This window comes from Natator depressus, chromosome 20, assembly GCF_965152275.1.
Source record: "Natator depressus isolate rNatDep1 chromosome 20, rNatDep2.hap1, whole genome shotgun sequence".
NCBI lineage: Eukaryota > Metazoa > Chordata > Testudines > Cheloniidae > Natator > Natator depressus.
Genome location: NC_134253.1, coordinates 23,555,680 through 23,624,687, shown reverse-complemented (window position 1 = coordinate 23,624,687; position 69,008 = coordinate 23,555,680). Strand labels below are relative to the sequence as shown.

General features: G+C 57.9%; 2 protein-coding genes across 2 annotated transcripts; one reads left to right on the top strand and one right to left on the bottom strand.

The window, feature by feature from the left end:
* Window positions 1–2,832: 2,832 nt before the first annotated feature.
* LOC141974834 (phospholipid phosphatase 3-like) lies at window positions 2,833–19,998 on the bottom strand. Its single transcript, XM_074934845.1, has 7 exons — window positions 19,761–19,998; window positions 18,333–18,722; window positions 10,490–10,647; window positions 9,572–9,852; window positions 7,790–7,847; window positions 5,985–6,161; window positions 2,833–3,899 (listed from the first exon to the last, which is right to left on the bottom strand). The coding sequence occupies exons 2-7, from the start codon at window positions 18,526–18,528 to the stop codon at window positions 3,798–3,800; spliced, it is 972 nt and encodes a 323-aa protein (XP_074790946.1). The 5' UTR covers window positions 18,529–18,722; window positions 19,761–19,998; the 3' UTR covers window positions 2,833–3,797.
* Window positions 19,999–30,748: 10,750 nt separating this feature from the next.
* LOC141974940 (E3 ubiquitin-protein ligase Rnf220-like) lies at window positions 30,749–55,743 on the top strand. Its single transcript, XM_074935004.1, has 13 exons — window positions 30,749–30,829; window positions 34,276–34,838; window positions 44,598–44,718; window positions 44,988–45,030; window positions 45,576–45,665; window positions 46,071–46,113; window positions 46,759–46,805; window positions 47,112–47,238; window positions 51,773–51,922; window positions 52,863–52,935; window positions 53,633–53,750; window positions 54,299–54,373; window positions 55,428–55,743. Exons 2-13 carry the CDS (start codon window positions 34,292–34,294, stop codon window positions 55,497–55,499), a joined length of 1,506 nt encoding a protein of 501 aa, XP_074791105.1. The 5' UTR covers window positions 30,749–30,829; window positions 34,276–34,291; the 3' UTR covers window positions 55,500–55,743.
* The last annotated feature ends 13,265 nt before the right edge of the window (window positions 55,744–69,008 follow it).

Below are 69,008 nucleotides of genomic sequence, written 5' to 3'. Positions count from 1 at the left end.
CTTCCGAGGGCCTGGGGTGCCCCGGCCAGGATTGAGTGCCAGGGGCTGTGCCCTGCCCAGGGTATTGATCCAACAAACCAGCCCTGCTTTGTACCTGTTCCCTCACTCCTCAAATTTTAGCTTGAAAACGGCCACAAACACATGGGAGCGCGTGGCCGGGGTGGGCAGGCACTTCCCCAACCTCTACACAACAGGAGCTTCCCCCCTTCACGTCTCTCCCATCTGATGAGCCCCAAGGTAACAGCTGGACCTCGTTAAGGACAGCTGGAACTGCAGACTTTCTCCCCCCCCCCGTCCCACAATCCTCTCTGTTCCCCAGCTGTTGGCTGGTGCAAAGCTGCCCCCCCCTTCACTGCATCTTCCAGAGTTGGGTCAGTGCTGGGTCAGACTCCGTGGCCGCTGTTTATCTTGGGCTGAGCGGGAGGTAGTAGAAGGACCCTTTCCACCCTGGATATATCCCCAAGGGGGAACTCACGTCAATTGCATCGGTTTGGGGTCCAGAGCGCTGGTCCCTTTTACCTCCACCCCACTCCAGGAACCCATCCAGACTTGGCTTCACCCCTGTCGCTAGCCTGGGGGGAGGCTCCCATTTTCCCTTAGCAAAGGCCACGGCTCTAATACAGAAAAGATCTCCTGGCTGTCGTTACTGGAGTGTTTCTGTTGTTACAGTGGGAGCCCTTGCGGGGAGAGGGGGACATCACTGCACATTGTCTTCCAAGTTCTTATCGTGCGAGCAAGTGTTCTGCCCTTGAAGACATGCTGTGTGGTGGTGTTCGTTGAAATGATGCATGATGCGTGTTATGGGGCGGGGGTAGTGGCAAGCAGTGGAGGAGTTTGCTCCAAAGCCAAATTCTTCATAAATCGGTCAGGTCAGGTCCGGTGCTTCTTACGCTGCCAGTGGCTTCTTGATTGAAGCTGCTGGCAACATGGTGGAAGAAGTGGGATTAGAACCTATGTCTCCATAGCAGCTCTTAGCAACCATCTCCGCTCCTAACTGTGATACCCTCAACCACCTCCCCTCCTGCTCATGAACCTGCTGGATCCCTGGGGAAGCCACAGCCGTGGTTTGCATGGTACAATGAGGTTAAGAGAGACCGGGGTGTGTGCGTCCCAGTGTGCTGCTACCCACATCCTGTCACCTCAGCCAGCTGGGCAACCAGACTGGCTCCCTCTTCCCCATGCTTTCACAGGCATCCAGGGACTGCCAGAAACGCTAGGAGCCACAGTGTGGGACCACAGAATGGGCCATGTGGTCTAGTAGTTGGAGCAGGGGAGGCCGGGAGTCAGGACGCCTGGGTTCTATCGCCAGCTCTGGGGTAAGGAGTGGGGATTAGTGCTTAGAGCAAGAGACAGTCAAGACTCTTTGTTCAGTATCCTGCTGTGTGACTTTGGTCAGGTCACGGCCTCTCCCTGTACCTCAGTTTCCCCCCGCTGTAAAAACGACTCATTATCCCTTATCTCCCAGGGCTGGTATTGCGGCTTTGCTTGGTTACCATCTGCCTTGGGGCTCAGAAGGAGCAGATACGGCTCCGGCTATTGTTCCCCTGAGCCTAGCGCTGGGAGTCACACGGCCCCTGTCTCCCACTGGGGTATAAAGGAGTCATTCATGGCAGCTTTGAAAGGAACTAACAGCCTCCCCCCCAGAGGCTGTTGTGAAATAGTCGGAGGCAGGAGACAGACAGGGGCTCTGGTTCAAGAGCCTGGATTCCCCCTGAGGATTTGTTGATTGGGCCTGCTGATACCAACCCTGAATTCCTAAAAAGGCCCAAACACTTGATGAACTATGCAGGGATTGCTTGGGCCAGCTCCGAGATGCAGCCAGCTCTGGGGCGAGGCCTGGCAGCTGGTTAACAGCCACAAAGCACCACTGTCCGGTGTTCCTGACAGAGCCACCATTCTTGCTCCCTGCTGCACAGCACCCCCTAGGGCATGGGGGCTGGCACTAAGATCCCCCCATCCCCCTGAGCAGGGGCACGGTTGGCCTTTTTGGGTCTCCCATCCAAGAACAAACCATGCCTGGGTCTCCTTAGCTCACAGGCCCTCGTCACACAGGCCTCCCTGGTGCCACATCCAGAGCCAGAGAGTGGCAGGAGCTGCCTGCGGGCATGCCCTGGGCCTGATCCTCCCCTCTCCTGCACCCAGCGGGCGAGCTCAGCTCATCCAGGCCAGGCCAGGCCATGCCCTCCTGCTGGCCCCCAACCCCATCAGCCCAGCTGCCTCCCCTGCACGGCTGGGGCAGGGCCAGCTCCCCCATCGCAGCCCCGCTCCCAGGGTCAAGGACTTGCGTGGAATGTCTCCCAGCTGCAGGCCGACCACAGCGTCCAGAGCCACTCTGCCAGGACGGGGCCAGGCGGCGCGAGGGAGCCCCGTCCCTAGCGGGAGAACGAGGCAGTGTCTTTCCCTGGGGTTGGGACCGTCATCCAGAGGGCATGACTGAAACCCAGCCCCTCAGCCCCACGCCTCTGCTGTACAACACCTCTGCCAGTGCCCCTCAGTCCCGACCCACAGCCCCCTGCTACCCCAGCCCTGGGATCCCCCCAGCTCCGCCTGTGTCCCTCAATCCCGCCCTGCTGCAGCTCCTGCGTGAGCTAGGAATTAGCCCCTCTGCCACCACCATTCAGCTCTGGGCTCACAGCCCCTCCGTCCCCGAACAATCCCCACCCCGACAGCCCCCTCCATTCAAACCCACCCCTGATTGCCCGCCTGAGTCCTGGAGGGCAGCCACCAAGGCAGGGCTCGCAGAGAGGAGGAAAGCCCCTTGCCTGAAGCCCCGGGACTGACCCATGCTCCCCACACCAGGGCCAGCCCCAACCCAGTCGATTGTCTGTACCATTTATTACAAAAATACCTTTCACGTTATCAGGGCCAGCTGGGCATGGGGGGGCGAGAGGCACAGTCCAGCCCCCGGGGGGAGCCCGGAAGCATCTGAGAACGGGAGCCACTTGTGGCATGGATGAGCCCCCTTTGAGCGGTCCCTGTGGACCCCACTCCCATGGCCCAGCAGCCTGTGGTTCATCCTTCATGTTCGACCACCTGCCGCTCTCCCCGCCCGCCTCATCCCCCTGTCCACCAATCACAGCCCTCCTCCCCGGTAGCGGAGAGGGGAGGGGCCCTTTCATTGGAGGGGCAGGTAGCAGAGTCTGGGAAGGTGGCCAAAGCGTAACATGCAAATCGTCGTCATAATCCTTCAGTGATCTGGGAAATCCCAATGTTGGTGGGGGTGGTGAGGGGAGAGGTGGGACTTCCTGTAATGCCCATGTCAAAGGAAGGCGGGCCTTCCTGCAGCGTTCCTGCGACGTCCGTGCCAAAGGCAGGCGGGACTTCCTGCCATGCCCTTGCCACAGGAAAGTGGGACTTCCTGTGATGTCCATACTAGAGGCGGGCGGGATTTCCTGCCATGCCCTTGCCAGAAGGAGGTGGGACTTCCTGCGATGCGTCTGCGATATCCTTGTTAGAAAAAGGTGAGACTTCCTGCCATGCCTTGGCCAAAGGAAGGCAGGATTTCCTGCGGCGGACAGAGGAGAACCCCACCCAACAGGAAGCCTTTCGGGAGGTGGTGACGGCCTGACCCAGGGCAGGCATTCAAGAGGAAATTAAAGTGCTTGGAAAACAGACGGCGGCGACCAGAGCAACAGAGGAAAGCCCAGTCCTGCCGGAGAGGAAGCACGTAGGACCACGTGCTCTGTGGAGGAGCAGAAAGAGGGGCTGGCTCTCCCCCCGCCGTGCGGAGGCCAGCTGGGTGCTGGGTGCTGGTCCTAGCAGGGTGATCCCTCCAGCCCCCCATTCCGGCACGACGCCTAGCAGTTGGTGTGGCCGCTGGAGTCCGGGCTATCGGGGCAAAGCTGGGGCAGGCGGGAGGCTGGGGGCTTGTGGTGGAACATGCCTGAGATGTGGAAGGCCTGGGAGGAGGAAGAGAGAGAGAAAATCAGGGTGTGAGGAGGCAGAGACCGAAAAGGAGGGGAGTGAGGCAGGGGAGAGCTAATTGCACTGACATGACCCTCCTCCCCACCCTGCTCTCGGGGTGGGGGTTTATTCCACAGCTGGGGGGAAACCGAGGCAGGCTCTAGTTTAGCCACAGGCCCAGGTTATAGAGTGAATCAGTCTGTAAGGCAAGAATAGGACCCCCCCTGCTCTAACCCACCCTCTCCCACTCCCAGAGCTGGGGATAGAACCCAGGAGTCCTGACCTAAGTTCCCTCTAAGCTGCACGGCCGTGCAGCAACCTATTAAGGGCCGCGCAGGTGCTCAGGGCTGCGTCGGGGAGAGGCGCCTCTCCCCCAGCCCTGGACCTGCTGTGGCCGGGAGAGGTGCCTCTCCCCTGGCCCCGGGCTGCTGTGGGGAAAGGGGGCTGGGGGGAGTCCTCTCTCCCTGCTGCGGCCCCGGGGCAAGCTGAACCCCAAACCCCTCATCCCTGGCCCCTCCCCAGAGCCCGCACCCCCAGCCAGAACTCTCACCCCCCCCACCTGCACCCCAACCCTCTGCCCCAGCCCTGAGCGCCCTCCCCCACTCCGAACCCCTCGTCCCCACCCCCATCACACATCACCTCTATATTGGTGCACGTAAAATTCATTCCACACACGGATGGGAAAAATTAGAGGGAACATTGGTCCTGACTCCCAGCCCCACTGCTCTGACCCACCAGATCCCCCTCCCAGAGCTGGGGATAGAACCCAGGAGTCCTGACTCCCAGCACCCCCTGCTCTAACCCACCCCCTCCCACTTCTAGAGCTGGGGATAGAACCCAGGAGTCCTGACTCCCCGCCCCTTGGATTCCATAATCCATGCTCCCGGGCAGGCCGCTTCGCCCCCTCTGTGCCTCAGTTTCCACATGAGTACAAGGGAGTTCACACCTCCTGCTGGGGCTGTGCTGCGCTAAGGACCCCCCGGGTTGCGAGCTGGGCCGCTGGGCCCCCATGGAAGGGGAGGGGAGGTTGGCTGGGAGCCCTGAGATGAGGGAAGATTTCCTCCCTGTTGCCTGTTTTAATGCTGAAGCAGGAGGTGTTTCCTGTGCCGTTTCCTGGCAGCCCACGGCTCCGGCCCTGGGAGCGACAGTGTTTCGGCCCCTCAGCTCCTGGCCAGCTTCGCAGCCCCCTCCCCCCAAGGCCGGGGGTGGGGAGAACACGGGGGAGAATCCCGGTGCTGGCTGCAGCGCCTGCCACCCAAGGAGGTCAGAGCGTTCTCCACACGTTCCCTCCACCGCTGCGGCCCCTTAGAGAGGGGAAGGGACTGGCCCAAGGTCACACGAGTCAGCCGCAGAGCCAGGAATGGAGCCCCAGGAGTCCTGGGTTCTGGCCCCCACACTGATCTAACTGCTAGACACCGCTCCCTTCCCAGAGCTGGGGAGAGAACCCAGGAGTCCTGGCTCCCAGCCCCCCCGCTCTAACCACTAGACCCCACTCCCCTCCCAGAGCTGGGGAGAGAACCCAGGGCTCCCCGTCCCCCACCTCAACTCTAACCATTAGACTCCCCTCCTCTCCCCTCCCATCCCAGAGCTGGGAATAGAACCCAGGAGTCCTAGCTCCCAGCCCCCACACTCTAACCACCAGACTCCCCTCCCCTCCCCTCCCCTCCAAGAGCTGGGAATAGAACCCAGGAGTCCTGGCTCCCAGCCCACCCTGGTCTAAATCCTAGACTCCACTCCTCCACTCCACTCCCTCTCCCAGAGCTAAGAATAGAACCCAGGAGTCCTGGCTCCCAGAACCCCACTCCCCTCACCTACTTTAACCCACTTGACCCCGGAGCTGGGGAAAGAACCCAGGAGTCCTGGCTCCCAGCCGGGCTCATGGACGGAGCATGGGGTGGGCTGGGACGTGGACCCCCGACGCTCTAAGAAACCAGACAAACTCATCGCTCTTCTGGGAGCCGGGCCAGAGTCGAGCTGGTGACCTAGAGGGGTCCAAGCACTGATCTGTCCTGGACAGACAGACAGACAGTCGGCTGGTGGGGGGCGGGGGGAGGGACGGATGGACAGCGGTTCACACTTACCACCCAGTAGGCGATGAGCGCCCCCTGCAGGAAGCCCACGGCCACGTCCGAGGGGTGGTGCCAGTAGTCAGAGATGCGGGTGAGCCCGGTGTACAGGGCCAGCAATAGCAGGACGAACTGCACCAGGGGGCGCAGCAGGCGGGCGCCCCGCCAGGTTAACCGTGCCTGCAGGTAGAACTGGCGGGGGGGGCAGGGAGTAGGGGGGAGAAAAGGGGGGTGAGCATTGGGGGAGGGCGCTGCTCCTGGCCCCCACTCTGCCCCCTTCCCCCCCAAACGCTGCTGCTCCCACCCCAAAACCCGACCAGCTTCCCCCTCGTGCTCTGATTCCTAGCCCCTACGCCCCATGCCCCGCCCCTCACGCCCCACCCGCAAACCCTGCTGCCCCCCAAATGCTGCTTCCCCACCCCCCACTGTGCTCCCACACCCCATCCCCCGGCACAGCAAGAGGAATAAAGGGCATCTGAGCTGGGGGGCTACTCGCAGTCCTAGTCGCTGGCGTCACCGCTGCCCCAGCCCGAGACACGTTCCCAACCCCCCCCATTCAGGCCCATCAGCCAGGGACGCATAAAGGGCCTGTTTGTGCCACTCCCCAAGGGAACAAGGGGCCCTTCTCCACCGCCAGCCACATGGACCCAGGCATCCAGGGCGGGGGGGCCATTCGGGTGCGGTGGCGGAAGCGGGGAACTGACCCACTTTGATGAGGGGGGAGATTGGTCGGGTGCGGGGAGTGGAGGAAATGAGGGCAGTGAGTGGGACAGGTGCTGAGAGCAGGGTCAGGACTCCTGGGTTCTATCCCCAGCTCTGGGGCGTGGGGTCTCGTGGTTAGAGCAGGGGGCTGGGCATCAGGACTTTCCCCTCTGCGTGACTCAGTTTCCCCATCTGCAGAGGGGCCAGTACTGGCCTGGGCTGGGCGGGAGGAGCAGTGAGTTAACGCCTCTCCAGTTCTCAGAGGATGAGCCGCGGCCCATTGGCCCGCACTACCCTCCAGCCTAGGTCAGTCTGGGCCAGCCAAGAGACAGGAGCCGGGGCAGCCAGACATTGGGAGCACCTCACACAATTGGCAGCTCTGGCGCCAGATGAGTCTCTGTAGGTATGTGGGGCACAGAATCACCCTTCTGCCACCAGCCACTGGAGGGAGCTCTCTGCTCACCCCACTCCACTCTCAGAGCCAGGTCCCTCTGGTCTAACCACTAGACCCCACTCTCCTCCCACAGCTGGGGATAGAACCCAGGAGTCCTGACTCCCAGCCCCTCCTTGCTCTAACCCACAAGGAGCCATGCCCCTCCAAGTGCCAGGAATAGAACCCAGGCGTCCTGGCCCCCCAGTGGGCTCTGCATGTAACCATCCAGCTCCCACACCAACAACTGCCACCCTAGCAGGAAGTGCCTGGCATGGAGGGACCCTCTGCTGGGCTATTCTGGGCACTTGGCTCCACTCCTTGCTGAGGTCTCAATCGCAGATGGCTCGGGGTGGGACCCTGGACAGGGGTCGCTGGCTAAGAGGGGCTGCCAGGCCCAGCCGCTCCTTTAGGGTGATCCCACCATGCACCCAGTCACCTCCCCCAGCCTGGAACTGCGGGGAGATCCCACCATGCTCCCCAGTCACTTCCCCCAGCCTGGCTCTGCGGGGAGATCCCACCATGCTCCCCAGTGACTTCCCCCCAGGGCTTCTCGGGCCAGGGAACCCCCCCGGGCATTCAGGCGTGGCCCAAGAGGGATGGGCCGGGGTTGCCAGGGAAGGTTCTAGGATGATCAGATTGGGCCCGTGCAGCGTTAAGGTCTGTGGGGCCGGGCGGGGGCGCTTACCACCAGGTATGTCATGCTGTACATGGCGAAGGAGGCGTGGCCGGAGTAGAAGGACTTCCTGGAAGGGGGCAAATAAAGGCCAAGGTTATAGCTGGTGGCACCGCCCATCGCCAGGGGTGTAGGGTGCAGAGGGATCCCAGCAGCAACCCCTCCGCCTGTCACCTCCACAGCTGCCTTAGATCCTGTCCAGGGCCAGGCGGGCAAGGCTGGGGGGCTCCAAAGCTGCTGCCCGGGGCGTGGGATTGTCCAGCACGGTGGGGGCAGTCTCCATGGGGAGCCACCCCCATGGCCCCAGACACTGGGACAGGGCAGCCTCCATGGGACCATTCCGGGTATTACAGACACACACAATATCTGGGTGCCAGTTGTCCCAGCGTTGCAATCTGCATCGGTGTGAGCCATGGGCCATGTTCTGCCCCCCTGGGGGCGCAGTACCAAGCTCCCTCCAAGACTAAACTCAGCGGGGGACAATTACTGCAGACTCTGGGAGCGACTGCACAGACTGGGTCGGACCAGGGTCCAGAGGCCCAGGAGCTGGTGGTATAAAGGGCCAGGATGAAGTAGCTGGGAACCCTTCACTCTGACCTTTAACCAAGTGGTCGCACCCTGCCAAAGAGTCTGAAGAACGTGGGCACCTCCTGGACCCCCTGGCGGAAGTTGGCGGCGTGCTGAAGTGGGAATTTTTGGTAATATTTGTTCTGAAGCCTGTGTGTGCCTCGGTTTCCCTGATACACTGCATGGCTGCCCAGCGGGGGAGGGGATGAAGTTTGCTTTCATGTCACTTTCCTGTCTGGGTGGACTGAATAGTCCTTAAGGAACTGGCTGAAATCCCCCCAGATCAACAAGGGATCGACCAAGAGACGATGCCAGCCCGGTGCCTCACGGATGTGCAGCAGGGGGAGAGCGGAGACCCTAGCTTGGAAACCAAGGTCTGGAAGGGGTGCGGTGGGGGATAAGTTGGCTTGGAAACCCCGACGAGTCTTTCACCTGGGAACTGAGGAAATCAGAGACACGCACAGGGCATGCAAATAGGGGTCACTAGCGCTCTGGTCTGACCAGAGTCTCCTTCGAGTCTCCATCTGTCTACGCCAATTGTGCTGCGTCCCGGCTGATGAATCAACCCGCGGCTGGAGCGTCACCGGGACTCCTGGGTCCCTGAGGGGCGGACAAGCCTCCCCTGGGGTCTGTCCCAGCTGGGCTCGCTGAGCAGAGCTCAGGGCGTGAAGCAGGAGGGCTGGAGCCCCAGAGGTTTCGGTCTCAAGAGGTGGCTGGTTTACGCCGAGTTTCCCCTGCAACGCTTCTGGCCCAAGAACTGGCCTGCGCTGTGCGAAAGGACAGGGCCTAAGAGGGCCTCCCCTGAGCAGACACCGGTTCAAACCTGGCCTGGCTCAGGTAACCCTGATCCCCCCGACACGCTCCACGGTGACCCCGCCCCGATACAGGGCCAGGGCAGCCAGCAGGGGGGCAAGACACTGGCAAGGAGCAGTCTAATATCAGAACTCCCCCTGGCCCCCCATCACTTCACCCTGGTCTCAGCGGGAAGAGCCGAGATGGCTCTGTGGGGGAATCCATAGGGGATTTTTTTCAGGCCAGGCTGCTGGACGCAGACAGACCCTGCGGTTCTCCTGAGCCTGTACAGCCGGGTGTCACCACTAGGGCCCCCCCAAACCTGGGCCTGCACTCCACAGCTGGCTCCACTAGAGGGGGACCCTTCCTTTACCTCAAGCCCCCAGAGCCAGCCCCCCACCCTGCCTTAAAGGGACAGTGCCCCCGGGAGCTCACCTGGCTTCCTTCTCCTCCGACGGCCCCGCAGTGCAGGTGTACTCCTCCACGTAGCCCCGGGAGCAGTTAAGGACGAGGAGGTCGGGCCGGCAGACGGCCAGGAAGTGGGGGCGGAGGCGGCCGACGGTGATCTTGGCCATGTTGGTGAGGGACTGGCCCACGGTGCAGCCGAAGAGGAAGGCGCCGATCTCCTTGTAGAGGACGGCCACGTAGGGATTGGGGACGAAGGAGCGGGAGCCCAGGCGCAGGGAGTGGATGCGGTAGCTCTCGCCCAGGGAGATCTGCACGGCAAGACGGGGAGGCACCGCGGGACGGCAGCTTGAGATGGGCAGCCGTCCGAGCCAGCTCCCCCCTCCACGTGTTGGGACACGGACCAGCCCCCAGGGCCGTGGGAAGCTCAGGAGCGACTATGGGGAGCAGGGGGGACTCCCTGTGCACTTTGCATTCCCTGCTTCCCCTGTCCCAGCCCCTTGGTTTACCCCATAATCTCATCCCACCCAACCCCTGTTTTTAAAGCCAGCCCTTGCCCCCCAATAATTTGCCTCACCCATCCTATTCTGCCCCATGCCCTGCAGCAGGGAGTCCCGCAAGGCAAGCAGCCTGCTGGATGTGGCGTTCAGGGGTAACGGATCACGCCCAGTCTGGGATCCTGTCTCCTGGGCCAATGGCTGATGCTTTGGAGGAAGGTTGGAAACAGGTGCTCTGCGCCGAGGGGCATGGCTAGCATTTCGTAAGGGGCACATGGGGGTGAGCTACCCAGAGCCCACCCCTCTGCCACCTCCAGCCCCTGACACCCTGCAGGGAATGTGGCAGGGGGGCGCTCTCCCCTGGCAGTCGGTGCCGGCCCCCGTGGGGCACTAGGGGGCGCTGTGCTGCAGGGGGCCCAGCAGGGGGCGCTCTCCTCTCACAGCGACTCACCGAGAGGGAGGTGATGAGGATCCCCACCGAGATCAGCACCGTGTCGCTGACGGTCTCCGCCCGCTTGAGCGGGTAGCGGATGCTGCTGTCGTCGCAGTAGAAGCCGCGGCGCATGGGGGGGACCAGGCCAACCTCGCAGACCAAGAACGGGACGGAGGCTGCAGCGGGAAGAGAGAGCGGGGCGCTGAGCAGGGGCTAACCCAGCCCTGGGGGCCCCTCTGTGGCCCCCCCAATCCCATGAGCCCTTCCCCCTCAGGGACTGGCTCAGGACATCCCAATCTGACTGTCCCCCTCAGGGACTGCCCTGCCTTCTCCCTCCACAATGTCCCTGCCTCTCCCACCCCCGGGCACCAGCTCATGACACCCTGCCCCCATCCTAATGCCCCCTCCCAGGGACCACCCCCCCACGGCCTCCACCCCCCCCAACTGAGATTCAAAACCCACTGCCCTTCCCCTGGACATCATATCATACCACCCAACCCCCATCCCACGGCCTCCACCCCTCAAGGACCAGCCCAGGGCCCCCCCCCACACACACAATATCCTGCTCCCCCTCAGGTCCAGTCCATGACTCACCCCCTCCATCTTGATGTCCCCACCCCCCATGACTGGCCTGTGACAGCCCCCCCACTCCTGATACCCCACCTCCAGGAACCAGCCTCACTGTTTCGGTGGGGCTCCCCCCTCCCCTACCTGGCTTCCACCCTGCAACTCCTCTCTGCTCTTCACCCCCCATCCCCTCCCTGCCACCACCACCCCAAGGCAGGGCACATGGGTCAGACCCCAACAGGTGGCAGCCCCCCCAACTCTGATCTGGGAGCAGAGCGCGGAGACCTCCCCTCCAATCCCAGCAGGAGCAACGCCGGCAGCCCTTGGATGCCAGGACGGGGCGCAATCTGCTTTGCATTAGGGCTCCTGGCAGGAGCCGGGGCGGGGGGGCGGTGCGGGGGGAGAAGATCAGGCCTTAAACTTCCAGCCAGGACGGGTGAGTTCCTGATTCCAAGAAGCCACGTCTCTGCCTGGCTCTTAAAGGGGCAGTAAAGCCAAATTCCCCCTCCCTCGTTAGAAGAGAAAAATGCCCACGTGGCCCCACCTTGCCCCCTCTCCACCATGAACCCTGCACCTGTGAGAGACCCCTGCAGCGCTGGGGGCTGGAAGCACCAGGCTGGGCAATGGTGAACAGATCCTGGTGAGGTGGGAGCAGAGACCCTGGTGCTCCCGCGCACGGATCCTGTCGCACGTGGGGGCTACAAGTGTGAAACCAGGCAATGGGTGTGGATCCCAGCATGCTGGGCGATTTAAGTGTGAATCCTGCCGGGTGGGCCCAGCTGCACACCAGGGTGGGAGCAGGAAGCCTGGCACTCGGGTGCTTGGACACCAACATGATCAGAGGCTGGGAGTGGATACCACAGTGCTAGTACCCTCACGAGTGTGGATCCCGGTGAGCTGGGCTTGCAAATCCTGGCACTAGCACCCTGGCACGAGGATCCTGGTGAGCAGGGCATGCATGTCCTGGCACTAGTGTCCTGGCATGCAGATCCTGGTGCACTCAGAGGTTGGGAGCATGAACCTGGGCACTAGCAGGCTGGCACGGGAGTGTGAAGAGACGGAAGAAGATCCCAGTGAGGTCGACGTAGGGAGGGTTTGAGGTAGGGAGCGGTAGGAAGTGCAAATGGTTCCCCCTTCTGCTTCAGTTCGGTGGGATTCAAGCCCTGGTGGGACCCAGGTGTCCTAGTAGGCCATGCCTGGGCTGTCACTTTAAGAGACAACGAGGCTGCATAACCTTCCCCAGGGGGCTCTGGGCTCCTTTTTGGGGCTGAGAACGCTGTTTCCACGTTCGGTTCCCAGGTTCCCTCCCTTCCCGTCTCGCTTGGCAACCGAGTTTTCTCAGGATCGCTCTTTCTGACGGGCTAGGCCGCCCGCCAAGATCCAGGGTGACGCCTGTAGAGCACCTTGGGACCCAGGAGGGGGCGCCGCCACCAGGACAGGACGATGGGTGAGTGGCTAGGGCTGGGTGTGCTCTCCTGGGGGGCCAGCAGGGGGCACTCCCACCCTCGAGGCAGGCAGGGAGAAAGCGAGGACTCCAGAGCTGGGAATGTCCAGCAGGGGGCACTGCCAGCTTGGGGCAGGAGCCCCCCAGGGCTGGGCATGCCAGAGGGACATGTCACCCCGGTGCCTGCAGGAGAAGAACAAGCCACGCCGGAAGCAGCTCTGCAGCCCTGGGGCAGGAAGGAGCCACCCTAGGCTCTGATTTCAAAGATCTGAGACTCTTGGGGATGGTTGGCCTGGGCCAAGGCTGGACCCCACCCAGCTCCTCCCACACTGTGCGGATACCAAGGCCGCAGGGACTGGCTTGAGCCGGCTCCAGGTTTCCATCCTGACTTGGCTGCCCTGCGCCTTGCCTGGCCACGGACTGCGCCCGCTGTGTATTTATACCGAGAGCCCAGGGCTGGAGTGACAGCCGTGCGTTCAGAGCCAGAGCCCCAACCCCCTGGGGCCAGATCCCCAGCTGGTGTAAATCAGCACCCTCCATTGGAGCCAGGGGACCAGATCCCCAGCCGGTGTAAATCAGCACCCTCCATTGGAGCCATGGGGCCTGATTCCCAGCCGGTGTAAATCAGCACCACTCCATTGGAGCCATGGGGCCTGATCCCCAGCCAGTGTAAATCAGCGCCCACCATTGGAGCCAAGGGGTTTGGACAGAAGAAAAGTCCAACCACCCTGAAATCCAGCGGGGATCGTGCGGTGGCAAGAGACCAGCGCTTGGAGTTCAGGGGCATGTGCCCTTCACGCCATCAGCCCCCTTGGGGGAGGGCCAGGGCCTCCAGCTCGAGGCAGGGCGCAATCCCACAGGCATTGTGCACCCCAGACCATGCGCTGGGCGTGTCCCGGTGCCAGCCCCAGCAGCGGGGGGGGGGGGCAAACGTGTGTGCACAGGGGTTCAGCTAGCCATGCGTGGGGGAGCTTCTTGTTGCCAGGACACCACCGTGCGAGCGGGGCGGGCAGGCGTGCAATCACATCCACCGAGTGGCGGCTTGTGCGAAGACGTCAATTTCCTCGTGTGCCACTGGCCGAAGGCAGCTTCTTAGCCAGCGCGCGTGTTACTTGGGCCATGAGTCTGTGCCCACAGAGGGCATGATTCTGCTCAGCCCCTTGCCCTGGTCTACATCAGCTCTGTTAATGCCAGCCCAGTGCCCCCAGCAGCCAGCCTGCCCTTGACCCAGCCCAGCCCAGCCGTGGGGCCCCCGTCATCTCACACACGCCAAACCTCCCAGCTATTCGGAGAGGGCTGGGCTATTAATAGTCACTCTCTTGTCCATGTTCGGGCGTCCCCCACTCGCCCTGGCTGGCTGCCCGGGTCTAGGGGCTCCCTGCCGTTCAGGCCCAGGCTGGGAGGGTGAGAACAGGGCCTGGGAGGGGGCTCCCTACTGTGCCGCGGGGCAGGGAGGGAGGGAGGGATTCTTGGGGCTAGTGCCTCAGTGGGTCGATCCTGCGTGGGTGGGGGGAGGGGGCCCTTGGCACTAGTGCTCTGATGAACAGATCCCATGGCCTGCCGGGCATGAGCGTGCAAGGCCTGCCACTAGCACCTTTTGCACTCGGGACGGGCGTGGCAGCCCCGATGCCCCTGCAGCACACGCTCCCCCCAGCCCCCAGGGTGGTGTATAGGGCCAGAAAGTCTCCCCCACTCCCAGCTCGGTTCAACAGGCACGGGCACCAAGGGGCGGAAGCAGGTGGAACCGGTGGCGGGAGAGGCCAGGGGGCACAGAGAGGCCAGGGGGCACGGAGAGGCCTAGGGAGAGGAGCAGGCAACAGCTGCAGGGCGCGGCCAGCCCTGAATGGCAGCCAAGAGCTCACGGCCGGGGAGGGAGGGCAGCAGGGACGGGATGGAACCAGGGCAGAAGGAGGAAGAGAAAAGCGGGCAAGAGGAGAAAGCGTGAAGCAGAGAGAGGAGGGGCACCCCCCCCCACATGCCACTACACCTGCCCCCCCCCGCATGCCACTACACCTGCCCACCCCCCCCTGCAGACCCCTGGTGGGCAGCGAGCTGGTGCCATGGGCCCTGGAAGCTGCCCAAGCCAGGGCCCCAATCCTGGGGTGGGCTGTGCCAGCGGAAGAGGGGGAGCACTGGGGTCCCGCAGCAGATGGGGGGCATCCCCGGGAGTTGGGATGATGGCATGGGCGCTCCCCGGCGTAGATGGATGGTTGGGATGTGGGCAGAGCCCCGGTGGGGGTGGCGGGGGGGGTCATGATCTGGCACAACCCGTGACCCCTTCTTAATCCCCCCCTTGCCCCAGTGCTTTATTCCAGAGCCTTCTGGAGATCAGCTTTGTCCATCCTTCACCCAACCTGACCCCCCCCTTCCCCACAGCCCAACCCCCACGACCTGCCCCACCAGTGAGTCCTCCCCTCCTTCCCATTTAACACCCCCCCATGACCCAATCCCCCCAAACAGCCTCCCTTTGCAATCCAATCCCTCCCCCTAGGATCCAGCCCCACCCACCTTGTCCCAACCCCCCACGATCCACCCTGCCAGGCTGCCCCCCCCACGATCTGACCCCTTCTCCAACTCCGACCCTCATGATCTACTCCGCCAGCCTCCCTCTCCCCCAGGATCTGACCCAGGCCACCCTGCCACAGTCCCATGATCCAACCCACCCTGCCTCCTCCCCCCTCCCCAACATGATCCAACCCCTTAGACCTGAAGGCCACCCCCAGCAACTGAGCTCCCTCAGTCCAGCAGCTCCTCCATGCTGCAGAGTGCTCCCCAAGCCAAACTGACTCGGATCCCCCCTCCATGGCACCCCCAGCTCTGCTAACGTACCAGGATAGTCCCCTGGCTCACCCCACTAACTCTGCCCCTCTGAGCCCAATGGCTAGCCATCAGTGTGGTCAGGTCAGGGGGCTCATAGAGAGGAAGGATGGCCCAGTGGTTAGTGTGCTAGCCTGGGAGCTGGGAGACCTGCGCTCAGTTCCCAGCTCTGCCACAGAGCTTGGGCAAGTCACTTGCCTCTCTGTGCCTTAGTTTCCCCAGGGGGTCCTACCCCACAGAGAGGGGCTGTGAGGCAACGTACATTAAAGATGGTGAGGGGTTGGATACCAGGGCACGAGACTTCCGTGCGAGAACGAGAGCTATCTGGCTTTGCCCTGCTCCCGTTTGACTGAAGTGGAACTGAAGTAGGGTCTGTAAATCGGTTTGGAAATAGACTTACACCAGCACAGCCTCTCCCGTCCAGCGGGGGCCCCCTGAAATGGGTTCCGTTTGCAATCGGTGTCAACTAAACTGATGTCAGATCTTGTCCACCCCCCCTGCCCCCCCCAATTAGCTTAAATCAGCTCCCGAGCCAATAAGTAGGGCTCTTCCAAATTCACGGGCCATCTTGGTCCATTTCAGGGTCATAGGATTTTCAAAACAGCAAACGTCCTGAGTTCAGATGTTTCGATCTGAAATGTCACCGTGCTGTAACCGAGGGGGTCCTGGCCCAAATGGAGGTCCTGGGGGTGGGGTGGGGGGTGGCAAGGCTATTCTAGGGTGACACGGGATTGCCACCCTCACTTCTGCCCGCTGCTGGCAGAGGTGCTGCCTTCAGAGGTGGGCTCCCAGCCAGCAGCCGTGCAGCTTCCTGGAGGTGGGTTTGACCCAGTCCTGGGAGCGGTCCATGCAGGGGAAAGGGAAATCCCATCCCTTCCTGGCCTGGCTGGGACTAGAAGCTAGAGCCCAATGGGTGCCCCAGCCCTTCCCCTCCTCTGGGCCCAGCACTCGGGGGCTAAAAGGGTCTTGGGCTGGCTGCATGTGGGGGGGGAAGAGTTGTGACCATGGCGCCCTGGGAGGATAGCACTGCCCCTTCCCATACCATCCCAGCCATCCCCTTTCACCCATTCCCTCTGACAAACAGAAGATAGGGACACCATCCCTGCCTATCCTGGCTAATAGCCATTGATGGACCTATCCTCCATGAACTTATCTAGTTCTTTTGTGAACCCTGTTCTAGCCTTGGCCTTCACAACGTCCTCTGGCAAGGAGTTCCACCGGTTGACTGTGCGTTGTTCTGTGCATCAGGTCTGCTCAACCGGTTGTGTGCTCAGAAATCAAAGCATTCTGATTTCTCGGTTTGAAACGACTCGTTTCCTTCCAAAATGTCCTCTAGTTTTACTTAACCCCCCCCCCACGATGTTTCAAAACGGTTGCAGTCAAGTCAAAACATTTTGATTTTGTCAAACAAATATTTCGTTCGACCCAAAACGATTATTTTGCTTTGTTGTTTCAGTGAAAGAAACCAACCATAAAATCCATTATCTGCCCAGTTTTACTTATCTGGCCCCCAGTACCCAAAATAGATCAGTCCTGTAGATTATCCCAGGATATTTCTGCCTATATATAGGCAGAGACATCAGAACCCAGACTGGCGATGGACTGGTGGATCTATTTATCTCACTACCCTGTCTCTGAGAGCAGGCAGTGCCAGAGAATAAAATCCTGTTGTCAGCAGTTAAGGGAGAATACATATTAACCTCCAAGATTCAAAGGTTAATGTATACACCAACAGGCCCTTTTTAGTCCTTTCAAACCTCTTGGTTATTACTGTTTTAGCCCTCTCACTCCAGATAGTCTCATTTGCCCTTCCCCTTTAAAAAACAACCACCACCCTGCTGAAATCAAGGACATCTTGTAGCAAGGAGTTCCACAGGCCAAGGACACAAACTGCGTGTGGAAAGTATTTCCTTTGCTCTGTTTTGAGTGAGCCACCTTTTGACTTCATTCAATTTCCCCTTATATTGTGAGACACAGAGAACTGATCTACCTTTAAGGCCCGGCTTGACAAAGCCCCGGCTGGGATGATTTAGTCAGGGATTGGTCCTGCTTTGAGCAGGGGGTTGGACCCTCCTGAGGTCCCTTCCAACCCCGCTATTCTCTGATTCTCTGCCTCATTCACCTGTAACACTCCCACAATGTTAATCTCTCTCTTCCCCCGTAAGAGGCTTTTTCTCAGGCCTCAAGCCATGCTCCAGCCATCTAATGCTAGATCCTTCTGCTGATGGCTCTGAACTGAGCCCAGCCCCCCTGGTGGGTCTGGCCCACTGATGCCATTAGAATATTTTCCATCTTATTCTCCTTCCTAGCCTAACACGTTTTCCTTGCTTTTCGCTTAGTGACACCAGCAGTTTAGTGAGTACCAGGCTCTGAAAGCCCTGATCCCTCTGGGGTCCAGACGCAGCCCTGATGGGGAGAGGCGCTAGATCAAAGTGAGATCCCTGCTGCTACCGTGCCATTAAATATCCCTCCAAAGGAGAAGGTTTGGGGCCTAACTGATGCCCCGGACACACCATACAAGGCCTGGAGCTTTGAATCGTCAGGTTTGCGCAGATCCAGGTTGCCCGGAGTCACTGGTTTCATTCCCAGCAAACCCAACTGATCCTCATGCTCCAGCTGGCTAACCTGGCTTCCATGCCATTTATAGCATGGGGACGATTGGACTTTAAACTGCGCTGGATCCGAGCCCCCCCCCGCAAAATAAGAACCAGCACTTCTGTCTACAGGGAGACATAGTCTTTGCCTCCATGGGGCAGCTAGTAATTCTGCTTCCTGCCCCAGACCAGCTGGCATCACTCCCCGCCATTGACGCCCTCCAGCTCAAGTCCCGGCCCAAGTTTCCTCCCCAGAGGTGGCTGCATTTCAGTGCCCTGGCACAGTATGGGAGCCGCAGCATTACATTAGAGGGGGCAGGAGCCCCAGGGAAAGGGGAGGCAGGGGTGCCAGCTCCCCTGTGGGAAGGAGAACCAGGAGCCAGGGGTCCCGGGGAAGGTGGATCCGCACCGCATGGGGCTCTGCCCGCACCACACTCACCCACGAGCAGACAGACGATATCCAGGACAACCAAGGTCTTTCTCTGTCCCAGCCCCGGGGCGGCATAATCCTCAAGCTGGGAGCTGGGCCCCCGGACTGTCACCCGGACGTCTCCTTGGCCTCCCCGCCATGCCTGGGGCTCCACCGAGAGCCTTGGGGGCAGATCGGGGAGGAGTTCACACTTGCCCTTTTGCATGGCCTTGGGGCGGGGGAGGAAAGGTGCAATCCAGATTCCTAGAGCAGGACCAGGGGAATGTGGATTTCCAGCCCCAGGAGCGGCAGGGGATTGGGAGGGAATCCGGATTCCAAGCCCAGCCTGGCACAAGGACAGAGCAGTAGAGGGCTGGTGTCTTTCCTTCTCCTCCTCTCTCTGTATAGGGATCAGGGAGCCTGGAAAGCAGCAAAACAAACAAACCTTTCTAAGCTACAGGTCAACCAAGGCTGTGGCTGCATTGGGGGGCAGCACGGGAGGAGAGGGGGCTCAGTAGCGGGGAGGGGGGGATGCCAAGGATCTATGCTCCAGGGATGACGGCATCGGAAGGGCTGTGGGCAGAGATCCCAGCTCCAGGACAGGCACGCACAGGGCCAGCTGTAAGAGACCATGGGCAGAGATGGCAGCTGCCCACGATGTGTGTGTGTGTGTGTGTGGCGGGGGGGAGGGGGGGCAGAGATGAGTACAGAGATCCCAGCTCCCCCTGGCTGGACCCCCCTTCCCAGGCCTCTTGCGCCCCTGAACCTCCCCTTTGGGGGGGCAGGGGTCCCAGCTCTCCCCATGGGTGAGGGGATTCAGGGGGCCTGCAAAGGGGGATCTAGGCAGGGGGTCCCAGCTCCCCCCAGGGGAGGAGGGGTTCAGTGGGGTGGAGGACCAGGAAGGGGGGGGTATAGCGGGGCCCAGGAAGGGGGGTCCAGGAGGTACTGTACATACCAGAGATGGATGGAGATGGGGCAAAGAGATCAGAGCTCAGGGCACCTTCCTCTGGGGGACCCCCCAGGCAGGTGAGATCCAGGGGAGGGGGATCTAATCATGGGGTCCCAGCTCCCTGTGGGGGAAGGGGGGTCCAAGGGGGCACCTAGGAAGGGGCATATAGGAAGCAGAGATCCTCAGAAGAAGGGGTCCAGCCAGGTGTCCCAGCTCCCCTCAGTGGAGAAGAGATTCGGGGGGCAGGGGTCCCGAGAAGGAGAGTCTGGGGGTCCCGGGAAGGGGGCCTAGCTTCCACCAGGGAAAGGGAGGTTCAGGGGTCCCGGGAAGCGGAGGCTCGGGGGCAAGAGGCCCGGAAAATGGGGCCCGGGAACCGGGGCCAGCTAGGGGTCACAGCTCCCCCCAGGGAAGGAGAGGTTCGGGGGGCAGGGGGCCGGAGATTGGGGAGTCCCGGGACAGGGGGGCCAGCCAGGGGTCCCAGCTCCCCCCGGGGCAGCCCTTCCAGGTACCTGTTGGCCGCTGCCGCGCTCGCCGGCCCTGGGCTCCCCCGTTGCGCTCCCGGCTCGCTGGGGCCGGTCTTCTGTCCCCGGGGGAGCTGGGCAGGGGGGTCTCCCTGCAGCCGGGCTGGGGGGCTCGTTCCCCGGGCTCCTGCTCAGCCCAGCGCCGGACTGAGAGGCGCCGACGGCTGCTCCCTCCACCTCCAGCTGCTGGGACTGGGGCTCCTCCCTCCCCGTCCTGCCCCACGCGGGCTCTGGGCTTCCCAGGGGCTGGAGCACGGATCGGTGGTGGGGAGAGATGGGCGGGATTGGCTGGCGGAGCTCAGCGTCTCTCCAGCCTGGGACCCTCCTGTACATTCCCACGGGGCCAGCAAGGGGTCGCGACCCCCCCCCACCTGTTCGACCCCCCCCCCCCACTCCGGGAGCCCCAGCCCCAAGGCCGGGGGGGAGGACTGAGCAGGGGTGGCGAGAGGGGGTCTCCAAAGCCCAGCTGGCCCGGTGAGCGGGGTTCAGGCCTCCGCTTTGCAGGAACCTGGGTTCTATTCCCTGCTGTGACCTTGGGCCGGTCACTTTAACGTGGCGTGCCTCAGTTTCCCCATCTCCAATGGGGATGAACAGCCTCGCCCTCCCTCGCGGGATGGGCATGTGTGAGGATAAACAGAGAGGCTGTGAGGTGCTCAGGGGGTCCAGATAAAGACCTTAGATTGAGTTAAGACATCTGTGTTAGAGCCCTGGCCAGGCTGGAACCTCTGGCTTGCGCCATGCGGCAGGTCTGTCCAGATCACCGCCATGGTCCCCTATGGCTGGCTTCCCCGCTGTGAATCTAGAGAGCAGGAAGAGCTGGGAGAGGGATTTCCAGGCGGGGCATGGTGGGGTCCCCCATAGGAACCACTGCACTAGTCGTTTACCTTTCTATCTATGCATCCCCATTCACATTCCTCTACCTAGCTATCTATCCCCAGGCACTCCCGCTCTCTGACTATCCCCATACGCACCCGACTATCCCCCCCCCCTGGCCCTGCAAACCCTCACCCCAGTCCCTATTGAGTTATAGGGGCCTTTCCCCCTGCATTAAACTGCATACCTGCATAATAGCCCGCTCCCATGCATAAAGTTATTCACAGGCCTGTGTTGGCACTTTCCAGGCCTGTCTCTCCAAGTGAGGATGCCCACAGCCATGCAACGCTCCGGCTGGGCCATTGCTAGGTTTAGCAGGCCTTCAGCGCTCCATTCTGCACCCCCTGAAGGCAACGGTAACACCCACACTGAGTTCAGTGGGGCAGGACATGGTGGCTAAGCTCCCGGATCTTTCCCCAGCCCCAGGACCTGTGCAAACCAAACCCTCCCCAGCAGCAGGGACAGTTACCTTTTGCACAGATGGCTTTAAATGGCATCTGATTTTGCACCCTTGGGGGACACAGTGCCACCTTGTGGCAATAGTGGAAAAAAAGCCAAGTTGGGGCAGGGATATTTCTGGGCACGATTTTGTCCCCTTGGGTTTGGGAAGAAAAGAGGGGGCTGTTTTGCACTGGGAAAAACCAGGAAGGCCGGTGGAAACAGCAACTCTGAAAATGTGTGTGGGGGGGAGGGGCTGGACCCTTCTATTGGAATCCGCCCCATGCTGTCTACTAGTAATTCTTCCCTTCTCCCCCCTTTGGTTGGCTGTTCCAAGGGGAGCAGTGGGGGGAAAAACCTAACTGAGCTGATACGTTTCTGGAGGGGATGGTATGACAGGAGGGCCTACAATGGGAGGGGGAGGGATAGCTCAGTGGTTTGAGCATTGGCCTGCTCAACCCAGGGTTGTGAGTTCAATCCTTGAGGGGGCTATTTAGGGATCTGGGGCAAAAATTGGGGATTGGTCCTGCTTTGAACAGGGGGTTGGACTAGATGACCTCCTGAGGTCCCTTCCAACTCTGATATTCTATGATTCTATGGCACGGAGTCGATGGGCGATTGCTAGCAGCTAATATCCCCAACGGCCGGAGATGGGACACAAGATGGGGAGGGCTCTGAGTTACTCCAGAGAATTCTTTCCCAGGTGTCCGGCTGGTGGGTCTCGCCTACATGCTCAGGGTCCAACTGATTGCCAGGTTTGGGGTCAGGAAGGAATTGGTCCCTGGGTCAGATTGGCAGAGACCCTGGGGGGTTTTCACCTTCCTCTGCAGTGTGGGGTCACTCGTTGGTTTGGACGAGAGTACATGGGGGACTCTCTGTAACTTGAAGTCTTTCACCTGTGATTTGTGGATGTCAGTGACACAGCAAGAGGTTTGGCGTCTATTCCAGGAGTGGGTAGGTGAGGTTCTGTGGCCTGCGATCTGTAGGAAATCAGACTGGAGGACCACAACGGTCCCTTCTGACCTTAAAGTCTCCGAGTCTATGTTTGCACCCCAGCTTTGCCCCCATCTCTGCATGCCCGCTGACTTTTAAGGGCGGAAGTTGTCTCCCTGTCCCCTAGGCGTTGCTCTTAACCACACCACTCAGGGTTGGGGGGGGGGGGTTTACCGGTACAGAGAGGGGTTGCAGGCTTCCTGCGGGTTGCCTAACTCTGGGTGTCATGCAACTTTTAAAGTGCAAATGGAGGCCCGAAACAGCAGTAAGCATATGTGTGTGTGTGTGTGTGTGTGTGTGTGTGGTGGTGGTGAAAGACTTGGCTGGGGAGCTGGCTGGAGTGAGGGGGCAAAAGGCACAGCGGGAAGGGGGGGCAGGCTGGAATGGGAGGACAAGGGGCCTGGCTGGCAAGCTGGACCGAGTAGGGGGCGAGGGACCCAGCTGGGATGGGGAGGATTGTGGGGAGAGAGGTCTGGCTATGGGGGAGTGGCTGGGAGGGGGCTGGCCAGAGTGGAGGGGTGAGGGCTGGTAGGGGAGGGGTGGACTGGATTGGAGTGGGGGGTGAGGGGCTGGCCAGAGAGGGGAGTGAGGGGCCCAGCTGGGGTGAGGGGGCTGATCAGGATACAACCCCATGTATGGATGTCATCAGACCAGTATAAAGCTGCTTTACACCAGTGTAGCTTATTCCCCGTCCCGTACAGGAATAAACTCCACTGGTACAAGTACCTTTATGCTGGTAGCCCTGGGTCCGCACTCGGGCTTGTACGACTTTAACCCCACACTGGTTCAGTCCAAGCGCAGTCAATGTTAGCAGGGTTAGACTGTGAGCTCTGTGGGGCGGGGACTGTCACTTGCCGGGTCTCTGCAGCTCCCGGCATGACCGGGCCCTGAGCTCGGTCCTGGCCTCGGCAATACAGCACAATAAACTGTGTCCATACAGCACCTGGCACCACGGGGTCCTGGGCCACAACTGGGTGCCTAGGCGCTACCGTAATACGCCTAATAAATAACACACAGCACCTGGCACCACGGGGTCCTGGGCCACGACTGGGTGCCTAGGTGCTACCGTAATACACCTAATAAATAACGCACAGCACCTGGCACCACGGGGTCCTGGGCCACGACTGGGTGCCTAGGTGCTACCGTAATACACCTAATAAATAACGCACAGCACCTGGCACCATGGAGTCCTGGGCCACGACTGGGGCTCCTAGGCGCTACCGTAATACACCTAATAAATAACGCACAGCACCTGGCACCATGGAGTCCTGGGCCACGACTGGGGCTCCTAGGTGTTATAAAAATAATCACTACGCATAATGAAGACAAAAACTCAGTTCAATGGCTATTAAGGGTGCAAAGCCAAGCTCTGCTGTCTGTGTGTCCTCAGTCCAACCCCCTTGCTCTAGGTCTCACCCTGCAGCTGAGAGGCGAAGCTGTGGAAGAGAACCCAGGCGTTCTGGCTCCCTGGCTGGTGCCCAACGCCCTGGGCCCCTCCTAACTGTCCACGGATAAAAGGAATCCAAATGACAATAACAGCTGAAAACGTCGTTGTTTTAAGTTTCTTCAAATGGGGCGGGGGGGGGAGCGGCAGGGATCAGAAACGCGTTAGCAGTGAAAGGGTTAAATGATTTGGCAGCCGGCTGGGAACAGTAGGGAAGGTCACAGCTCTGGTAGGGCAACAGTTGTGCCAGCCTCTTTGAAGGAAGAGCAAACAAAGGGAGGTGACTTTGAACTCCCTGCTAGATTGGCAGGGGGTGGGATGGCTGGCCTATAACAGATTAGGGATCCTTTCATCTCTAAATCACTAGATGGGTGGATTCTGGCCTTCCCTCTTAAACCTGAGTCAATCCAGACTCACTCTGAATCCACGCTGGGGTCCCTGAGCTCAGCCTACCCCAGCTGAAGGCTATCGGGCGACCTCCAGGTGAAATGAGTTGAGTGGGGTCTCAGCCCAGATCCTTCCAGGGCTGGTATCTACGGCCATAAATACCCACAATGGACCCTGATTCCCCTCCCTGCTGACCAGGCTGTGGGCTCCCTGCTCGCCCCAGGGCGGGGGGGAATCACAACAGCAGGGGGCGGTGTGGGGGGAAGTTTTTCAGTATGTACACTGAGAGGATTGGGTCTCAGCCAATGGCAAAAGCAGACTCTGTAACTGGGAGGCGGTGTGGGATGGTGCCCTGGACTGGGCCTCAGGACACCTCGGTCCTATATCCAGATAAGTCTCTTCTTGCCTTTGTTTGCTGTGTCTATTTAGATTATAAACTGCTTGGGGCATTGGGCCATCTCTCACTGTACAGCAGCTAGCATCAGGGGATTGAGAGCGAGGTCGGGGTCTGTGCAGCACCTGGCACAAGGGGGCCCTGATCTCGGTCGGGGTCTGGGCAGCGCCTGGCACAAGGGGGCCCTGATCTCGGTCGGGGTCTGGGCAGCGCCTGGCACAACGGGGGGCCCTGATCTCGGTCGGGGTCTGGGCAGCGCCTGGCACAACGGGGGGCCCTGATCTCGGTCGGGGTCTGGGCAGCGCCTGGCACAACGGGGGGCCCTGATCTCGGTCGGGGTCTGGGCAGCGCCTGGCACAACGGGGGGCCCTGATCTCAGCTGGGGTCTGGGCAGCGCCTGGCATGACGGGGCTCCGATCTTAGCTGGGCACTTCTAAAGCTTGGTGGTTACACAAATAACAACAACCCTGCAGTAGCAGCTGAGGTGATTCAGGAGAAGCCCGGGGCTGTTTCCATTGCTCTCCCCTCCCTTCGCTCGCACACCTGGGGCAGAGGAGTTTGACAGAGCAGCTGCAGAGGGGCCTCTGGGAGGGGTCTGTGCATTGCCCGTCAGCGCATTTCCCATCCTCCCAGTTCCACCAGGTGGCTTCTCAGGGGCTGGGAACAGGCCAAAGGCGACTTTGTGCAGCTGATGCATGCAGTGCCCCCTGCTGGGGAGCGTGGACAGCCCATAGCAGGGCAGGGGCAACTTGGCCACCGGTATGTCAGGAGGGGACTAGGAGGGCGAGGGCCCATGGGGCGATGGATGGGAGCTGAGCTCCCCCTGCTGGTGAGTTTGAGAAAGGCTCCTCATCGCCTCCACACTCCCAATAGAGCAGGGGTGGGCAAACATTTTGGCCCGAGGGCCACGTCGGGGTTGCCAAACTGTACGGCGGGCCAGGTAGGGAAGACTGTGCTTCCCTGAACAGCCTTGCCCCTGCCTCCTCCCATTTCCTGCCCCCTGACTGCCCCCCTCAGAACCTCCGACCCATCCAACTCCCCCTGCTCCTTGTCCCCTGACTGCCCCCTACTGGGACACCCCGTGCCTAACTGCCCCCCGGGGATCCCACCCCCCATCCAACCCCCCCTGCTCCCTGTCCCCTGACTGCCCCCTACCGGGACACCCCGTGCCTAACTGCCCCCCGGGGATCCCACCCCCCATCCAACCCCCCCTGCTCCCTGTCCCCTGACTGCCCCCTACCGGGACCCTCTGCGTCTAACCGCCCCCTGGGATCCCACCCCTCATCCAACCCCCCCTGCTCCCTGTCCCCTGACTGCCCCCTGGGCCCCCCTGCCCCTTATCCACACACCCCCCACCCCGCTCCCCACCACTTTACTGGCCGGAGCCAGCCACGGCGCGGCGAGCTGAGGCTGCGGGGGAGTGGGGACAGCAGGGGAAGGCCCAGGGGCTAGCCTCCCCGGCCGGGAGTTCAAGGGCCAGGCAGGATGGTCCCGCAGGCCGGATGTGGCCCGCAGGCCATACTTTGCCCACCTCTGCCATAGAGCCAGTGTTGCTGCTGGCCTGTTGGAAGTAATGGGGCTGTGCGCTTGGGCAGGGAGGGGGATCGGATGAGAACAGGCTGGAGTTAAGAGTGCTTGGCTGTGGGCGCTGGTTCATTATTGTAGGGTTGCTTGTGATGTCTGGCCTGCACGTCTCAGCTTATTATTGTAGGGTTGCACTCGAGCGCTGGGCCGCACACCGTGGCTGCTCCATGCGCCAGCTGCCTACCCATCCCTGTCCCCTAAGCAAGCAGCAGGCCCCACAGAGAGCCTGGAATGAAGACCTGAGCAGAGAGACGCTCTCCTGGGCCTGCTCGAAGGCAAGTTAAATATTGTGTGTGGCGTGGGGGAGATCCAGCAATAGGAAGTGTTACCTAGCAGCTCTGTGTTCTTGGGGAACCAGGGCGCAGGACCCAGCCTGTCTGACTCACGAAAGACCCTCCCCTACCACCCCCGCCCCCCGCCTCTGTTTGAACCAAAACCAGTCAGAAGAAAGACTGACAAAAAGTAACGACAAGGTCGTGGGAGACACCCCTAAACCCCTGGGATAAAGGTGACAGGATTAAGGAAATTCCCCTGGCCTCATTTGCATCCAGGATGGGACAAGGAGGCATCTCCATGAGCATCCAGAATGAGAATGGAGATTCCAAGGCAAGAACCGCAGGGAACTCTGGGACCAGAAAAGCAGGGAAGCACGGCATGATGGGGGATCTCTGCTCCAGATGTTAATGAACCCACCCCTGCACACCCCCAGCTCAGTAGTGATCAGACCAATTCTAGTAATAAATCCTGTATTGGTATCCAAAATAGTGAAGCTCCCTAACTGCATTGTGAGCTCCCTCCAAGGAACACGGCCCAAAGCCAGGAATGATTAGCTTCCATGTCTAGCCTGAACAAATCAACTTTGGTACCCTCCCTTGTTTACAGATAAACAAATCTAGTATTCTCCTGTGGACCATTGTTGTTTCTCTAGACAAACCCCAACCCATGCTCTGGATGCCTCGGTGTTCTGATGCCTGGATCCAAAATCTGCATCAGTTCCACTGGGACTTCATCTTCTCCTGACTGATCGTGCTGGGGGCTCTGCCTGCCTCCAGCACTCCGGACCCTGAGCTACCACCACCACCTGGGGCCCCCGATCAATTCAAGCTTCATGAAGTGGCGAGAACCCAGCTCTCTCTCTCACTCTAGGTGTAGCCTTCTGACCCTGGCTTGTGTGATCAGTTCTAGTTTGTGACTTTTACAATCACATTTAAGTTAGATTTAATATTATCACTGCTTTGTTCGTTTGGCTTCCCTATGGTTATCGGGCAATAACCAACTTTCATGATTAAGCTGGTTGCTTCTCTCTCTCTCTCTCCCTCATGGGTGTTTTTGGGTTTCCTCATTCTCTCTGCAGCAACGCTCCTTGTACCAAAGCTAGAGATCCCTGCAGCGCCCAACAATCCTGTGGGGTTTGCTCATCAAGTGGGGATACCACTTGGGGATACCAAGAGGGGAACGATCATGTCCCTCGATCTGCTCGCTATGCCCCTACTTATACATCCCAAAATGCCATTGGCCTTCTTGGCAACAAGGGCACACTGTTGACTCATATCCAGCTTCTCGTCCACTGTCACCCCTAGGTCCTTTTCCGCAGAACTGCTGCCTAGCCATTCGGTCCCTAGTCTGTAGTCTGTACTACCCTAGTCTGTAGGTTCTCTTAGGAGCCTAGACCAAGACACAGGACGACTGCCAGGGGCTCCTTGGAGCCCACTATTGTTCTGACACCCAGCCCCCCTGAGCTCTAACCACTAGATCCCACTCCCCTCCCAGAGCTGGGAATAGAGCCCAGGAGTCTTGACTCCCAGCTCTAACCACTAGACCCCCCCCCATTCCCCTCCCCTCCCAGAATGCCAGGCACTGCACGGACCCCAGCTGAGCTCCAGACCCCATCGCACTGGGTGCTGCACAATCAGAGAGTGAGAGCCAGACCCTGCCCCAAAGAGCCCAACATTGAAATAGGCAAGACAGAAAAGGAAAAATTATCGTCCTCATTTTACAGGTGGGGAAACTGAGGAAAAGTTGAAAAATTGGAGTGGGAGGGGCTGGGAGTCAGGACTCCTGGGTTCTATCCCCAGCTCTGGGATAGGGGAGTAGAGTCTAATGGTTAAAGTGGGGGGGGGGGGATTGGTAGATTCCAAGGCCAGAAAGGTTCATTTTGATCATCTAGTCTGACCCCCTGGATAACCCAGGCCGGAGAACTGCCCTTAGAGCAGAACTTTAGAAACTCATCCAAGCTTGGTTTAAAAATTGTCCGTGATGAAGAATCCACCACGACCCTGGGTTACTCTCCCTGTTAAATATTTACGCCTTATTTCAGTCTGAATTTGTCTAGCTTCAACTTCCAGCCACTGGCGCGTGTTATCTTGTTCTCTGCTAGCCCAAAGAGCCCCCTGTTAAATATCTGTTCCCCATGGAGGTGCGTAGAGCCTGCGATCAGGTCACCCCTTCACCTCTTGTGGGTAAGCTGACAGAATTGAGCTCCTGGACTCTATCACTGTTATTTCCAATGCTTTGATCATTCTTGTGGCTCTTCCAAACCCTCTTCGATCTGTCAACGTCCTGCTTGAATTGCGGGCGCCGGAACTGGCCACAGGATCCCAGCAGCGGTCGCACCAGTGCTCGACACAGAGGGAAAATCACATCTCTGCCCCTACTCCAGATTCCCTCGTTGATGCATCCCGGGATCCCATTAGCCCTTTTGGCCCCAGTGTCATGCATCACGTTCAGCTGATTCTCCACCACGGCTCCCGAATCTTGGTCAGGGTCACTGCTTCCCGTGATAGAGTCCCTCCCATCCTGAGAGTGCAGCCGATGTTCTTTGTTCCGAGTCAGGACGCCTGGGTTCTGGCCCAGCTCTGAAGGAGCAGGGGGGTCTAGGGCACGGGCGGTGGGCTCGGGGGTCTGGCCAGCCCAGGGCTTCTCTGCCCGCGGGGGCCTCATGTGGAAGGGACGGGGCCTTGGGGCTAGCCTCCCCAAATGCGGGGGCCTACACCCTACCCATGGTCTAGGGGATGCAGCAAGAAGAGTCAGAAATGATCCAAGGGCTGGAGAAAAATGCTTGTCGGTGAATGGCTTCAAGGGTCCGATCTGTTCAGCTTCTCACAAGTCCAGCCCCCCGCGCTGAGGCAGGACCAAGGGCTGGGGTTTGTCCCACCTATCCTTAAAAACCTCTCGGGATGGGGAGTCCCTGAGCCCCCTGAAGCCTGATCCAGAGCAGATCTACCTTGGAGGTAGAAAGTTTTCCCCAGTTCTAGCCGACTTCTCCCTCGCTGCAGATTAAGCCCATTGCTTCTTGTCCTACCTTCTGGGGACATGGAGAACTGACCCCCGTCCTCTTTATAACAGCCCCGAATGCGGTGGTCCCCAAGCTGTGGGGCACATCTTAGGGGGGTGCAGGGAGGAATATTTGGGGGGCACGGCCTGAGCCAGCCCCATGGGCTGCACGCCCTGGCCCCACTCCCGGCTCCAGCCCCAGCTGCAGCTCCGCTCCCGGCCACAGCCCCAGCCCTCACCGTGGCCTGCGGCCCCTGGCTTCTGCACCTGGCCTCGGCCCCCGCTTCCTGGCCCCGACTGCAGCCCCAGCTCCCGACCCCGTCTGCAGCCCCGCTCCCGGCCTCGGCTCCTGACTGTGGCTCTGGGGGCTGCGGGGGACGGCCCGTTATGGGGGGGGAGCGTGACCGAAAAAGTTTGGGGCCCACTGCCTTGACGGATGTACACACTGTTCTCAGGTCCCCCCTGTGCCTTCTCTTCTCAAGACTCAACGCACCCAGGGTTTTTAACCTTTCTGGTTCTCTGAACCCCGGATCGGTTCTGTGGCTCTCCTCCGGACTCTCTCCCCTCGCTCCACCTGCAGCCAGCGCTGCCCCATCCCGAGCCGGCGGTTGGGTCCTTAACCCCCGAGCTTGAGGCTGGGTGGGGCGGGGAGGGAGTTTCTTGGATTGAGCTGGGGAAGGGATGGGGGGGGGCGGGGGGGGGGCTGAGGCAGCGGGGAAAAGGGAAACGCAAAGCAGACAAGAGGCCCAAATTAGTTCTTTGTTGAAGGAGAGAAAGGGGGAGAGTGAAAATCCAACAGAAAGAGAGAGAGAGAGAGAGAGAGATCCCTGCACCCCCACATCTGCCCCTCTAGGGAACTGGCCCCGGAAGAAAAGAAGGAGATAAATGGAGGAAAGGAACGAGAAATAAAGAGAGAGAGAGAATAAAGCGGAGTTTGAGAGGGATGAACTAGCCGGGTGATCAAAGAGGGAAGAATTGTGTGTGAGCGTCTGGGTGTGTGATTGTGTGTCTCTAGGAACCTCTTTCTGGGCGTGTGTGACACTGTGTGGGAGTGAGTCCATGTGTCTGTGTGTTATCGTAGGCGTGACTTGCTGACTGTGTCCTGGTGTAGCTGTGTGATTGTGTGGCACGTGGGATTGTGGGGATATCTGCGTGTGTGGGATTGTGCGAGTCTACGTGTGATTGGGCGTGTACCTGTGCATGCATCATTGTGTGAGCCTATTTTGTGTGTATGTGTGTGCACCTGTGTAACTCTGTGTGTGTGTGTGGGGTTGTGTCTGTGTTATTGTGCATGTGATTGTATCTCTGTTGTTAGTGAGAGTGCGTGTGTATGTGGGCGTGTGTCTGGCTGTTATTGTGTGACTCTGTCCTTGTGATTGTATCTGTGTGGTGTATGTGTGCAGTTGTGTGTCTGCCTGTTATTGTGTGAGTCTATCCCTGTGTGATTGTGTCTGTGTGGTGTAAGTGCGTCTCCCTGTCATTGTGTGAGTCTGTGTGCGTGGAAACATCCTGACAACAGAAAGTGAACGGGAGGGAGGGGGCTGGGGGGTGACCCTCGCTGGCCTGACCCTAGAGAAGAAAGAGCATTGAGCAGCTGCCCAGCGAGCCGGCTGTCCCCAGCCACAGCCCTCAGCCGTCCCAGCGCTCCGGACCCCAGCCCTCTCTCTTCTGGTGAGTGACCCGCTGGGGCATTTCTGGGGGGTGGGGAGGGAATCGGGGCTAAGGGGTTGTACTTTTCCAGGGCTGTGGGGTGGAATCCAGGCACGCAGGAATGTGGTGGGGGGCAGACATTACTCTGGGGAGGCAATAACTCCTGCTGGCCCTGGTGTAAATCAGGAATAAATGCCACTGCAGTGTGCCCCGTTCTCCGCTCACCCTCGTGTAAATCAGGAATAAACTCCATGGAGTGAGCTGTCGCTCATGAAAGCTGATGCTCAAATAAATTTGTTAGTCTCTAAGGTGCCACAAGTCCTCCTGTTCTTACTGCCTAAGTAGAAAAGCGGCAGCAGGCCCTTATTTCGCATGGCTTTGGGTGACAAAATCCATCACCGGGCCAAACTTTGCTCTTTACACTGGTGTAAATCAGGATTCCGGCGACATCAATGGCCCGGCTTCTCTTCTCATTTACCTTTAACTCCGTTGACTTCCGTGGGGTTACTCCTGATTTACACCTGCGGTGAGCATGGACTTGGGTCTAATGTTCCAGATTTACCCCATAGCAACTCAGGGCCAGCTTTGAGCCAGGGCTCGTGGACCCCTCTGGCCTGATTCTGACCTCGCTTATGCCAGCGCGACTCCAGGGATGTCAATGATCTTGATTTACATCGCTGTGACTGCGAGCAGGATCGGGCCAGGGGGATGATGCTGGTTTATCCTGGGGAGCACCAGAGGAGAATCGGACCCTTTCTTCACAGCCTGGATGTTGAGTGAGAATTTTTAAAAATAACATTTTTAAAACGATCTTTTATTTTACTAACTGGATTAAACGAGACAAACTCCAAAGCTGTAGTTGGATGAGCTTGGACATCAACGGGGCCAGCGGGTGTAAGGGAGCATTGGCGCATGGCTGATTTATACTGGGAGCGGGTGAAAGTGTTTTTTTTCTCTGGGGTTGTGGTTGTTGAGGGCGGGGTGGAGGAGATGGGGGACCGGCTCTGTTATTCTGGTGGCGGTGTTGGTGGTATCCGATGGTTTGTTTGGGTTTTTTTTTCCCCTTCCCTTAAAAGCTTTTGTGGGGAAACATTTTGTTATGAACTGAAATCAGGAGTGACTCGGTGGAAGGGGCTGATCCAGAGCCAGCAGGCTGCTTGCCCTCGATTTCCAGAGGCTCTGGATCAGGCCCGCTGTCAGAGGAGGACTGGGGCAGTGGAGTCAGCTATTGCATGGGTGTAAATCTGGAACAAGCTCTTGATCCCCAGGGAGTCACTCTGGATTTACGCTGGCATAAATTGGAGTCCCAGTTTGAGAACATGCTTTAAGTTCAATTGGTCTTTAGCATCTGCTTCAAGTTAAGCAGTTAATACACACGCCTCTGCCTGCTAACACACACACACACACACACACACACACACACACGCTGCTCCCAATCAAACACAAATCCTGGAAGCTGCGAATGACTTATTGGGCCTAATTCTGCTCTTGCAGGCACTGGTGTAATAGGGTGCCGGTCCATTGGCCTCAAAGGGCCAGATCCCAACCTGGTGTAAGTATGCATCGATCCATTGGGGTAAATGGGAGCAACCTCCCCAGCTGGTGTAAATGGGCTGTAGCCCCAGCTGGTGTGAATCGATGTCACTCCCTTGACGTCAACGAACCCTGAGCCCCAACTGGGGTAAAGTTGTGTTGCCCCATTGACACCTGCTGGGGATTTGGCCCAGTGAAATTACCCTGGTGTTAGCCAGCAGAGAATCAGGCCTGTGGGCCCCCTGCAGCCCAGGAAGAGAGAAGGGCCTGGATTCTCCCTCCTCTGCGAGAGTGTGTGTGTGTGTGTGTGTGTGTGTAGTGCAGCATCTGCAAACGCCAGGAGAAAGGGGCAGTAATTTGCCTTTAATGGCCGAGTAATGGGATTAAGTGTCCCCCTGCGGGGGTGGGTAGGGGGGAGCAATCCACAAGGCACAGCTCTCCTTCCCCGGCCAGCAGCATCCTGTATCCTGACCCTTGGGTCAGTGACTCACACCCCTGCCTGGGCCCTTCCCAGCTGACCCAGTCCCCTCCCAATTCCCAGCCCATTCTCTGGAGCCCGCCTGAGCCACAATCCCGGCCCATTGGCTCAGCCCCTTCCCCAAAGGCCCTTGCCCCCCCCCCCCCCCAGCAGCTGTTTATCTAACTGCTCTCTTCTCTTTCCCCTTTGTCCCATCAGGGGGTCTTCCTTGATTCCTTGTAATTCACCCGCCCAGACCACCCACAGTCCGGCCTGCCCAGCTGCGAGGGAACCACAGGGGCGGCGTGGGGGTGGGGGGCTGTTAGGTGCTCCCCACCTGCCTTTCCACCTGCCGCGTTTGGCGGATAACACTGAGCCCCAGTCCCAGAGACGATCCACATGGGAACACGCAGAGCGAGCGGGTAGAGCAGGGGCTGGGAGTCAGGACTCCTGGAGTCAACGCCAGCTCTGGGAGAGGAGTGGGATCTAGTGGTTAAAGCACACTTGGGGACTGGGAATCAGGAGGCCTGGGTTCTATCCCTAGTTCTGGGAGAGGATTGGGGTTTAGTGGTGAGAGAACTGGGCACTGGGAGCCGGTACTCCAGGCTGCTATCCCCAGCTGTGCGGCTGAATCATGTCGCCGCTCCATGCCTCAGTTTCCCCATTGGTAAAATAGGGATAATAATGTATCTATCTATAGATCACCCTACATATCTATATAAATATAGATCACCAGACATATCTAGCCAGCTAGTTAGTTAGATATAGATCAGCATGTCTGCCCCTCTAGTCACTTACAGGAACTTTGTGTATAGTGGAGTAAAATGAAAGTCTCAAATGAATGGTTTCCAAGCTCCAGACAGTGTATGTTTCAATCCTGCTTACAGCAGAATGTCTGCCAGGGACAGAAGTGACTTCACGGGTCATAAACCCTCCTACACATCAGGTTTCAGAGTGGTAGCCGTGTTCGTCTTTATCAGCAAAAACAACGAGGAGTCCTTGTGGTCCCTTAGAGACGAGCACATTTATTCATGCACCTGATGAAGTGGGTTCTAGCCCACGAAAGCTTAAGCCTAAAACCATTTGTTAGTCTCAGCTGACTGAGTTTAGGGTGGTTCACACCAGCTGAGGATCTGGCCTTTGTACGATGACCGTGAGGCCCACCAAGGCAGGGGGAGAATTCGGCCTTGCTTGAGCGCCGTCCAGATGAAGATGGTGGGTCGGTTTTGAGAACCGGCCCCATGTGCTAAGCCACAACCTGGGACCTAGTCGAGACAGTGCAGCAGCTTCTGAAAGGTCGGCTGGGCGTGAGCAATGCTAGGCTGCCTTTAGCACAGCACCCCCTAGCGACACACTGGGGCATTGGAGCCAGCACTGACTGCCCCGGGGCTGGAGCGCCCCCTACTGAGCCCCCACCCCGCTCCCTGCAGCACAGCGTCCCCTGCCCCGTTGGTTAATTGTCTCTCTCTCCCCCTAGGTCCCCGTGCTGTGGCATGATGGAGAACTCTCCCGGCCTCCTGAACCCCCTGGCGTCCCCAGCTCTCCTGGTCCTGGCCTCCACTTCGGAGGGCACCCGGAGCACCAGCACCCCGTGCCAGCAGCCCCGCCACTTTGGGGTGCCAGTTGCTATGGAGAAGCCATCCCAGCTGCCCTTCCTTGGTGCGGCTTACTCCCTGGTGTACCCCCATCCCGACCGCCTGGCACCCGCCAGTCGCGACTACCCACCGCAGCTGCTGCCCCTCCCGCCGCCCTTTGGCCACCCCAGCCTGGAGCGGGGTGGGGTGGGCATGCTGGGCTACAGTGCCCTGCACCCCTTCACCCCCTTCCACCTCGCCGACGACGTCGAGTGCTTCCCAGGGGGCTTCCTGGCGGGCAAGCGGCCCAAGGGCCGGAGCGGGTCGGAGCCGCCTCAGGTCTGCTGCCTGGCGCTGGAGAAGGAGATGGAGGCCCAGCGCACCCAGATGGGGCCGGAGCCCATTGGCAGGGTGTCTGGGCTGCAGCCTTACAAGGGCTCCCCGAATCCACGGCATGGCAAGCCAGGTAGGGGGCAAGGACAGCACCCCCAGCATCTCTCAGCAAACCGGGGGCGGGGGGGAGCAGGATGACAGAATAGGGGAAAATAGAGGTAAAGAGAACCAAGTGGGGGGTGGATCTTGGGGGGCTTGTCTGTCCTCCTGCCCAGGCCAGGGGCTCTAAACCTGGGTCCCCGTTGGGAACCCCCTTCTCCCGCCTTTCTGTCCACACCCCCTTCCCTTACCCTCCTCAGCAGCCCTCCCTCGCCCTGTCTGCAACCCCCCCTGCCGCAACACCCACTTTCCCTCACTGTATTCACTAGCTCCCCCTTCCCCTTGGCCTTCTGGGCTGCTCCCCCATCCTGGTAGCCTCCACCTCCCCTCTCCAACTCCCCCCCTCCCCTTGCCATCCCGGGACCCCCTCCCCCAGTGTCCCCTGCTGCCATCCCTCCCCTGACTGGCCCCAGGACCTCCCCCTGACCATTGAAGGGGGCTGGTGGCTGTGTCCAGCCCCGAATAGCCATCGCGGAGGGGTGGGGAAGTGGCGGGGTGTGGAGAGTGTACGGGGAGCAACGCTGTGGGTGGGTTATGGTGCACTTACACACTGTATTCATGTTCTGGGAGCTATTTAAGAAGATCTGGGGCCTGTGACCCCTGAATATGGGGTCAGGGTAGATATGGGAGTGGGGGATTGGACAGAACCTCCCCCCCAAAGGGAAGCAGCCAAACCTCCCAGGGTGGGACAGCATGGAGTGGGTAGAGCATGGGGGGGGCGGAGATCTGGGGAGCCAGACTCCTAGTTTCTATCCCCAGCTCAGGGAGGGTGGAGTGGGGCCTAGTGGTTAAAGCAGGGGTCGCTGGGAGTTAGGACTCCTGGGTTCCATCTCCAGCCCTGCCACTGACTCACCGTGTGACCATGGGCATGGTCCCATCCCTGTGCTATGCCTCGGTTTCCCTCAGGGTATAATGCGGGGTAATGATACCAACCCTCCTTTGCAACATGCTTGGAGACCATTGGCTGGGAAGGTGCCAGAAGCAGGGAAAGGAACAATAAACCTCCCGCGTGCCTCATAGGAGCCCCCCTCCACCCCCAAGTCCATCTGAATCAGGATAGTGGGGTAGCGAGGAAGTCGCAGGACAGACCAAGAACCAAAACTGCAGCAGGGGCCTCAGGGGGTGGATGGCTCCTAGGCCCCCATTTCAGTTACTCGCAGCTTCCTACCCTCAGATCACATCCTGGGCCAGGTCACCCCAGAAAAGTGGATGAGCATCCTGCTCTCACCAGTAGACCTCACTGCTCTCCCAGAGCCAGGGATAGAGTCCAGGAGTCCTGACTCCCTGCCCTCCCTGCACTAGGCAACACTCCCTTCCCAGAGCTGGGGACAGAACCCAGGAGTCCGGGACCTATGAAGCTGCATTCTTCCCCTGGGCTTTTCTCATAGAGATGGGCTGGCCGCCACCTGCCCCAATGAGGCTGGAAGGGCGGGGTCGGAGGTGGGGACGGCACTCCCAGCCCCCCTTCCCCCTGGTTGCTCTGGGGTCATTGTCCCCAGGGCTCCTACTCTGTCTTGCATCGCTCCCCGCACACCCTCTCTCTCATGATTACATGCTCCCCTGCACACTGTCTGTGGCACACTCACCCTCTCACACATGCGCACGCTTCCCCAATCACGTCCGCTCAGACACACACAATCACCCCCCCATCACAGCCCCCTCTCACGATCACCCCCCTGCACACTGTCTGTCGCACACTCACCCTCTCACACACGCACACGCTTCCCCAATCATGCACACTCAGACACACACAATTCCCCCCCCCCCCCCGCATCACAGCTTCTGTCTCACAATCACACCCCACAGGCCCTGGCACAATCATCCGCCCCCAGAGACAATCTCACACACATACACAGCCACCCCCGCCCCCCAGCACATCTTCAGCAGCTGCATCTGAAAAGGGAAAAGCTGCCATAAAGCCCATTGCGGGGGTGGGGGGAGGCAGCACGGTGCTTTTGTTTGCTGGACAGAAAGGGCAGCCTATAAACAGTCACAAACCCCCCCCCCCGCCCACCACCACCACGCCCTGTCCCCCTCCCCTCCCCTTCCCACCCCATCTGCTCTGACAGTGCAACTTTAGGTTGGGAAAAGCAAACAAAGATTAGACAGGTCTTTAAACTACTCCCCAGGCCCCCAGCTGCCCTCCTGGGTTCGATCCCCAGCTGTGGGAGGGGAGTGGGGAGTCTAGTGGTTAGAATATGGGGGGGCTGGGAGTCTGGACTCCTGGGTTCTGTCCCCAGCTCTGGGAGGGGATAGAACCCAGCCCCTGTGTGCTACAAATCTGGACATCTGGAGCTGGGATTTTCCTCTCTCCATTGACCCCCCAAATCTGCTGAGCCCCCTGAAATTGACGTACCCAGGGGTGGCCTCTCTGTTGTTTGGGGGGAGGGTGTTTCAATCCCTCTTGAACCCTCTGTACTCCTGCGGCGGCCTGTCCCAGCAAGTGCTCGCTCTCCAAACCGTCCCTGTTTGCTTTAACTCCCTCCGGCTAACCACAATTTCAGGTCAGGGCCTGCCAGGGCCGTGGCTAGTTTGGAGATTACAGCCCTTGCTAAAATGGTTGTGACAAATTCACCGCAGACAGCAGCTCTGTGGCAAACTCTAGGGATCCCACATAATCTCCCTGAGTTACCACATGGGCTGGGCAGACAGCCGGGGCTGGGAGAGGCAGCGAGCCAGCAGCTCCATCCTGACTCCCTCTGGGGCCTTGAGCCGTTTTGCTTCCCGGGCCTGCCCACGCCTCAGTTTCCCCATCTCCACAGAGCTGCAGGAGTGTGGCGCCGACGGCCAGTGAGTGGGTCTGCTTCTCTTCTTCCTGACACTGGGGTACATCAGGAGTATGGGGTGTAAATCAGCAGCTGCGCTGGTGTATGTGAGATCAGAATCAGGCCCAGTGGGGTCTATTCCGCCGCAGGATCAGGCCATTATTGCTTAAGTTGAGCTCCTGCTCCTATGCAGTGGGCATAAGCTGCATTAGCTGTGGCTGGGGGTTCATTAAGGCTGGCATTGTCCAGGAAATTGTCCCCTAGCGCTGCTGCCCTCACTCCCGATCCTCCCGTTGTACCTGCCGTTGTACCCGCCGGCCCATGTAGACAAGACGCTGGCATTCTTGCCGCCCCAGCGGCTCCTTGCCGCATGGCTCACCCAAGCCCCTCAAATTTACAGCCGCGCCTAGAAGTCCGGTGTCAGGGTGCCGGGACTGGGGGGCTGTCCCACCCATCCCGGTCTCTGGATCTGGGGTCCCACTGTTATTTTAAGGCAGGGGTTCTCAACCTTCTTCTTTTGGAGTTCCCCCCACCATGCTATAAAAGCCCACCTGTGCCTCAACAACTGGTTTTCTGCACAGAAAAGCCAGGGCCGGCATTAGGGGGCAGCAAGCAGGGCAGCTGCCCAGGGCCCCATGCCACCGGGGCCCCTGCGAAGCTAAGTTGCTAAGACTTCGGCTTTCTGCCCTGGGCCCCGGCAGGCCTAATGTCAGCCGTGCTTGGCTGGACCCCCTGAAACCTGCTCGCGGCCCCCCCAGTGGTCTCTGAACCCCTGGTTGAAAACCACCGTTTTAAGGGCTAATTGGGGTCTAAGGTCTGATGACCCTTAACCCCGCACCTCCAAATTCCCAGGATCACGTTGTCGCGTCTACACTAAGCGAGGAAACCCCTTTCGGGGAGAGCGGCTGCTTCTCTTGCTAGGCTGCGGGGGGGGTGTCTTCAGAGCGACCCCGCCCCCCCTTCAGCTGTAGCTGTGCTGGTGCCTTCTGGGAACCCCCTGCCCCATAGCCACCAGGTCTCGGGAGCAAAGTGTGGAGCTAGGAGAACCCTCCGGCTTCGCTGGGCACTTCTTACAGGAGAGACGAGCCAACCCTTCATAGAAAAGGGGCCTTCTGCATGGAGGCTGCTGGACCCCGGACAAACCCTGCGGCTGTCCCGGGCTTGCTCACCGCTAGGGGTCTCCCCATTGTCTGGTGGAAGAGGTTGGCATGGTCCAGGGCAGGCTGGGGAGGGTGCCGTGGCTTTGATCCTGCTAGGATGGGGTCCCTGCTCTGTGGCTGGGCCCAGGAGGGGCGGGGGCGGTAACTTGGCAATGGCAGGGCGGACGCACAACAGAGCAACCTCTGTTTATCTCCCAGCAGGAGTCAACCACACGGTACAAACCCAACGTTTTCACGAGCCGCTGAGCAATCCGGCCTCCCCTGTGCACGGCCGTCCCACCCCGGTGGGGTGGGGGGGGAGTTCGGGTGGGCCTGGCTGTCCCCCTCTTTCTCTTGGATCTTGTCTTTTTGTCATGCTAATCCCCTCGCTGGGTGTATTCATCCCCTGCATTATCTCCAGGCTGCCAGGAGAACAGTGGCAGATGGATGAGATGCGGGGTAGAAAGTCTTCTCCATAATCCAGTTCATTTCCCCCTCCCCACCCCCACAGGCACTCATTACTAATGGGGGTAAGAACCTTGCTAATCACTGGGACAGCATGCAAACAGCATGGGCCCACCTGTGCCTACGGTCGATGCATCATACAGAGGATCAGCTTTGAGAACCCCCAAATCTTCAAAAAAAAAAAAAATCACAAGCCCTCCCCCCCCGACCACCATAAAGTTGGCTTAAAAGTCATGAGGGATTTTTACAAACAATACCTAGATATTTTAAATTGTACCACTTCCCTGGGGAGGGGATGGCCTGACCATCGCTTGGAGTCTTTAAAATGAGATTTAAGGATCTTTTAATTGGTGTGTTTTAATCCAGCTTCTGGGAGAAATTCGGCCTGTGTGTGGTGGGTCGGGGGTCAGGTTGTGTAGGTCCCTTTTGGCCTGGGAAGCTTCCTGACGCTCCCAGCTCTGCATTAAGATAATGACTAGAATCCACTCTCATGCTTCAGGGCTGCAGCCAGTTGCATGGAGGGGTCAGGAAGGAATGTCCCAGTCCCCCCCACCCCAAATGCACAATTGGCCAGATGGATCCTGTGGGTTTTTCCTGCCTTCCTCTAAAGCATCAGAGCTCAGTCGCAGCTGCTGCTGGGACACGGGGTGGGCTGAGCCGGTGCCCCGAGCAGATCCAGAGAATCCCCTTTCTAGCTGTCTGGCTGGTGGGGCTTGCTCAGGGTCAGACTGATCGCCTGATTAGGGGCGAGGAGGAATATTCCCCAGGTCAGATGGGCAGAGATCTTGGGGGCAATTTGGCTTCCTCTGCAGCATGAGGCTGAGATCATAGGGGCATGTCTCACCTTATCAGTTCTCGGGCATTGGTGACACCTGGGCTCCTCCTGACGCTCTGCCGGTGGCACATGACACTTTACCCTTCCAAATGCTTTGGTTTAACTAAAGTCATTGGGCTCAGCATGGGACCGGGGGGTCTGGCAGGAATTTCATAGCATGTGCTCTGCAGGCGGTCCGACTCGATGGTCTAGCTCTCCCTTCTGGCCTTAAACTCTAGGAAACAAAGTATTTTCCTTTTGGTTCCGGAACCTTTAGGGACCCATTTTCCAGCATCTCTCTGCCACCGCAAGGGCTAGAAATTTGCTTTAAAAAAAGTGGAAAGTTGAGATTCTCACCTAATCCCCTGACTCCAGGGGGTGGGGCTTTAACTAAAAACACCCTGGGCAGCATCCTGGCTTAGGCAGCACCCTGGCGCTGTAGGTTATTTATTAGGTGTATTACGGTAAGTGTCTCGATGGCCCAGTCTCGGCCCAGGGGCCAGGACCTCTTTGCGCTGGGCGCTGTAGGTTATTTATTGGGTGTATTACGGTAGTGTCTCAATGTCCCAGTGACGGCCCAGAGACCAGGACCCCTTTGTGCTGGGCGCTGTAGGTTATTTATTAGGTGTATTACAGTAATGCCTAGGAGCCCCACGCATGGCCCGGGACCCCCATGTGCTAGGCACTGCACAGCCAGCCCACAGAAAGCCAGGCCTTGCCCAGAGCATTTCCAATCTATGGTCACATTCATCTCCCTACCTGGACTTCCCAGCCCCTCTGCTCGGGCTGCTCTCTCATGACCCTGATCTATGCTGTCACTCTTGGGCGTTTCGATGACCCTTCAGTGCCTCAGCCTCTCTGGCTTGAGAATCTCCCCACAACGCCCTTCCAGCGCCATCGTCCCCACGACCCGGATCTCCCCACCTCCTGGCCGAAAACCACAGGGGATCTCAGACCCGAACCTCCTCAGCTTCAGCCTGTCTCTGGGTCCTGCTGGCCGGGCAGATAGGCCCTGCACGGCCAGTCCCCAGGACAGGGGTGCCCCATCCCCGCCCCACACTCCCAGCTAACGCAGACTGGGGACCCTGCGCGGGTTACTGAGGGGCTGGGGAGCTGATCCTGCCCACCCCCAGGGGCCAAATCCCCCCACCCTAGTACCCCCTGGGTCAGGAAGAGAATGCCTGACCCCGCCCCACGGCAGTGACAAATGAGGGGGAAGGGGCTGTGCGGGGGGGGGGGGGAAATGGGACTCCATTACATCTCACATGTATTCACAGCTCCCCGGGTGTGACCGGCCGCCCAGCTAGGCGCATAAAGCCTATTTTCCGCTCAGCTGGGCGGGCTCAGGACCCCCCACAGCACGGCTGGGAGGGGGAGGCCCCTTTGGGCCTCTCTGTCAGGCCTCTGGCGGTGACAGGGCGTGAAGAGGACAAATTGGCGTAGCTGATTCTCCCCAGGGGGGCCCCGGCCCCTAGGGAAGTGGGGAGCCCAGATCCAGCCCCTGCGAAGCAACCCAGAATGACTCCTGCTGACACACCCTCCCGATTTGTCTTTGGCAGACGGGGTGGGGTGGGGTGGAGAGGGGGGCAGGGTAGACAATGGCCCTTCAGGATCTTAACTCAAGCAGAACTTTCGCCTCCACCCCTTCCCCCCCTGCACTGTGCAGCCACCCACCGCCTCCTCCTTCCCGTTTCAGGGAGGGGCTGAGCTATGGAGGTCCAGCTCCCCCCCTCCTTCATATCCCCCTGCAGACACACCCTCACTTGGCCCCGTCTGGAGTCAGCCGCACAAAGACCGGGACTCAGCCTCCCAGGGAAATGGGGGAGCATTATCCTCAGTCTACAGACTAGGGAAACTGAGGCTCTGGGGCGGGGGGAGTGACTCTCCCAAGATTATGCAGAGAGCTAGGGGCTAGACTAGGAATGGAACCCAGGAGTTCTGCTCTAGCCACTGGACCCCGCTCCCTGAGCTGGGAACAGAACCCAGAGTCCTGGCTCCCAGCACCCCTCTGCTCTAACCATGACACCCTACCCCCCTTCCAGACCCAGGAATAGAACCCAGGCGTCCTGGCTCCCAGCCCCATCTGGGATCGGGGTCTCTGACACTAGCGCTGAGGCCCAGAGCTCTCCATCACAGAAATGCCCGGTGAAGCTCAGCTAATCAGTCACCCCCCCCGACCCCCCCTCTGGTGTTGTGTTGTTGTTACAACTCATGACACGTCTGTAGTGAAATTGGAATCCCCACCACTGGGAATTGCCTGGTTTCCTTCAAAGCTCCGCCCCTGGCTGGTGGGAAGGCTTCCCCCCCCCCCCCCGCCCCCCTGCCCCTCTGCACTGACTGGTGGTTCCTCCCCTCCCCGCCCCCTTGGTAGTGGAAGTTGGAGATTTGGAGCCGAGTTTCACTTTGAAGGGTTCTTCGGGGTTTTGTCTGACGTGGAAACTCAGAGCGAAACTCAGGCCTGCACAGGTCAGCTGGGGAGAAAGTGCTGTCAGGGAACTCCAGTCAGATGTCATATTGTAAATATTGCCAGCCATGGCACTAACTGGGGGGACCTTTGTGCCAGGCGCTGCACAGACCCCCGATCGAGATCAGGGCCCCCATTGTGCTAGGTGCTGCACAGACCCCTGATCGAGATCAGGGCCCCCATTGTGCCAGGTGCTGCACAGATCCCAACTGGGATCGGGAGCCCCCATTGTGCCGGGCGCTGCACAGATCCCGACTGAGATCAGGGACCCCATTGTGCCAGGAGCTGCACAGACACATAGTAGGAGACAGTCTCGCCCTACCTCACAGAGCTCACAATCTAAACAGACAAGCCAGACAAAGGCCGGGTGAAAGTCACTGCCATGGTGGAAGGATGTGCGTGTATGGCATTAGATGGAGACTCAGCTGCAATTCTTGGCTGTGCCATGACTCCCTGTGTACTCTGGGGCAAGTCACGGCCCTGCTCTGTGCCTCATTTCCCCATCTGCAAAATGGGTTACCAAGACCCCTTCTGCCTCTCTACGTTGAAGAGTTCTCCAGGAAGGGTCTACCTCTCCCCTGGAGTTTATACAGCACCAAGCACAACAGGGCTCTGATTTTGGATAGAAACAACAATAATTATCCCCATTTTACAGATTGGGGAAACCGAGGCACAGAGCCAGCCTGGTGTAGCTGTGTTGAAAATCTAGGTGCCTCAATGGGAAGTAAAATTCTGACCGGTGCGGGGAGCCCATGGAAGAGCTGGGAAGTGAAGCTAAATCTCCAAAGGCCCAGATCCTCCCTTCCAGGCCCAGATCAGCTTCTGTAAGAAGCTCAACCGTCAATATTGATATGCATATTGTCTCTGCGAGGGGCGGGGCGCCTGGCCCCGCTCTGCTCTACAGCTGTCTGAGGCCTGCCCTGCAGGCGTCAGTTTTGCAGGAAGTTCTACCTTGAGGCTGGAAAGTTTGGGTTTTTTTTGCGGGCAAATAAACAGAACCGAGGCACCTTGCTGATTTTTGGCCTCCCGGGACGTGGAATTGAAACTGGACAACGTGGCTGCTTTTCAGATCTAGTATATTGGAGGTGGGGGCGGAGGTTTGGGGGTGGAGGGGAAGGCTAAAAACAACCCACGGCTTGGGAAACAACATTTCATGAGATCAGTGAGACTCAACTCTGCCACTGCCTTGGGGGAGGAGCGTGCCTGCTCCGTGCCTCAGTTTCCCCTCCCACTCCTTTTGTCTATTTAGCTTGTCAGCGGGAGTTTTGCCGCTATGAAGTCAAAGGCGGGGCTGGTGTCCAGACCCTCAGTCCAGTGTCCGATTACAGCACAGCGCCTCTGCGCGCACCTTGCCTCTTGGGGCGCGTACAGCGCCCGGCGCAATGTGCGGGGAGGGGAGGCTGGTCTCAATTGTTGCCTCTGGCTGCTCTAACCAGGACTGATCTTGCAACTGTCACACCTTTGATCGCTCTGCAAAACCTTATGACCTCAGCCTCATTGCGTGTGTCTCCCCCCGTCCCCGCCTTAATCTCTCTTTTACCCCAACCCGTTCATTCCCTTCCTCCCACCCTTGCCAGTCAGCAGGTGCCCTGCTGTCCCTGGTTGGATACAATAATCCCAACAGACAGAGGGGACAAAGGCTCAATGGGAGTGATTAATAGCTCATTAACCAGGCCCTGACCCTCAGCCAGAGTTGAAGGAAGAAGCTCCCGGGGTCGACCAGACTGATTGATTGGGGATCTCCACTCCCCTGGCTCCTCGGCACCAGCTGCCCTCTGCTGGCCCCCTGGAGAGGCCTTGGCTTGGTAACCAACTCCTCCTGCCCCTTAGGGTGGCACATGCAGATTCAGCCCATCCCAGCAGGGGGCGCTGTGGGGAGTGGGGCAGGAGCGCTGGTTGGGGGGGGAGCACCCAACTACTCCAGAACTGACCTCTCCCAGCAGGGGGTGCTGTGGGGACCAGGCCGGGAGCGCTGGCTGGGCCGGGGGGGGGGAGCATCCCACTACTCCAGGTGGCTCTATAGGGAGCATCCTGCCGGGACGTCCTCGGGGCTGTGGGTCTGACCAGGCTGCCTCCTTTTTCCCAGGGGAGAAGAAGCTGGAGCCGTTGGCCCTTCTGTGCCCCCTTTGCCAGAGGGAGCTGCAGTGCGCGGAGCTGGGGCAGCACCTGCAGCAGGAGATCGAGAGACTCGCCCACCTCCTGGACAGGTACGGGAGCTCCCCGCCCCCTCCCCTGGACAGGTACGGGAACCCCCCTCCCCCTCCCCTGGACAGGTACAGGAGCCTCCATCCCCACCCCTGGACAGGTACGGTATCCCCCCCGCCCCCTCCCTGGACAGGTACGGGAGCATCCCTACCCCAGTGAGTCAGCGAGGCCCCTGGATGGCGGGGGGCTTTGTGGACTGGTCCCACTGGGGCTCGTCACTCTCCCTCCCCCACTCCCCTCTGCAGCTCACCCTTTCATTCTCTCTCTGCAGGGAGGCCATGACCCCGCTGGAGGACGCCCAGAGATTGTCCCAGGTGAGACCTGCCCCCCCACTCCTGCCCTCCAGGATGGCTGTTTCAAAGGGGTTTTGTCCTTCTCCCTTCCCTCCCCGGGGACTCCCCCCACGTCCCCATCACTCTTCCTGGGGAAGGGCACTTAGGAGCTAGAGGCTGATGTCTCCCCTATGGGTGAACTCCAGGGGGTGCTACCCTGAGCATGTGTCCCGGCCCGGCTCAGCCCAGCCATTGCCCCAGCTCACAGGTTGCAAGAGGCAAGAGGAGAGGTGGTGAAAACTGATTCTTTGCAGAGAGCTCCTGAGACTGGAGCAGCCAGGGGCTCACCCCACAGCCAGCGCTCCTGCCCCACTCCCCACAGCGCCCCCTGCTGGGCGAGGCTGGGACCCGAGTAGCCAGGAGCTCCCTTGCTGCCAGCGCCCCCTGCTGGGAGAGCTTGGACACCAAATGCCCCTAATCGCTCAGCCCCCGGGGGCTCCAGCCACCCCGCCGTTCTTCCCCTGCTGCTCCAGCCCCACAGGATCAGCGGCGCAAGCTCACCCCTCACATCTTCCCTTCCGTTCCAGTCTCCAGCGATCTCCGCTCAGGATGGCACAGACTCTCCCAAGGGGTCACCGCAGGCCTACGAGGACGGGCACAAGGTGGACAGGCAGCAGGTACGCTCCCCCCCCCCCCTCCCGCGCACCCTCCCGCCATAACCAGGCCACAGCCGAAACTCGAACCAGGGACCTTCGGCTGCACAGACACTAGCCCCCAACACGGGAGATAGAGGGGCCCTTCCCCCAGCTGGTGGAGCTGGCTGTTGTAGTACCTAGACTCTGCCACTAGAGGGAGACACGATTGCATGGAGTAAGCCAGGGTCTTGCACGAAGGTAACAATTCAGCCTGGAGCCATGTGGTGGGGGTTGGGAGCCCTGACTTGGGGCCCCCTTTCTCCTGACCCCTGGGCCACCCACGTCCTCCAGCTGCTGTTAACCGCTTAGAGCCTGGGGTGGGAAACACCATGAGAGCAGTTTTCTTCCTTCGCCTTCGACTCACCCCTTTGCTTTCTTCCCCCACAGACCTTTTTGCAGGTGAAGTCAAACCGGGAGGGCCGCATGGGAGGTGAGAAGGGGATTCGGCTTGAATCTGGGGTGGAGGGTGGCATTTATACGGGGGGGGAGGGTCGGACTGAAGCTTCGTTGGTGGTGGATCAATGCTGATAAGGGGTAGGAAGGTCTGGTGGTTAGGGCACGAGACTGGGACCTTCACACACAGGGCTTTCAATTCCTGGCTCTGACACCAAGTGTTGTCTAGTGGTTAGAATGGGGACTCTAGCTCTAGAAGAGAAGTAGCATCTAATGGTAGGGGAGGACTTTTCCCAGCCGTGCCTCTCACCGACTACGCAGCACGTCACTGCTCCGTGACTCGGTTTCCCCATATTTGTTGAGTGGGGGATAATAATATTGAGCCACTTTGGAAAGTCTCTCAGGGGAGGCATTTTAGAAGCAGCAAGCGTGACCCTGGGCCTGTGCCTGGCTTGGCAGACCCCATTGCTTTTGGAACTTAATAACCAGGGCGGGTTAGATTGCAATCTGGGCCCTGATCCAGTGACTCCATCCTCCTGAATTGTCCCCTGCCCAGATCCCTCCATGGAGATCCAGCTGCCCAGCCCCCATCAGCTGTCCAGCGCTCCCCATCAACCCCCTCTCCGGAGAGGCACAGCCTCCCCTGAAAGGTGCTTACCCATGTGTCTCTCTTGCCTTGCAGCCAGAGCTGGCCGGTTTAAGCGGATCAGACCCTGCCTGGAGGAGCAGGTGAGGATCCGGGGCTGGGTGTCTGAGGGTGTGCATGGATCGGGCACTGTATATTAGGGATTTAGCCCCGGTTTATTTCTGCCCTGGGAGAGGCTGGCAGGAAGTTGCGGGATATGGGGCTACTTGAGCCCAGGGGTCTGATCTGCAGCAGTGTGGCCGGGGTGGGAGATACTAGATTGAAGAGGTGTCCCTTGAGGGTGCTCTGGGGAGACGGTCTCTTCTTCCCACCCCTACCAAGGATTGAACTCCCAGCAGCAAGAGACAGGCTCCCCCCACATACGTATGGTGTCTGTGTCTTTCCCGGAGGCCCAGATGGAGGGGCCTCTCCCCACGGGCTCCAGGCTGGCCGAGGCAGAGGACGAGTTCTCCGACGAGAGCCGCTGCGGAGGGTATGAATATCGCAGCCCGAAGAAAAACGTCCTGGAGACAAAAGGTAGGGGACAGCTGATGGGGGCGGGGGGGCCCTTGGGAGGTGTGCGTGTGGGTCCCTGCCCCTTCCCCCCGGGTGTGTGTCTTCTCGCCCTCCCTCTTCCTTGCTTTCCCCCTCCCCTGCTGCTCTGGCTGCCTCCGAGTGAGGCCTGGAGCTGTTCCTCCTCAGTTACAGCCAGGTCCCGCTAGGCTGCTCTAGTGAGCTTAACTTGGGATGGAAATGGCCCCCAGGGGTCTCTGGAGCTGGAATGGGGCCGGGGTTAGGGTTCTGCACCAGTCTGGCGGGAAGGGGATCGGGGGCATGGTTGGAGTTCACTGCACTGTGGCTATTCCTGCCCTCCAGGGCCCACGGGGGTGGGGGGTGGGATGGGGGTGGATCAGGGGTGTGGCCAGGACTGTGGCTCTTTTCTTCTTTCCCTAGCGGGGGGACCATAATTTAGAGCAGCCTGGAGGCTGCTCTACCTGACAGCATGGGCTGGGAATGTGTGGAGAGCAAAGGTAGCTTCAGGCAACTTTCCCTCTCTCCCTCCACTGCCCCAAGTACAGGAAGGGAGTAACTGAGAATTCACACGTGATGGGTCTGTTCAGCACTGGGCTGCACCGGCTCTGAGCCAGCTACCCCCTCCCCAAAGGAGCCCTCTTGAAAGGGAGGGGGCTGTTCATAGCTGTGGAGCTACCGGATGAGTTTGTTACACTTGTGTTAGAGTCGGAGCAGAACCTTTGATGCTGGAAAATGGGCTTGGTCAGACTAGAGTAGGGTGTGATACACCTGTGTGTACTGGGGGGAGACCACTGCCCTCTGCTGGATGGAATCAGAATGCTCAGCTATATGTCATAAGCCCTGTATTGCTAATGGAGATTCTCCTTTAATTCAGGCAGCACAAGTTTAACCCTTTGGAAGAGGAGAAGGCTCTGTCCCCGAGGCCCCCTGTGTATGGCTTAGCTGGAATCCAGGGTGTCTCTGCTTCACAGTGCCCAGATTCCAGGCAGATTCACCCCTTCTGCTTTGTTCTTGTTTTTAAATCCAACCCCCTCCCCACAGCGTATTTCCCAGGCAGATGTGGAAATGTCACAAGTTGCAGTTCCTCAAACCCACACCTGGATTTGTACAGACTTGTTGGGTCAGCAGAACGGGGCTGAGAAATCTGACAGAGTTTCCGGTGTTTCATGCTTCCTGCCCTCACTTCAGCTTGGGCTCAGTTCCTTGCTATGGCATTCACATCCCAAGGGACCTAATGTGATTCGAGTGAGGGGGACGGGGGGCTGGGAGTCAGGACTCCTGGGTTCTCTCCCCAGCTCTGGGAGGGGAGTGAAGTCTAGTGATTAGAGCTGGGGGGGCGGGGTGCTATCAGAACTCCTGGTTTCTATCCACGGCTCTGGGAGGAGAGTGGGATCTAGTGGTTAGAGCACAGGGGGGCTGGAAGTCAGGACTCCTGGGTTCTATCCCCAGCTGTGGGAGGGCAGTGGTTACCTAGTGCTTAGAACACTGGCTGTAGGAGAAAGGAGTATTGTGTAGTGGTTGGAGCAGGGGCCTGGGAGCCAGGACACCTGGGTTCTCTTCCTCTGTGTGACCAGGGTCAAGTCATGCCCCCACCTGGTGTGCCTCAGTTTTCCCTATTTTTATCATGGGAGTTATACTTCCCAGGGTGGGTTGTGAATCTTTACAAAGCGCTTTGACACAATGCTTAGCTCAGCTGGCTGGTGCTATAAGAAAGGCAGGATGGTCCAATGAGTCTAGGATGTGGGAGACCAGGATTCAAGTCCCTGCTCTGCCAAGGCTTCCTGTGTGACCAAGGGCTTCCTGGGCAAGTCACTTAGCCTCTCTCTGCCTCAGTTTCCCCATCTGTACAATGGGGATAGTAACCCTGCCCTGCCTCCTGGGGGGTTGTGAGGCTGTGCAGATTGTGCGGGTCTCAGATGCAGTGAGAATGGGGGCCACCTAAGATAGACTATAAAAATACAACATATTATTAATTATCAGTGGTAATTAGCAGCAAAGACGGGGCCAGGGCAGGAGAGAGGGCAGCCTCAGATCCCTCAATGGAAAGTGGGAGGCCTACAGAACAGACACCTAGGTCCTGCTCCCCAGCTGGCATAAACTGGTGTCACTCCTCAAGGGGGGACCAGATCCTGAGCTGGCGTAAACTGGTGTCACTCCATTGGAGTCGGTGGAGCTCTGCTGCTTTACACCAGCTGGGGATCTGGCCCTTGTGGAATAACTTGCCCTGAATCTCTCCCGCTTTCCTGGGGAGTCTGTCCCATGGGAACAGGAAGGAAATCCTTGGCGGAAGAGCTTCCAGGCCCAGCCGGAGCAGAGCTGGGGGCAGGTGGGCGGGATGGAGCAAGGGGCAGAGTCACCGGCTACGCAGGGCTCTGGGCTGAGGTTGCTGCCTTCTGTGAGGCTGGTCAATGCAGGAGGGGATTCCTGGTGTGTGACCCCCGCAGGGCCTGTTAGCGCCCTGTAGCTCATGGTCTCCAGACACTGCACGGGAGGTGGAGGAACAGCAGCAGGAGGAGGTGTATGGATGCAGGATGTGGGCTGTGGGGCAGCCCCACCGCCCCCTGCAGTGTGATGCTGGGAGGGGGCTTAATTGGGAAGGAGGGAGGGAGAAGTTTCCTTAGAATGGATCGGGCACTGGGCTGGAGTTCAGGACACCTGGGTTCTCATCTTGGCTCAGGCTCTGACATGCTGTGTGGCCCAGGGCAAGTCATGTGGCCGCTCGGTGCCTCAGTTTCCCCTCCCAGTCTGGGTCTATTTGGAATGTAAGCTCTTCGGGGCAGGACTTGTTCTGTGTCTGAGGCATACTGGGAACCCGATCTCAGTTGGGGGATCTTAGATGGGAAGCTCTCTCAGGCAGAAACGATCTCTTTGCTCTGGGTCTGTACAGCACCTAGCGCGAGGAGGTCCTGGGCCACGACTGGGGGTGCTAGGTGCTACTGTAATACACCTAATAAATAAGAAACTTTGCTGACACACATCCTGGGGGCCAAGAGTCTTATAAAATCGACCTAACGCGGCTAAATTTGACCTAACCTTCTAGTGTAGACCAGACCTTAGTCCAGTTATGCTTCCATCCTCCGCCCCCCTCCCCCCCGCCCAGTCTTCCTCAGGGAAAATTGTGCAAAGTCTTAGTTTTGCCGAACAAAAACAAACGTCAAACCTGGCGACCTTTGCACGAGACAGAATTCTTCTCGGGATCATCGCTTTGCTGGGCGCTGAGGACAAAAGCGGCAGGGGTCCCGAGGCACCCACGCTTTCGGAGAGGAGCCGGTGGCCCCGGTGGCGTTGCGCTGGTACAGTCCGGCTCGAGGCCCCATTACGCTAGGTGCTGTACAGACCCGTTGTCCCATGCTAACGCCGCAAGGGAGCGAGGAGAGGGAGCGAGGGGTCCTGGCTGTTTACTTTTGTACTTCAAACCGGGGCCTGTCTGGTCATTTTCTTTGGTGTTTTCGGTTCTGTGTGTGAACTGGTCTAGGCAGGAGCGCTGTTAGGGGTCTGAATGCGCAGGTGAGATGGTTTAAAGGACTGGGGCATCTTTCTGGCAAGGAAAACTCCCTTTTAGCTGGACTATGCTGTGATCAGCATGGGGGGGGGGGCTGCTTTGTTTGCCACCCAGGATCTGAATGGGCTGTGTGAGACAGGATCTGCTGAGGGGGAAGGCGCTGCTGAGTCTGACACTGGCTTCCTGCCCCTAGAACAGTGCAGCTGGGGAGGGTCTCTCCCTGCCCCCCCCCCCCAGTCCCCAAGTTCTCCCAGTTCAGGTTGTCACGGCGGAATCCCCTGGCATTGTGGTTCCCACTTCCTCCGCTTGCCCCTCTGTCTGCGGTATCTGGGCAGAGTCTTCCCCCAGAGGGACAGTTGTGTTACTACCTGGAGGCGGCGGGGCGGGGGCATCGCTACCCTTATTTTAGGAGCCTGTGGCCCTTCCTGCTGCCCGCCCCACCAGTTGCCTTCCTGCCCCCCCCCCCCCACTTCTCTGCACATCTGTCCCACCAATCCACTCCCCAAAGCTGCCGTCCTTTCGGGATTCCCCACCGGGCCAGTGGGGTACAGCGGCATGGTGGTCCGATGAGCTGGCATCCCTCGTCCGCCCCTCCCTCCTCATGCTGCTGGCTGCCCTTGGGCAAGTCACTGCCCTGCTCCATGCCTCAGTTTCCCCTCTACCTTCCATCTACTTGGATTGTAAACTCTCTGGGGCACTGTCTCTCGCTGGGTGTTTTGCAACAGAGGGGCCCGTGATCTCAGTCGGGGGTGTGTCTGTGCAGCGCCTGGCGTGATGTGGGAGGGGGAAGGTCTGATCTCGGCTAGGGGGAGTCTCAGTCAGATGCTACCATAATACAGCAGTAACTCTGTGCAGCGTTCGTTTCTCCCCCCACCCCCTGGCTGGCCCGGGCGTAGCAGTTGATGAGTGGGCTCCAGCTCAGCCAGCAAAGCCGGATGCAGTTAGATCTCGGGGGTCGCAGGTTGGGTCTGTACAGCTGATGCCCAGCGCTATATTATAGGCCCCCAATAAGAGCCCCTCCCGCGTCTCTCCCAGACTGCAGACTCTTGGCGGCACGGAGCAGCCCCAGCCAAGACAGCGACGAGGCGGACATGGACTCGGAGGGCGAAGAGCTGCCTGCCTTCTCCAAGCAGACGTATCCTGCTCCCTGTGGGTCTGAGGGAGGAGCTGACCCTCTGGGCTGGGGTGAGGAGCAGGCGTAGGGGCTGCGAGGTTTCTCTTCTGCCCCGAGACTAGGTGATCAGAGAAGTGTGTGTGTGGGGGGGAGAAGGGGGTAGCAAAGCCCCATGGCTGCAGCATTCACACCCGCAACTCACAGAGCTGAGGCTCAGCCGTGCTTCCAGGCCGCACAGCCCCGCGGCTTGAGCTGATGGAGCGCTCCCCCGGCTGGCAGCGGCAGTAAGTCCCTTAGTCGCTCCCAAGTGGACCCAGCTGCTGGTGATGTGCCACGCCCTCTATAGGAGCGGGGAGGAGACAGGACACACTCTAGGTCCCGTCAGCGCCAGCCCAGCTGATCAGCGCTCGTGCGACCTGGCGCAGAACCAGAGGCCAAGGTTGGCTTGAAGAGTCGTGCTGGGCTGGCAGTGAGCTCGCACTCAGTGGAGTGGGATCTAGTGCTTAGAGCGGGGTGAGCTGAGAGCCAGGGTGCCTGGGTTCTAGTCCTGGCTTGGGAAGGGCAGTGGGGTCTGGTGGTTAGAGCAGGAGGGCTCCAACTCAGGACTTGGATTTCTGGGCCTGGCGCTGAACTCTGCCTCACTCTTTAATTCAGGCAGGTTGCGTTGCCTTTTGTGCCTCAGTTTCCCCATCTGCACAGTAGAGACATACCCCCTTCCCACCCTCCCCAGCCAGTTTGCAAAGTGCTTTGAGATCCTTGAATGAAGGACAAACCACACTTGGGATCGGCGTAAAGTCCTGGCCTGGACTGTGGGTTCTGTAATCGGCACGTTCCATGGCTGCCTCTCTCAGCAAACTCAGCTCGGGCCAACTCCCTGATTTCAGCCTCAGCTTTTGGGGGACACTGTCTAGATCCCTGGAGCTCTACGGCTGGGGGGGGGGCGGGGGGGAAAGGGGCTGTAAGGGTATTGTCTCTTCCTTCACTGCCACCTAACCAGGTGCCTGTCTCCAGTCTCGAAGAGTGCCCCGGTGGAGGAGGACAGCAGGAAGCCAGGGGGCCTGGGTGCACCTGGGACGGCAAGAGGGTAAATCAGTGGGGGGCTCCCTCTTTCTCTTGGCTTCTTTCCAGTGCCCTGTTACTCAGTGGCTAGCGCCTGTCCTGACCCCTCCGCCGCAAGCAAAGTGGAGCCTGCTAGACGCTACAGAGGACCTATTCCTGGCCATCCCCGTCTGCAGGCCAACGGAAGGGTACTCCCATGGGCCATCTGTCCTGGCGTCCTGCATCTGGCACCGCTGGGACAAACCAGCTAGTCCAGCCCCATCGATCACCAGCCCTGGATCCGTCAGAGGAGGATGTGGGGAGATACCATAGTGTGGGGCGGGGGTAGGACACCCGAGAGGTCCTGCCTCACTGAGGCCGGGTTAGGTGCAGGGATGGGGCTTCCCCAGCCTCCCTAGGCCACCTGTCCCTGAGCTGCTCCAAGGGCTCCCAGCCCTGGGGGGCTGGGCTGCGGGTGTGTGCCCTTGCCTGCCCTGGCCTGCGCTCTCCATCACTCCATCCTGCTAAGAGATGGCCCCGACGCCGCGCCGTCCGTCTATCTTCTCTCCCCGGCCCTGCCCCACATGGCCCTGCCCCAGAATCCCAGAACGCCCTCGGGTCGCCTGGATCTGAATCCTGGCTTAGCTCCCGCTCTAGCTGTCTTCTTCCCCTCTGCCCCGCCGCCTTGCTAACGTCCAGGGCCAGCCTCTCGGCTTCTCTCCAACCATCTCCTCTCCCCGCAGCAAGGTGGAGGAGGAGGAGGGAGACTCCACCCTCACCGTGGAGCTGCTGAAGGCTCAGATCCAGGGGCTGCGGCGCCGGCTCCTCCGAAAGGACTCGTACAAATGCCACATTTGCCTGGTAAGGGTGGCCCATCCCCCGGTTTGTTACCGCCCCCTCCCCACCCCGCACATGGGGCCCATGGAAGCAAAACTTGGACCTGGATCTGACATCTGGGGATCGGTGGGGGGGTTGACCTGGCATCTGAATGAGCAAGTTCATGCGACTGGCTCCCAATGCAGAGCAGTTAGAGGTGGAGGTGCTGATGCCCTCCCCCCATCTCTGCTTGGGACCAAAACGTGAGGTCTGGATTCGCCCCCCCCTCCCACCCCAGAGTCTGGCATCATTCTGGATACTGGAGTAGCCAGGAGCTTCCCCCCCGCAGCCAGCACTCCTGCCCCGCTCCCTACAGCCCCCCCTGCTGGGAGAGGCTGGCTGTGGGGAAGTTCCCGGTTACTCCCTACTGGGAGAGGCTCGGGGTGGAATAGCCGGGAACTCCTCCACAGCCAGCGCTCCTGTCCCGCTCCCTACAGCGCCCCCTGCTGTGAGCGGCTGGGGGTGAAATGGCCGGGAGCTCCCGCCCTGCTCCCTACAGTTCTTTCCCAACGTCCAGTCTCCTTCCTTTCCAGGACTCGTACTCAGTGCCATTGACTTCGATTCAGTGTTGGCACATCCACTGCGAGCAGTGCTGGCTCCGGACCCTGGTAATGCCCCTCCGCCCCCACCCACCCGCCCCTTTGGGCTTCCTGCCCGTGCTCCATTATCTGCTCCAGAGCATGAAATACACGGTCCAGAGCTGCCCCTTTCACATATGTCTGCATAACCCCCCTGGCTAGCTCTCCTCTCCCCTAGTCACTGCTCTGTGGCTTTGAGCCCCCCAGTGCTGGCTTGACTCCAGGCATTGATGGCAGGTCAGTGCTGGCCCAGCCCCCTGTACTGTTCTGTTCAAGCTCTCATACTGTGCCCATCACCATGGTCCCTGGGCACCTGCCCATGATGCATCAACTCACGTGATGGCTATTGTCACAGGTGATGCCTTCCATTTGCCTCTTCCCAGGGGGGAAATTGTCTCTTCAGTGGTTCCTTATTATGCTCTTGAAGGGAAGTCTTGTCCAGTGGTTAGAGCAGGGGAGGTCAGGAGCCAGGACTCTGGGGTCTCATTTCCAGCTTCAGGAGGGGAATGGGGTCTAGTGATTTGGGGCAGGGAGTCTGGACTTCGGGCTTCCATTCCCAGCTCTGGAAGGGCAGTGGGCTCCAGTGGTTAGAAGGGGGTGGGGCGGGATGGGAGTCAGGATTCCTGGGTTCCATTCCCAGATCTGGAAGAGGAGTGGGGTCTAGTGGTTGGGGGATGGGAGTCAGGATTCCTGGGTTCCATTCCCAGCTCTGGAAGAGGAGTGGCATCTAGTGGTTAGAGGAGGGTGGCTGGGAGACAGGACACCTGGATTCCATTCCCAGCTCTGGGACAGGAGTGGGGTCCAGTGAATTGGGGGCTGGCTGGGAGGCAGGACTCTTGGGTTCCATTCCCAGCTCTGGGACAGGAGTGGGGTCCAGTGAATTGGGGGGGGGGTCAGGATTCTCAGGTTCTATTTCTAGCTCCAACGCTTAGTGCCCAGAGGTAGCTGCATTTCAGCGGCAGGGGCCGGGCGTGTTGAACGCAGGGTGCTCGGCGGGGGGCGGTGGGTTTGGGGGGGCGTGCCTTGTTGACCATTGACCCGATCTCTTTTCAAGCTTGAGGTGTCTCCTTGCCCTTTCTTCCAGGGCTCCAAGAAGCTCTGCCCGCAGTGTAACGCCATCACATCCCCGGCCGACCTGCGGCGTGTGTTCTTCTGATCTCAGGCCCAGCCTCCCAGCCCCGACGCTGCATCCTTCAGCACGAGCCACGCGTCCCGCTCCCCCCGGCCCCCCCCGGCTGACTGAACCCAAACTGGGAGGCTGCTGAAACGCTAAAGAGACCTGCCTCCCATCCCTGGCAGTGAAAGCAAAAGGAGCCACGGCTGCTCCAGGCGTGGGTCGTGATTGGCCGTGGCAGCCCCTCCCCACGGCCACAGGGGGCTGCTCTCTTGTTTCCCCTTCTGCCCCCTCTTGTTTGTCTCTCGTTCGTTAAGTAAAACCTATTTTTAGTAACGATTGAACCTGACCTGAATTCGTCGCTCCCACCCCTCCAAGGAGAGCAGTTGCAAGCTGTGGGTGCACGATGAGCAGACTAAGGCCCGGCTCCCGGGCTGGGGCGCCCCGACCTAAGGCTCAATTCCTGGCTTTGCCACACACTCCCTGAGGGAGTGGGGTCTAGTGCGTTGGGGCTGGGGATCAGGACCCCTGGGTTGCCTTCCTGCTTGGGGGGAGGGGCAAAGGGGGGGCTTGTGGTCAGGACTCTAAAGAACCCAATTCGCCCTGGTTATGCAGCTCAGGATCTCCCAGCCCGGCCCCTCCTGTAGCCACTTCCCCCTCGCACGCTGGAGGCGTGGGCCCCAGGGAGGCGGAAGGGTCTGGGATTCATTCCCCACGGCTGACTGGCCTGGTGCAGCGCCATAGTCAATCAGCCCCTAAACGCTGCCCCACGAGGTCAGGGGTGGGTAGCTGGAAGGACTGGGGCTATGGCAAGGGGAAGCGAGTCGCATGAGGTCACTAGCCATGTGCAGCTGGAGACAGACCCCCCCAGGAATCCGGATGCCCAGCCCCCTGCTCTACCCACTACATCCCACTCCTTTCCCAAGCTGAGGATAAACCCAGAAGTCCTGACTTCCAGCCCACCCTGCTAGGTCCCCACTCCCCTCCTGAGCAGGGGATCAAACCCAGGAGTCCTCGCAGCCAATCCCCTTTAAACCCCAAGGCCATACCCCCCACGCACCGGAATCAGTCTATCTGCCATGACCGGGGGCGGGGGGCGTGTGCTTATTCCTATGGGGCTATTGCAAAGCCAGGGCTCCTCCATACCCTGCCTTCCCCACTGTGCTGAGAAATCACAGCCTTGATGCAACGCTGGCTGGAAATCTACCAAGTTCACATGATGGCCTCATGGACCCCGTGGCAGACAGGAAACACTGTTGTTGTAACAGGCCTGCCTGGTTTCCCCTGGAGCTAGAAGGTAGCAAATCTCTCCACTGCCCCTCCCCCTCCCCACCTCTTCCCCTGGATCCTCTTCCCCTGGCCTGTTCAGAGCAGGGGGGTCGGGTTCAGCCCGGTGCTGCGAATTGGGTCGGCGACAAGGTTCTCATCTGGATGCAAAAATTACCCACCAGGTTAAGATAGGACGGCTTAATGGTTAGAGGCATCAGGACTCCTGGGTTCTCTTCACAGATCAGGAAGGACAGAGTGGGGTCTAGTGGGTAGAGCAGGAGGGCTAGAAGTCAGCTGTCCTGGATTCTATCCCCAACTCTAGGACAGGAGTGGAGTCCAGTGGTTAAAGTGTATGTGTGCGAGGGGGGAGTCTAGGACTCATGGGTTCTCATTCCGACTCTGGGGTAGGGGGTTAGAGTGGGGAGACTTGGAAAGCAGGACTCCAATGTTCTCCTTGGGTGGATCCTCGCTGTGATAACCTTTTTTTAACACACCACATCACCTGTCGGTGCCTCAGTTCCCCCCCCATCAGGGCTCAGACTGCCCAGGATTCCGTGAGCTGCGCCCAGGAAGCCCTTTGCCACCCTCATGGGTATGAGTTGAAGTAAAGCCTCCCGGATCATCTGGGGATAGACCTGCTGGGAGGAGCTATGTGCAGGGAGGATGGGGAAGCTGCATGAAATGTGTGGGTGGGAGCAGAGGCCAAGGGATAGTTTCAAATTCCTCCTTCAGAGCATTCACAGAGCCAGGAGCAATTTACATCTCCAGAAAGGGACTTTTCCACTCCCTCTGCCCGGAGTTTCCTGTTAAGGCTCATTGCAGGTCTACTCTCTCTCTCTCTCTCTCTCTACGTTTTTTGTCAATGGAGTTTTTATTCACCGCAGTGTCCCCTGTAGGAGACAGCTCCATCCGCTCTGGGTGCATGCAGGATGGATGTGGTTTAGGCACTGGGGCCAGGACTTGGAGGTTTCATTCAGCGGTGCTTAGTGCCGAGCCCCACTGAAATCAAAGGGAGTGAGACCCCCCTAAGAACCTTTGAGTAGCTGGGCCAAATTGCTTTAGAAGTCAGTATCATTATCCCCATTGTACAAATGTGGAAACTGAGGCAGAGAGCGGCTAAGCGACTTGCTCAAGGTCACCATGGCAGAGCTGGGAATTGAATTCAGAGCCCCCCGCCCCCCGTCCATGTCCTAGAGGGGCACCCTAACCACTGGAGCACCCTTCCTCTCCTAGCAGAGCAATGGAGCTTGGTCAAGTCACATCATTGCTCTCTGCCTCGGTTTCCCCACCTGTAAAATGGGAAGAATGCTCATTCCTTTGTCTGTTCAGATTATAAACAGGGCTTCTGAGTTTCGGTTTCAACCGATAAACACCAATAACCCCATGCTAAAAAAGAAAAAAATCATTGTTTTTCCATTAAACACCAGAAAAACACCAGAAATGGTTGGTTTGTTCTTCTAAAGACTCAAAACCACATCACTGCTGATTAGCTGAAGTGGGGTGAAAACACCCTGCCCGTGAAACCCAACACGGAGTTGGGTTATGGTAAAATGAAATAATGTGTAGGCGCAAAATATACATACGATTAAGTGAGCTCAGTCATAAGGAATGAAGCTGGAAAGAATTACAAGTAACACAAAACATGACACCAAGGGCACCGATTCATTGGGTGCTCCGGGGCTGGCCCACCAGCAGCCCCCCACCCCCCCCAAGCCCTATCAGCTTCCCCCCACTGCCTCCCCGTCCCTTCCCCTACCTGCCGCCCGCTGCAATCAGCTGTTTCACGGTGTGCAGGGGGCCGGGAGGGAGCGGGAAGGACGCGGCGCGCCCTGGGGAGGGGGTGGAGCGGGGGCGGGAAGAGGCGGGTTGCAGGACCCATCTTTCACAACTTGCAAGAGTTCTGGCCTCTTGTGTCTGTTCAGTGCTTGGCCAGTGAACCTGTGAAATGGATTTTTCTCAGGGTTACCCCGCAAAGTAAAGTGAATGCAAGCCACAGGGAAGGTGGCACAGAGGCCGGTGGGGAAGGAAGATCCGTGCGCTTTCTTCCCTCCACCTCTTAGCTTACTAGCTTAGGGTAAAATTGCTCAAATAAATTGGTTAGTCTCTAAGGTGCCACAAGTCCTCCTTTTCTTTTTGCGAATACAGACTAACACGGCTGTTACTCTGAAACCTTACTAGCCTTCAGAGTAACAGCCGTGTTAGTCTGTATTTGCAAAAAGAAAAGGAGGACTTGTGGCACCTTAGAGACTAACCAATTTATTTGAGCATGAGCTTTCGTGAGCTACAGCTCACTTCATCGGATGCATACTGTGGAAACTGCAGAAGACATTATATACACAGAGACCATGAAACAATACCTCCTCCCACCCCACTCTCCTGCTGGTAATAGCTTATCTAAAGTGATCATCAAGTTGGGCCATTTCCAGCACAAATACAGGTTTTCTCACCCCCCCCCACCCCCATACACACACAAACTCGCTCTCCTGCTGGTAATAGCTCATCCAAAGTGACCACTCTCCCCACAATGTGCATGATAATCACTAGCTTTATGAAATTACTAGCTTTGTTTCTCTCATAGGTAAAAAAGGACGACCGTTTTCTTTGCCTGATGATTGGGCTGGTCAGAGAATCAAATGCTCATTCCTTTGTCTAAGCAGACCTGGTTACCAGCTGCCCCTGGCGTTCCTGGCTTGAACACACTTGAGTTATCATTCCAGCATACCTCCATAACTCTTAACACCCACCACGTGCACACATCCCACCAGAATTGCAATGAGCAGCGAGTTATTAGCTTTCCCAGGATACCGCACAAGGCATCCTTCGTACTACAACACTGTGCAGGGTGTGAATACAGAGGTGCTTAATGTCACAGGGTCCGGCTACCCTGCAGTTAAAACCCCGCAGCTGGCCCGTGCACATGGGGCTCGGGCGAAAGGGTGGTTTAACTGTGGGGTAGACTTTCAAGCTGGGGCTGGAGCCTGGGCTCTAGGACCCTGTGCGGTGGGAGGGTCCCAGGACTAGGGCTGAAACCAATTAAACAGCCCCCTCCCCTGAGTCCCAGGAGCCCAGTCAGCTGCGGGTATTAAATTGCAGCACAGGGGTACCCGAAGAAATGTAGGAGTGAACGGTCATCGTTCTAGCCCATCCACTCTGAGGCAGGACCAAGTACACCAAGACCATCCCTGACAATTGTCTAACCTGTTCTTCAAACCTGCCAGTGATGGGGATTCTGCAACCTCCCTATGTCCCCTGGCCCCATGTTGAACTAGCTTCAGAGTTCAAACGTGCTTTTACCAATATCTGTGTCTTCCTTGCTCCAAACCCTGCTGGTCCTGCTCTCTGTGAACACGGAGAACAACTGATCGTCATCCTCTTTAGAACAACCTCTTCCATATTTGCAGACTGTTCTCAGTCCCCCCTCCGTCTTTTCTCTGGACTAAACATGCCCGGTTCTTTCAACCTTTCCTCAGAGGGCAGGTTTTCTAGACCTTTAATCATTTTTTGTTGCTCTCCTCTGGACTCTCTCCAATTTGTCCACATCTTTCTTAAAGTGTAGCACCCCAGACTGGACCTGGTACGCCAGAGGAGGACTCACGTCCTATGTCCTACATATGACACTCCTGTTAATACACCTAGGACAGTCAAAGTCCAGACACCCAAAGGAAAGATCAGGGAGGTCTAACCTCCCCCCCACCCAGTATAAGAAATTGAATTGTTTGTAGACAATATTACTGTGCATAAGAAATGATGTCAGGTAAAGGCTTCTATGAAAGCATGTAATGTCTTGAACCTGACGGTCACTGGGAGATCTGTATGCAGGATAGAGTTATGAATATGTGCCTATATGTGTCCAAAATTGTAATTATAAATACAGTGCAACTGCAGCCTCACCTCAGAGCAGCCTGGAGAGACAATCAGGCAGGGCACCGCCTCAAGGCCCCTAGCAATGTGCAGCCAGGAAGAGACAAGGGCCTATGGTGGATCACTCCAGTTAATCGGAAAACAATGAAAGAACTTGAAACTGAAAAAAAGCCCAGGGTGGGAACCACCCCAGCTCTGTGTAACTCTGAATGACCACGTTCTGAGAAAAAGGGGAAAAAAAATGACAAAGGGCAAAGCCTGTCAAACGGGAAGGGGTTTGAAGGGAAGCTTAGCCAGAAACCCAAGGTCAGCGCCCCCGGTTTGTCTCCACTTGACATTCTACACCGGCACCGTGCTGAAGTGTAGCCACTCCCGGAGCTGACGAGAGGTGATCCCCCTCCCCGAGACGCAGTAGCTGGGTCTATGGAAGAATTCTTCCATCCACCTGGAGCTGTCTATATTGGGACTTGGGTGCATGACTTAACCAGGTCGCTCAGGGATGTGGATTTTTCACACCCCCAGAGTGGCCTAGTTAGACCGAACTAATATTCTTGTGTAGACCAGCCATACGTGAAAACCTGGATCCCCTCTAGTGCAGGAGGCCTGCAGGCAAACTGTTCAGAGGCAAGAGGTAACGATAACTAGAAAAGGAAATACAGCTCAGACAGATGTGAAGAACCTGAGATTGCATCTTGACGTTTATTTTCTGAGTTACTTGTCTCTGTTCACTGTTCCTTGCTATCTCATCTCTGAGTCGACTGTTTCCCTATTACGGAAATGTCTTTGTTGCACAATCTGTGTGTGCTGAAGCGAGCCAATAATTGCTGGCAGGTTTCATGCCTTCGGGGCTGAGGAACCAGAGGGGACAAGTCCGAGCGGTTGGTAGTTAAGAACTCGGGAAGATGGATTTGGGGGACTTGGGACCAGAAGGGGCGGCTGAGTTCACCCAGCTAGAAGTCATGAGCCTGGTGGGAGCCAGGGTGAAACCTTACACTTGTGGGCTGGCTACTGGTGTCCGAGCGCTGACCCATAACAATGTTAAGACACCCAAAGTGACAAGGCAGGGGGAGACAGAACCCCTTCCTGGTCTGGGTGCTCCCCTAACTGTTATAACACCCAGGAGTGACATTTGCATCTTTGGCAAGAGCATCACGTTGCTGGCTCGCATTCTGTTTGGGATCCAGGCGAACCCCGGAATTCCTACCTCACCGGTGACCCCTTTGTTAAAGGTACACTGTATTCTCCCAGAAGGGGGCAGCACTGAGCGTCACAGTTCACTGTCAGGTCCTTGGCAGCCAAAGGGACAGGTGGAGTCCAGGTGTGCAGGGCGTGTGTTCACGTGAGATTCTTTGCTGAGCGCTTGTGCAGCCATGTCACTCCCCCCACCCCCAGTGCAGCCATGGTACATTTCCATTCATAGAATCATAGAATATCAGGGTTGGAAGGGACCTCAGGAGGGTCTAGTCCAACCCCCTGCTCCAAGCAGGACCGATCCCGAACTAAATCATCCCAGCCAGGGCTTTGTCAAGCCTGACCTTAAAAACCTCAAAGGAAGGAGATTCCACCACCTCCCTAGGTAACACATTACAGTGCTTCACCACCCTCCTCGTGAAAAAGTTTTTCCTAATATCCAACCTAAACCTCCCCCACTGTAACTTGAGACCATTCAAGGGCTCCCACTGTGCGGATTCATTCAGCCTATTGTTTCCCTCCCTTCCCTCTGTGTAACCAAGCCCACTAGATCCACCCCTCCACTCAGCAAGACAGAACAGGTTCACTTCATGTTGCCTCTAAGGGGCCAACAGGGATCACTTGGGCTAGGGCAAGGGATGAGTCCTCACTCTGTCACACCTGGGTCTGGCTGGTTTCGAAATGTGAGCTGTTAGGGCTGGCCAACATTTCATACCCGCAAATTTAGACCACCTCTTTAAAGAGAGGGAGGATGGCATATTCTACCCCTTTACAATCAACAGGCTAAGTCACCTCATTTCAGTTGGGCGACACTCCCGGGCAGCCCGTTTGAGTCGGGCGATCTGACGGGCGCTTCTGGTTGACACAGTTTGCCAATTAAAATAAGGCCAGCTCAGCCTGGCAGGTAAATCCACGTATCGGACTCGCAAGACGAAATGCAGCTCCGCAGGGGACGTGCATCGTCATTCGTACTTTGCGGGTGCGCTCTCTATTAAAGACCCGGCTCCGATCCGCCACGGTCTTTAGGCTCCTAATTTTGAAATCATAGATGTACCGAATCCTGCTCCTGATGGCCATTGTGATTAGGAGCTGGCGTGAGACAGCACCAGTCTGCCAAATTCGCCATGCCTGTGGGTCACATCCACTCTGGATCACTGCCCCACTATGTAAGAGGCTTAATTATTTCCTTGCCTGTATCCCCCCACTGCCTCCTGCCCTATAGTTAGATTGTCAGCTAACTGGGATAGGGACCATCTGTTTGTGCCGTGTTTGAACAGCACCTTGCACATGATCCACGATGGGGTTTTTTTAGAAGCTACCATAATACACCTAATAAATCATGTACTGCACCCAGCACATTGGGGTTCTGGTTCATGACTGGTGTACCTCGATGCTACCATAATACACCTAATACTGCACAGTGGGGTGCCGGTCCATGACTGAGGCTGCTAGATGGAAATAGCACGGCTCGCTTGAATTGTCACCTCGGCAAGCACGCTTGTTGCTCTGATCTGCAGCTATGTCAGCACAGCCAGCAAACTACCGGAAACCCTCACCATCCCATTGTTTGTGTGAGTCATCTGTAGATACAATAGCTCAGCAGCATTGTTCTCCGCAGAGCTTAAAATAGATGAGCAGGGGTTCTCTGTCTGCTGTTCCTTTTTTTGAGGTCATTTACAAAATAACGCCCCCCCCAAAGTCTTTTCATTTGTAATTCGTAATTTTTTTTTTAAGTTAAGGTGCATTTCTATTGCTGAAATAGTTTACACTCCTGTTTTTCCTTTCATCCCAAGGGCTAGCGAATGTTTTGCCTGCTACTTACATTGCAGCTTCCTCTGGGGTAGGGCACAGCAGCTGGCTGACTGTGCAGCAAGTAGGAACAGGGCTCATTCACTGACCACGGAAAGGCAGCTACCTCTAGGTGGGGCATGGCAGCTCCTCAAGAGCAACACTTCACAATAGTTTAGGACAGGAAAGCAGAAGGATCCCAGCTATCACCGCAGGACAAAAAGCAGGGTGGCAGAATTGGACGCTGGAACTGGGCCAGCACCCTAAGGTTAATGTCCTGGTTCTTGTGAAAAGGATCATGTGGTCTCTAAGGAAGACGAGTGGTCAAGACCTTGGTTTTTCGTGTTTCATCTGAAATGAGCCCTTCCAAGTAACACAGCACCCCCACCCAGCTCCCTGCAGCGTGGCACCCCCGAAAGCTGCACTGGGACACTGGGGTCAGCTCTGACGGCACCGCGAGAGCGCTCCCTACCGAGCCTTTGTCACTGCTCCCCCTACCACTCCAGGGTTCTCTGGCAGTCTCCCATCCGAGTACTTAGCAGACCAGGCCAGCCTCTGAGAGTGGACGAAAACGCAGACAGCCATGACGCTGGCTACAGCCAGTACACAGGAAACACAAGGAACTGAGATGCGATTTTTCCGTAGCATTCTTGGAGTCAAAACATTCGTCTGCTCTGAGCGAAGGGGAAGCCGTCAGATGGAATCTGGGGAGGTGTGAACCACCCACACACACCCTAAAGAGATAACAAATTGTATCAGCCTCTGAGATAGGTTTGATCTGACGTACTGTGGCCTATTAAGCCCTAAAGATGCCACAGGGCCCCGTTCCCACCCACCAATGGCCCTTGGGAAGCAGAGAATAGCCATAGTGTAGCATGGTCTAGATAATACCTAGTCCTGCCATGAGTGCAGGGGACTGGACTAGATGGTCCCTCCCAGTCCTACAATTCTCTGATTCTATGCTCCAGCATTGCCCTGATCTGCCCCCAGTGCTAAGAACTGGGTTTGTGCAGATCCCTTATACCAGTCCCACACCAGCTGGAGAGACCTCCCCGGACCCAGCTTTGTGGCAGGAGAAATTCTAAGGGCTTGTTTATATGGGGACACTCAGGAAAGTTAATCCAAATTAACTTTTAAGCAGATTACTTCAAGATAATGGAGTGGCTGTTATGGGACTTGATTACTAAAGAACTAACCGCGGGTAATGTAGTTCATGCAAATCAACGTGGGTTTACAGAAAACAGAGCCTGTCAAACTAACTGGAGATCTTTTTTTGGTGGGATTACAAGGTTGGCTGATAAAGGTCACAGTGTTGATGTAATAGACTTAGAGCTTGTAAGGCGTTTGAGTTGGTGCCACACGACGTTTTGATTGAAAAACTAGAAAAATTGAAAATTAACAAGGCACACATTAGATGGATTAAAAACTGGCTAACTGATCGCTCTCAAAATGTAACTGCAAATGGGGAATCGTCATCGAGCGGGGCTGTGTCCAGTGGGGTCCCACAGGGGTCAGTTCTTGGCCTTACGCTACGTAACATTTTTATTAAGGACCTGGAAGAAAACATAAAATCATCAATAATAAAGTTTGCAGATGACACAAAGATTGGGGGAGTGGTAAATAATGAAGAAGACAGGTCACTGATTCAGAGCGCTCTGGATGGCTTAGTAAACTGGGTGCAAACAAACGCTATGCATTTTAAGATGGCTAAATGTAAATGTGCTCATCTAGGAGCAAAGAATGTCGGCCATACTTACAGCATGGGAGACTCTATCCTGGCAAGCAGTGATCCTGATAAAGATGTGGGGGTCATGGTGGATAATCAGGTGAACAAGAACTCCCAGTGTGACGCAGTGACCAAGAGGGCTAATGTGATCTTGGGATGTGTAAACAGGGGAATCTTGAGTGGGAGTAGAGAGGATATTTTACCTCTGTATTTGTTACTGGTGCGACCACTGCTGGAATCCTGTGCCCAGCTGTGGTGCCCAAAATTCAAGGAGGATGTTGATAAATTGGAGAAGGTTCAGAGAAGAGCCATGAGAATGATTAAAGGATTCGAAAAGCTGCCTCATAATGAGTAACTGGAGGAGCTCAAGCTATTTAGTTTAAAAAAGAGACGGTGAAGGGGTGACTTGATCACAGTCTATAAGTACCGACATGGGGAACAAATATTTCATAATGAGCTCGCAGAGAAAGGTCTAACACGATCCAACGGTTGCAAGTTGAAGCTAGACAAATGCAGACTGGAAATAAGGCATATATTTTTAATGGTGAGAGTAATTAACCGCTGGAACAATTTACCAAGGATTGTGGTGGATTCTCCATCACTGATAATTTTAAAATCAAGATTGGATGTTTTCCTAAAAGCTCTGCTCCAGGAATTATTCTGGGGAAGTTCTAGGGCCTGTGTTATCCAGAAGGTTGGACTAGATGATAATGGTTCCTTCTGGCCTTAGAATGCATGAATCTATGAACTGCATTAAACCCATGTGTGAACGCTCTTATTCAGAATTAAAATGCTTTAATTTGGTTCAGCTTAATTCCCTTAGCCCCCCGCATACCCTGCTCCCTGCAGAACAGCACCCCCTATCACCCTAAGGGAGTCATTCCCACCCACTTTAAGACTCCTTTGTGCTCCCATTGTCTAAAGGGGCTTGCTGAGTCTAGTTATTTGGGCTCAGATCCTCAAAGCTTCTCAGGTTGAAAACTTGGAAGTCTGGGCCTTAGATTCTAGCTGCCTATAGATTCCTCTTCTAACTAGAATTGGGGCCCAAACTAACCTTCCGGGCCTCAAAGGTCCCCTCAAACTTTTGGTCCAAATCTGGACCTGACTCGACATTTTGTGTATGAGGGTGAACCGAAATCCTGGATCCAGAGTGACACTGGTGTCTGCAGTGTTGCCCAAGCCAGAAGGTCAAAAATCAAGTCAGGCCACTCAACTGGTTTAAAAATTATGAGATTTTTTTTAAAAAAAAAGACACTTTGGGTTCTTTTTATTTGCCTTCTGTTTCCTGAGCCTTTCATGTGGCCCTCAGGACGAGCTTTCATGCCTCCACACCCAGAATGGTTAAGAAAAGTCATTTAAATTTTTTAAAGGGAAGCTGAGACTCTCCCTTATTCACAGGACTCCAGGAGCTGGGGCTTTCTGAACAGCACCAATTATTGCAGGAGTTGGCAGTGCTGAGTTGGCAACATGGATCTGACCTTGATGGGTGCCCTCAGGCCGATGAACCAACACCGGAGGATCCATCCCGAGGGCATAGTGCGCATATTCTGAACCACAGGTTTACAGGCTACACACTTTGACAAGGACTGAATCAGCAGTGGCATTCAGGGATCACCTCCCATGCTGTGCAAGATCTGTGCTTTATTCTGATTCCCCTTCCAACTGGCTCTGCATAACAATGGAGGCGGTGGCTGGGAAGCTCAGCCCTTAAAGGCACAATTGCCCAATACGCCACACCAGCGATGTCCAGCACGAGAAACATGCGCCCCCGCCCCCACAGCTCAGTGTGTATGACATGCTCCCTTCTGTGTCTCATCCATCTTTTTTTTCTGTGTCCGTACAGCGCCTAGCACAATGGGGATGCTGGTCCATGACTGGGATTCCTAGGCGCTACCGTAATACACCAGATAAATAGTAATGTAGAGAACCTAGCACAATGGGATCTTGGGCCATGCCTGGGTGCCGGGACACTACCATAATACACCTAATAAATAATAATAACAATAATAATTTTTCACTGCCCCCCGCTCAGGGCTGTAGCAAACCCACATCCTCTGTGGGGCAGGCAAAGAGGGCACCGCAAGACCCGCACTGACTCGTGAGTTCCATGCCCACCTCTGGTTTATTAACAGAGGGTATGTGGCCCCCCCAGCCCCACCTCCTGCAATACAGCCTCCCAGCAGCGAGAGTGCATTCCTAGCCCTTGCCTATTTCCCGCCGGGCTGTGCTAGGAAGTGATGCGTCTGGGAGCCCTGTGGCAGACGCAGAACACGAAATGCTTTCCTCATGGTTAAGGGCCCTTGCTGCAGCTGGGTGTTCCACTGATGCTCGGCTCCAGTTACGGCTGCTTCACGCTTCACACCCCCGCTCTCCCACCCACTCAGCGGCTTTCCGTGTTCGCATCAGAACCTGGCATGTCACAGACAGCTGTGCCAGCCAAGCCTCCCTTTCTCACTGACGGGTTTAGGCTGAGAAATGGGGCGGGGGTGGGGAGGGCAAATCTTCTCTTGCTGCTCCGGAGACTCAGATCTTGCTGCATGGGGTGAGGTGGGGGTCTAGCGGTTAAAGCTGGGGGGGTCAGGTCTCCTGGGTTCTAGTCCCAGTTCTATGGGGGCAGTGGGGTTAGAGCGGGGCGTCTGGGAGTCAGGACTCCTGGGTGGTATCCATGGATCTGGGTGGGGAGTGGGGCTGAGTAGTCAGAGCAGGAGGGCTGGGAGCCAGCCTTCCTCAGTTCAGCTGCCAGCTCTGGGAGGGAAGTGGAGTCTAGTGGGTGGAGCAGGGGAGGGTGGGAGTCATGGTACATGGGATCTAGGATGAAGTGTGCCAGTTGTTTAGCACAAGCGACTGGGAGTCAGGAGAGGTGCAGCCTAACCCATCCTATGGGAGGGAGCTTGGTCCGATGGTTAGATCGAGGTGAACGCCGAATCCGGGCCACTGGGATCAGGAGGGGAATGCAACCTGTCGGATCCAGCAGTGACATGTCCCCTGTGGTCCAGTGGCTAAGGCATTGATCGTGTTCTGATTTGGTGCAGACATCTCCAAATATTGCTCTGTAGCCACATTACTTAATGACAATACAGGCCGCCAAGGGCCACAACACCCCTTCGAGGCAGAGGTGACGTGCAGTGGCGGGGGGGTCATGTGTGGTCATGTACCCCCCCCCGCCCCCTGGATTTCTGCCTGGGTTTATATGCCCTGCCCTGAACCCCCACTAGAACCTGTAAATTGTGCCCTGCCCCCAATCACATTAACCAATTCCTCTGTCGCCTTGGGATGCCCCCCCCCCTTGCCGTTGGTTCCCCCCTTCCTACTGCCTTCCTCACCGTTTCTCCCAGTGCCCCAGAAGCATTTGACGTTCGCCTTAGAAAGTGGCGATGAATTGTGACAGCAGCAGAACCTAACTGATTTTTCAAGAGGGATTTAGACACGAAAGAGCCTAAATCCCATCAACAGCCAATAGGACTTTGGCTCCTAAGTGCCTAAATCCCTTTTGGAAATGAGATTTCAGGATCCTTAAACTGGTTGGCATTGCAACGTGAATGCAGCAAATCCTGGCTACCTGCTAACCTCTGGGCTGCTGTTCCTCACCCCAGGCCAGGCCAGGGTCCAGGCCAGAGTGGGGAGCTGGCCCGGAGTCCCAGGCCAGTCTCAGCAAGGTCAGTCTCCCCTTTCCTCCGCCTCAGCCCGAGTCACACTCCCCCCACTTCCTGATTAAC

Excerpts from the sequence above, each read along its gene's own strand:
- LOC141974834 (XM_074934845.1), bottom strand. The coding sequence starts at position 18,528 with ATGCAAAAGGGCAAGTGTGAACTCCTCCCCGATCTGCCCCCAAGGCTC. Across the intron at positions 9,853-10,489 it reads TCCTCATCACCTCCCTCTCG|ATCTCCCTGGGCGAGAGCTA; the intron begins GTGAGTCGCTGT and ends CTTGCCGTGCAG. Across the intron at positions 6,162-7,789 it reads ACAGCATGACATACCTGGTG|TTCTACCTGCAGGCACGGTT; the intron begins GTAAGCGCCCCC and ends CCCCCCCGCCAG.
- LOC141974940 (XM_074935004.1), top strand. The coding sequence starts at position 34,292 with ATGATGGAGAACTCTCCCGGCCTCCTGAACCCCCTGGCGTCCCCAGCT. Across the intron at positions 34,839-44,597 it reads TCCACGGCATGGCAAGCCAG|GGGAGAAGAAGCTGGAGCCG; the intron begins GTAGGGGGCAAG and ends CCTTTTTCCCAG. Across the intron at positions 52,936-53,632 it reads GCACCTGGGACGGCAAGAGG|CAAGGTGGAGGAGGAGGAGG; the intron begins GTAAATCAGTGG and ends CTCTCCCCGCAG.